At 38.4% G+C, this 72089-nt stretch overlaps 1 protein-coding gene and 1 pseudogene across 2 annotated transcripts; both read left to right on the forward strand.

The window, feature by feature from the left end:
* Window positions 1-22142: 22142 nt before the first annotated feature.
* LOC132039908 (rhamnogalacturonan I rhamnosyltransferase 1-like) lies at window positions 22143-26254 on the forward strand. Of its 2 annotated transcripts, XM_059430462.1 has the most exons (8): window positions 22144-22841; window positions 24023-24090; window positions 24203-24291; window positions 24406-24571; window positions 24656-24945; window positions 25020-25224; window positions 25319-25476; window positions 25715-26254. In XM_059430462.1, the coding sequence occupies exons 1-8, from the start codon at window positions 22538-22540 to the stop codon at window positions 25965-25967; spliced, it is 1533 nt and encodes a 510-aa protein (XP_059286445.1). In that variant the 5' UTR covers window positions 22144-22537; the 3' UTR covers window positions 25968-26254. The 2 variants fall into 2 exon arrangements, with proteins under 2 accessions (XP_059286444.1, XP_059286445.1); XM_059430461.1 differs by having other exon boundaries at window positions 22143-22841; window positions 24203-24571.
* Window positions 26255-30228: 3974 nt separating this feature from the next.
* Window positions 30229-33756, forward strand: LOC132039229 (UDP-glycosyltransferase 89B2-like; annotated as a pseudogene).
* Window positions 33757-72089: the final 38333 nt, after the last annotated feature.

Consider the following 72089-nt stretch of genomic DNA (forward strand, 5'->3'; position numbering starts at 1 on the left):
GGACAAGGATCGCTCTGCCCAGTTAGGATGATACCTTCATATTTACCCATTTGTGGTTATTGGATCCATTCATGTTTATGTTCATGTCTTGTACCCTCGCAAGGTACGAGATGGCTTAGCTAGTCTGGCAGAGACCAGATGCCACGTGCTTACGTCGTGGTTACATGTTGGTTATACGAATGCTCTCATACAGATATCCTTACAGACTTAGAATATTTTACTCATGTTATACTTACATATTCACGTCAGATGATAGTCATGTTCATGATTCAGCTTCAGTTTCAGTTTTGGTTCTATTAATTTATGTGCCATGCATTACTTCATTCAGTTGCTTTAAATACCAGTACAATTCAAGTGTACTGACGTCCCCTTTATTTGCCTGGGGGCCTGCATTTCACAGCGCAGATCTACAGGACGACGGATCAGCATCTTAGGACTTATCACGTATCAGCTTTTGGTGAGCCCCATTCTATTTGGGGTTTTAGCTTTATTTATGTAATTTCAGTTATGTAGTTAAGGAATGTCGGGGCCCTTGTCCCGATAAACAGTTTAGTAGTTAGATTCATGTCAGAGGTTTCATAGACTAGCCAGTTATGTTATGTCAGATATTTCAGAGTCATCTAGCTATTTTGGCTCATTGTTATTATGTTCATTCAGACTATTCCGCATTATGATATTATGACATTTTCAAATTTTTGATTTGCAGTCCCACGCTTTACTTAATTATGCATGATTATGGTTTATTCCACATTAGTTCATGTCCAGGTTGAGTCAGCAAGCCATGTGGTTCACTCGATCACATGCAGTCAGGCATTGAGTGTCGTTTTATGCCAAGGCTATGGTTCGGGGCGTGACAAAGTTTGGTATCAGAGCCCTAGGTTCAAGTGTCTTAGGGAGTCTATAAAACCATGTCCAGTGGAGTCACTTTTATATGTGTGAGGGCCCCACACATATAAATGGTTGACCACCAAGACATTTAGGATTGTCTCACTTCTTTCATACTCTAGTTCGTGCAGTTAGAGCAATACTTTCAGGAATTCTTCTGACTCATGCGAATTACTTAATTCAAAAATAGCTCCGAAAAGAAAGCACAACAAGAGAAATACAACTACTAGCTAGAGGGCTTCCGCTGATGCAGCTCAAGAAGAAACCGTTCAGACTCAGACAACTGCTACAGGCCCAGCAGCCCCAACCGCTCCTACAACTACACCTTCTAATGCTTCAGAAATGGATGTTAGAGGAGCTATCCAGTTGCTCACCCAGATTGTTGATAATTAGGTTCAACGTCAGGAAATGGCTTCTAGCTCAGGTGCTAGTGGTGGGTCAACCAATTCTAGAACCCAAGAGTTTCTTCGCATGAAGCCTCTAGTGTTCACGGGGTCTAAGAAGGAGGAAGATCTGCAGAATTACATTGATGGGCTGCAGAAGGTGTTTTGTGTTATGCATGCCACGGAAACAGAGGCAGCAGAGTTTGGAGCCTATCAGTTGCAGGATGTGGTTCATATTTGGTATGAGACTTGAGAACAGTCCCGAAGGGAGAATTCACTTCCCGCTACTTGGGATGAATGTCATGACCCAACTAGTGGGCCATGACGGGTACCCAGAGCTGATCACCGAGCACCACCCATCATGCTATCTATCATACTCAACCTGGACATGCATCAACCTCAACACAAGACTTATCATGAACAATCTCCAAATATCTCCCAAAACATATATATGTGTATAAACCCACGAGGCTACAAAAATGATGTACAGAATATACAATGAAGGGGTCACGTAGCATCTACAACCCACACATATGTATCTACGAGCCTCTAGCTAGAGTACTGAAAGCATAAGCTCGGGACAAGACCTTGCCATACCTCAATATATACACAAAATCATATAACAACAAACTGCACCTCCGGCGTAGTGGGGTGCTTCTGTAAACCGCACCTCCGGGGTAGTGGGGTGCTTCTGTAAACCGCTAAGTAAGCTCCTAAGCGTCTACACCGTCTCCCTGTCTACCTGTGGGCATGAACACAGTGTCCATAAAGAAAGAACAACAGTACGAACAATGTACTGAGTATGCAAGGCATGTACAATAGCATGATAAGGAAATAAAGGAGCATAAGATGAAGAGCAAACCTGTAATTGATTGCCTCATAAGGCGGAGTCATGCATTCTAACTTTTATAATAAAAATAATATCATATCATACATATATAAGCTACCCGACCATATAGGTACGATGTGATCATCATTAGCCCGCGTCCAGGCATCCCGCGTCCGGGACGTAAGCTGCCCACTGCAGTGGTGTGTCTGCCCGGCCATGTAGGTACGGTGTGATCATACATGAAAATAACATGAAGCATGTACGAGAGCCCAAATGAAAGCTATGACTCTATCGGAGTGACGTAAGGTCCGTAACCTCCGATTACATTATGAAATAATCATCATCGCTATGTCTCACTATGAAGGAACTAGTGTCATGAGGAGAGACATCAATATGAAACAACATCAATGAAATCATAAAGATAGGATTATCAAGCTCATATTAGCATCATTATCATCATCATCATCATGGAACATATCTCATCTTTATTTCATAAGAAATTCTTGAGAATCATGAACTTTCCACTCTTATCATGAAATTTCCACTCTTAGGACGTAATAAGATCATGGAATATAGGAAAGAAATCATAGCATAGAAGTCATGCCTTTGAAAGAAGGAGACTGGCCTTACATACCTTTATGTCTCTTTAACTCTATTGACTAAATGGTTTCCTTCCAAGCTCGTGATTCTACATTCAAGAGAAATCGTACCATGGTTAAGCCATTGGAAACACGCCTAAGTTAACGCCAAAGCGACTAAAAAGCTAATGAAAATTGGGCAAAGATTTCCTTTGTTTCTACAACTTTCCCCATATAATAAAACAGCTCCCAAACATCATAGCAATAACACCTACAATATCATAATCAATAAACCTCTTCAAGTTAAGCATCATTCAATTCTCATAATTCCCCTTCAAGGGTATCCATAACTATAATTACAACACAACGTCAGATTCATTCACATATAATGCTTCTTCAACATCCTTAATGTCATTCATAACAATATTATACTCATCTTATGCTATGAATCATGATTCAAGTGAATTTACTACTCACAATACCCTTACTTCCATATTTTGGGCTCATATCCTACTTTCTTCTCTAATCCTCAACCACTCAATACCTTTAATAACATGGAATAAGCGAAAAACTCACCTTTGATTATGTAGGAATGGGATTGGGATGAAAATACTTCACTTAGAGAAAACCCCAACTTCAATTCCAAAGGAATTCCTAGCTTTCCTCAACCCTAGTTAGCATCCTTGCACTTGATTCCACTAATTTATGGTATTTGATATTTGATCTCCCTTGAATTTGTGTTAATAAGATGTATAGAGTGTTCTAGAGGCTTCAAGAGGTGTGGAGGAAATGAGAAATGAAAATAAGAACTTTGGGGTCTTATATTTATAAAATGGACAAAGCTGCCCGCTATGAATTATACGGACAATTATACGGTCCGTATAATTTTATACGGTCCGTATAAGTCTTCCAGTGATGACCCCTCACTGTAACTGTTATACGGACCATTATATAGACCATATAAATGGTCGTATAACCCACCTTTTTCCAAAGTTGTTCTCGTCGATTCGTTTGATCTCTAATCCTTATAGAACCTTCTTAGCACTTGTATAACACTTCATCAACAATCTAAAGAACCTTATAACTCATCCTCAAGATCTTACTAACCAACCGTTAGCTCGACAATTTCAAAACCTTTTCCCCAAACATGACTTATACCTCACTTTCCTTTGATGAACTCTCTTCCCTTGCCTAAAATATCTTTGGAATCTTAATTAGAATTATTAAATATCCCTTCTCGCTTATAGGGACTTTATGCACACCTTAACTTGTGCTAGTTTAATCACCGCACGACGACGCGAAATGCCGAGGTGTAACAATGAATTTGTTGATGCCTTCATTAACCACTTCATGCCAATTGAGGTCAAGGAAGCAAAAGCTATGGAGTTCGAGAGGCTAAGACAGAGTAACATGACTGTTTAGTAATATTATGTCAAATTTATGTTGTTGTCCAGACATGCTCCCCACATGGTTCCCGATATGAGAGCCGTGGTTAGAAGGTTTGTGCTCAGGCTTAAACCCGAATTGCACAGGGATGCTGATACGGCTGCTCAAAATGACAAGATGACTATTTCCAAGTTAGTGGCATTTGTGCAAGGTAATGAGGAGAAACTAAAAGAAGAAGAGGCACTGCAGAATCAGAAGGATAGGGAATTCACCAAGAGGGCCAAGTCTTCAGGTAACTTTAACCAGAGTAGAGGTAGACAGTTCTTTAAGAACAGGTCAGCAGGACTCGCTCCATCCACAGCCGGTGCCCCAGTCCCAAAGTTTATGTCACGACCTAAACCGATGAGTCGTGACGAGTGTCTGACCTCTAGTGACCAAACAGCCCTAAACACATATCTGAAACATACTGAACATCAAAGGCCCATAAATGGTATAAACTGATCTCATAAGAAGGAAATATCAGAACTCTGTACAATCTGCATATATATACACAGCATGCGGAAGAACGATGCAAGCTTGGCTAGGCGCTACATATCTTTGTACACAAAAGAATAGAAGCCGACAAGGCTACATCGTCCGACTACTACATAAACCGTGCCTCTGGACCTCTCTTTGGAATAAAGGTCGTAGAAAGGATGGGACGGCCCCGTCATACCCATATGCATACACATCTCAAAAGGGTGGCATACCAAAACGATTGTAGCTCCCATCAAATGGAGCGTGCGACCACCTTGCTAGATCTAGAGATCTCTACCGAGTGGACAACTTTGTCTGTCTCCCCGTACTCGCGGGCATGAACGTAGCCCCCCCCCGAGCAACGGGGAGTCAGTACAGATAATGTACTGAGTATGTAAGGCATAAGAACAACATATATACATAAGAATCATGGATAAGATCTTAACTCATAAACTGAAATGACTGACTGCATGTGCTTGTATGAACTAGTATCTGCCTAAATATGTATAACTGACAATGCCTCTATGGGCACATAATATGCATGCTCATGCCTATCAGTGATGGTCATCCATCTATATGTGTGTGCGTATATAACGCCTGATATATATGCGTATATAACGCTTGTAAAGCCTCTATGGCATCTCATTATATCATATCAGCTCCTCTGCGACCATAATTAATATCATCATCATAGTGGTAATGCGTGTATAACGCCTATATCTCTTCTTATACTTTACATATATCTAATATTCGCGTATATAACGCCTTCTAGTCACGGGTCAATGTACATAAATATATAGTGAATGTAATGGATGAATAAACTGTATGCACATAGCTGGCTACGTAAGACTGGACCCATGAACAGAAAGATCACTCATAAACGGGGTACACGAACATCAAAGACTGAAGTACTTCTAATGCTTCTAAGAGTAGAGTAATATGGAAGCTCGCTGACTCGCTTGTTGGATCATATCATAGGATCATGCCAAAAGAAGGAAAGAATAGCCTTAACATACCTCGGAGTATACTCAATCGTCCAACTTCCACCTCTCGAATTTGCAAGTCTACAATTAAGATAACAAAGGGCTTAATTAGACTATTTACCTCGCTCACTAATCATTTTAAACACGAATAGAGCTTGACAATTTATGGGCAACATTTTCCTTGTAAGCTTAACAACTCTTCAACTTCTCATTCGATCCAACATCAACCACAATAACCACAACATGATGACAATATATATATATATATATATATATATATATATATATATCAAAAATATACTTAATCTTACCACTCCCACAAATACCTTCTCTTTACTTAGTTCACTAAAACTCTTGATAATAAACTCAAATATAAGGGTAGAAATCATTTACATACCTTGAGGGGTCAAAAATCCCCAAGAATCAGTTCAATTTCCACTTCCTAAGCTTTACAACCTTGAAGAAACCCTAGACGCAACCTTCTCCTTCACAAGCTCAGGTTTACGGGGTCCGGGTCTTGTCAAATCTTCACTAATATGATGAAAAATGTTGGGAGAGAATATATTAGGGTTTTTCTGATTTGGAATGGAGGAAAATAAGAAATAAGGTCGTGAACTACCTATTTATACTTGGAAGCCAAAAAGGCTACAGCGGTCCGGTTCGACGAACGGGTCGACGGCCCATCGACGTGTCGACGGTCCATTGACTTGCTCCATCGACCTGTGCCTGCGGATGCAACACTGCGGGACCCTGTCGACGCTGCACATCGACGGTCCGTCGACCATGTCGACAACCCGTCGATGATGACTGGTGTTCTGCAGATCTTTCTGTTTCAGTTCAGATTGCGTCGATTCGATTCGTTCAACTTCTAACTCTATAAATTGCCAAGAATAGCTACTGGTACCCTCGTATACAAGGTAAGGCACTTTATACCTCTAAAATCGGGCTAAGGTCTCTATTCCAAGGGCATACCTGACTAGAAAACCATAGGTTCGACTACTATGAAAGCGAGGGGTGTAGCAGTTCAGGAATGATCAGAAGAAACAGAATTTTAGACCAGCAGGTTCCTACTCTCAGGCTAGTGTGGGTCAGCAGACTTATGATAATTCGATTTGCGGCAAGTGTGGTAGGAGGCACCCAGGTGAGTGTCGTATGGGTATGGATATATGATATGGGTGTGGCTAGCTGGGCCATTTAAAAAAGATTGTCCATCAGCCTGGCAGGGTACCGGTGGTAAGGTGGCCCAGTCCACAAATTCAGCAGCTTCTCGTAATTCTCAAGCCCAGTCAGGGCATGGTACAACTAAGCCTAGAAATACAAGCGGAGGTCGAAACTTGACTTGTATGCTTTAGCAGGGCATCAGGATACAGAGGCAGGTGCAGATATTGTCACCGGTACACTAACGGTCTTCACTTTCGACGTTTATGCCCTTACTGACCCAGGATCCACCTTATCTTATGTAACCCCATTTGTTGCAAAAAAATTTAGGTTTGAACCAGAAAAGTTGCATGAACCCTTTGAGGTGTCCACACCAGTTGGGGAATCAGTTATAGCTAGACGTATTTATAGGGGTTGCTCAGTTTTAGTCTATCACCGCAGAACCATAGCTGATTTAGCAGAATTAGAAATGGTAGACTTTGATGTAATCATGAGTATGGATTGGCTATCTTCACGCTATGCTGCAGTGGGTTGTAGAACCAAAATTGTAAGATTTGAATTTCTTAACAAACCAGTCATAGAGTGGAAGGGTAATTCAGTAGTACCCAAGGGTAGATTTATTTCATATCTTCATGCCAGAAAGATGATTTCCAAGGGATATATCTATCACTTAGTTCGAGTCAGGGATTCAGATACCTAAACCCCAACTCTCCAATCCTTTCCAGTTGTTAATGAATTTCCAGAAGATCTTCCCGAAGCTCCTTCTGATGGGGAGATAGACTTTGGAACTTCTCGGTATTGAGCCAATATCTATTCCACCTTATAGAATGGCTTCAGCAGAGTTGAAAGAATTAAAAGTTCAGTTGAAAGATCTTCTTAACAAGGGATTTATTATATCAACTGTCTCGCCTTGGGGGGCACCGATTTTGTTCGTCTGAAAGAAAAATGGTTCTCTACGTATGTGTATTGACTACCGCCAGTTGAATAAAGTCATCATTAAGAACAAGTATCCTCTCCCCATAATCGATGATATATTTGACCAAACTCAGGGTGCTCAGTGTTATTTCAAAATTGACCTTAAATCAGGCTACCATCAGTTAAAGGTTAAGGAAGTTGATATTCCGAAGACCGCTTTCAGAAACCGTTATGGTCACTTTGAATTTCTTGTTATGTCTTTTGGATTGACAAACGCACCAGCTGCTTTCATGGATCTTATGAATAGGGTCTTCAAGCCTTATCTTGATCTATTCTTTATTGTCTTCATTGATGATATTTTTGTGTATTCCTGTACTGAGGCTGAACATGCAGAATATCTCAAAATAGTGTTGCAGACACTTTAGGATCGTGAGATTTATGCTAAATTCTCAAAGTGTAAATTTTGGTTCAAGTCAGTAGCGTTTTTAGGCCCGTAATTTCAGGTGAAGGTGTGAAGGTTGACTCTTAGAAGATAGATGCCGTAAAGAATTGGCCCAGAACCACTTCAGTTTCTGATATAAGAAGTTTCTTGGGCCTGACAGGTTATTATAGATGCCGTAAAGAATTGGCCCAGACCCACTTCATTTGTTTTGGATGCCGAACTATTTGGCTTCTTTGTTTTTTGTAATGGTAGTTGGTTTCGTAGTAGTGACCTGAGTAGTTCTTGCCCTTGTCGGGCTGATTTTATGTGACTTTTGTTGGTAGACCTTTGTTGTGTTTCTGTTTTTGGTTAAACTCAAGGCGGGGAACGAAATGGAAACAGGCGAAGGATAAAGCTCTGATCCCAAGCATGACGCAACGGCGGTCTCTGAGACCGCTTAGCGGTCCCGCTTCAGTTGAGCAGGGACCGTAACTACTGTCATGAGGGTATTTAACCGCTACAGCGGTGGATAATCTGCCATAGCGGTACCGACACAGCGGCTTAAGGACCGCTGTGGCGGTACTATTGAACAGAAATGTCTGATATTTTCGACAACTGCACACACGTAACAATACAGATCGGCCTATAACGTAACACCTTCTTCTGCGTAGATACCAATTGGGACCGTTTAGGTACTAATTGGATCCACCGAGATACCAATTTGACCTAAGTAGCACGATTGGAAAGAAAGAAGGAGAGTTTCCTAAATGCCCTATAGCCTCCCGTGGACGGGTACGGACGTCTACGTGCCATTCCACAAGACTCTATTAGACATTGCTCTTTTACTCGTGGGATCGGTAACCTAGGCTCTGATACCAACTTGTCACGACCCAATTTGGGACCGCGTTGGCACCTACCTTTCCCACCTCGGTAGGCGAACCCTCTCATTTAATAATACATCAATTAAACAACGATTTATTCAAACCATCAGATATTTAGAAGTACAGCGGAACTCCATAATATATTCAATAAGCTCAAGTGTTTATATGATTACATCAGTACATGATTACAGACTCGATACAATTTCCCATGACCTGGTCTAGACTAGTATCAGAGCGACTAATGACTTCAAATTTCTACTACATTCTAAGATTCAACCTCCGTCCCGGAATGAAGTGGGAGGAGGCCTTCCAAATAGGCTCCGCACAATTACGCTTTGTGTCAAATCAAATACCTGAAACAATCTACACCCAAAAAGGGTGTAGCAAGTGCAATATCAGTACAAGCCACGCGTACTGAGTAAGTATCATAGGCCGACAACGGTTAGTAACATATATTGGTAAAAGAATTCACAAACAACCATGATAATCACTAAATCAAGTCATATATTTAACCACGGCACATCATAATATCAATACCTTTAGATCACAACTGCTCCCTAATAACTACAAGTTAAATATCACCAGTGCTAACTCCCAATAGATAAATCCTCAGATCGTTCATTTTAGTCTAGGAGACAACTCATCGTTATCACGCCTTGTATCCTACGTCACTCAGAAACAATCAAATAACTAATTATATGGAGGGTACTCTGGGATAATCCAGCAGGCAAAAATCAACAAGTATAATCAATTGTAATCGAATCTAGATACCCGTCATCGCTTAAGTAAAGCCTCGATCCCAAGAGCCCAATACGAATATGTCCAATCCAATCCAGCATCACAATACAACACCAAACATCTCAATCAAGTCATAATGCAATGCAATGCAATAATGGTATGAATGCAATGCCATGCCATGCAATGCGGTGTACATATGTACTCCGGACGAAAATATTGACGTCTCGGTAGCACAACTCAGCGTGACTCGCAAAGTTTAAGTGCCACCCATCCCAGATCTTTACCCAACAGAAAGACGGGACCCCGGATCTTTGCCCATGGGGGGATCTCACAGGCACCACCTTGGGGGACCCGCGTAGTCCATGCACTAATAACGATTCTGAAACTAACATCGGACACCAGCCATGCAACAATGATTCCGAAATTGATCATCAGCCATCTCACGTCGCTTAAGTAAAAGAGTTTTATCAAGTATCAATTTCACTCAATCAACAATTCCGGGACAAACATTGGACATTGACCATCTCACGTCACTCAAGTAAAAGAGTTTTATCAAGTAAAACTGAGCCCAGTTCATCAAGTGTTTCATCAAATATCATCCATATCTCAATAGTGTATCATGAAAATGAGAGTGCGTGCAATGCATGAATCACATCAACAATCATGCTCAATAGCACAAGTACCAACAATGGGTACGCCAACAATATATCCAAGACAATGACCAACAATGGGTATGGCAATTATATCACAATCAAGATGATAAAACAGAATCCAGTATCTACCAACGACTCATGACATCAAGCCGGCATAATAGAATAATCAAATCACATGGCTAGCCCCAACGCACAACAGGTTAAGCAAGTCGGTACACACTGTTACCCTTTCCCTTAACTCAGCCTAATAGCTTAGAACAAGTAATTTCACCACTTGCTCACAGTCATTCCTCACATTTAGTCTAGAACTTTGTCACAATCTTTGGTACTTTTATCCTTCTATTTATCAACTAGGTTCGTTACTAATTGGTATAACTCAATTTACCACATATTACGTAATTACCTATCGCAAGGCATAAATAAACTATGTACCATCCACCACTCCCAAGTCACATAAATCCACCAATATTCAAGAAACCAAACCAAACAACCTAAGGAGTCTACAGGCCATAAGCCCGAACACACAAATCGCACATCAATACCATCCTAAAGTTTCATCCCAAGTCTCCAACTCCTATACATGCATTCTCCGTTCCTTCTAATACACGAACATACATAACTAACTGGAGTCTACCGAAAAGGGAAGCCATGACCTACCTCATGGCCGAACGGGTGCCGCGAACATCCATTAATTTTTTGAATCGATCACCACATCGCAATCCGCACGAAATAGTTTAGAGACAATCATGATACCCAAGATTAACAATTTCCCTTTGAACCCTTCATAAGAGATTTGGATTAACAGAAAGGTTTGGTATCTCAACGCACTTCTAGTTTCCATCTAGAATAATGCTAAGTGATTTACCCATTTTCAAGCTTATATTGGGAAGAACCCATTTCCAAGGCCCATGGAAGAATTTATTTTAAAGGAAAAGGAGTGTAGGGCTCTAGGTTATTTAACTCATTTCAGGTGAAGAATATGGGAGATGGCTTAAAGGGAATTATGTGGAAATGTTGCTAACCCATCATTCCTCCCACCCTAGATTACTTGAAACACCCAACATTGATTCTGCTAGGAGAATATGTTTAGGAGTAATTTACTAGGTGGAAGGAGAGTTGAAGGGTGTTAGAAAGGATTACCAAGACTAAGAATCTCATTTTTAGGCTTTCCCGCCAAACTAGGTGGTGGAAATTAAGGTTATCAAAAATGGGACAATTCCCGAAATGATTCTTTAAATAGGGAACTTCACTATACGATACCACCCCAGCGGTAAGTTCACTGCTACAGCGGTGCCGCTAGGGCGGCTATGTGGCCATGTGCTCTTATCGCTATGGCGGTTAGTAGACAACTGTAGCGACAATACAACCGCTACGGCGGTCCAGTTGGGCCTGGTGGCCCATGCTTCTATTCCTTACGCGATGCGTACAACGATTTTGGTTGACTTAAATTATTTCCACGATATAACTAGGCAGAGACACTATTAAGGAGCCATAGTTGTCGTCTTCCTGCGAAATTCACAGTAATGACAAAACGGGTCATTACAACAGCCATTATTGGTCGTTATAGTCTTTTCGGCATTTCTACCTTTTCTGAGCATTGACTAGCACATTTTGACCAAAAGTTGACTTCTGGGTAAATGGACCTTTTTCGAAAATCTGTCGATTCTGAGAGGTTCGAATGGTTGTTTGTGATTTGTGTGTATATTTAGTTCGATTCCCAATGCACTTGGATGTATTTTGGGACTTGGGTTGGAAATTAGAACTAAGGCGTCGGGGGTTGACTAGGTCAACGAGGCCTCCGTTGGAAATTTTGAGGCCACGAGCGCGTTCGTAATGTTTTTTTTGTGTGGGACTGTGTGTAAGGTTTGTGAGCAGATGGCCTCAGGAATGGCCCAGGATTTTGATTGAAGACTTAGAAAAATCGAAGGGATTCTGGTACCTGGTGCCGCTATGGCGGCACTAGTGCTGTCCCAATGGCACCACTGTTGTGGTGTGTTGGCCGCTGGGGCGGCCATGTGTATTATTGGCCAGACCGCTATGGCGGCCTTATGGGCGCGGTAGCGGCACTGCTGTGGCGGCCCTGTTACCATCGTGGCGGTGACGGGTCAGGTATTTTCATTAAGTGTGATTTAAATAAGCCCTTAAACCCTCATTATTTCTCATTTCGAAATTAGAGCTTTAGGGAACAGTTCTTGAAGATAATTTGGAGACATTCTTGGAGGTAAATCTTGCCAATTCCTTTACTATTCCTTAATCACAATCATCCTAGATTTCTCCCTTCCCTTTAATAATCCCTTAGTGATGAAAGTTCAAAGAGGGTTTTGATAAACTTTTCCTTATGCTCATGTATGAGGAAATTGATGATGTTTATGTTAGATTTTGACTAATCTAAGCTTATTAATCATATATCTTCCACTTCTAGTATTGAATTTTGGAATAAAAGAATTAGGGTTTATGCCCAATTTAGGGGTTTTGCTTGAAATCAGGAATTAGGCCAATCTTTGAGTTGAATCTGCAATTAGTGATTGGGTTATGATCACCTAGTGCTTAATTTGATATTTTGCTTCTGAATTTCCCGTTTTGCCCTTGTGGGACCGTTTTCCCAATTTCTAGGGTTAGAATTGACCTAATTGAAATAGTAGCAATATTAGTATCATTCTTTATGATTTCTAATCTATAATTCGATTATGCTTAGACTACTTTGGTTCTGAGGTTCAGCGGAAAGGCAAGGCAAATAAGTGAGTTGTTGATGTTGCGGTTCGGCTATCTAGGTAGGTTATGGCTTACCTTTGGTGAGACTTCGTATAGCGAAGCACATATTTAGATTATATCGTTAGAAACAACATGTGAACCTTCGGACATGAAGTCGGGTTGGATATTGCCTTAGTTTGGTCCCTGTTGCGTGTTGGGGCTAGCCATCCTGTTATGTGTGATTTGATTGTTCTATTGTGCCGGCTTGATGCCATGAGTTGTTGGTAGATATTGGATTCTGTTTTATCATCTTGATTATGATATAGTTGGCATACCCATTCTTGGTATTTGTACTTGGATATTGTTGGCGTACCCACTGTTGGTGCTTGTGATTCTGTTATATTATTGGCATACCCATTCGTTGGTACTGGTGATTCGGTTATATTATCGGCATACCCACTGTTGGTATTTGTGATTCAGATGTATTGTGGCTTACCCATTGTTGGTACTTGTGATATTGAGCATGATTATCAATGTTGATCCATGCATTGCATGCACTCTTATTTTCATGATACACTACTGCATGGCCGATATCAGAGGTTCATCCCGGAATCGTTGTTTAAGTGAAACTGATACTTGATAAAACTCTTTTACTTGAGTGACGTGAAGTGGCTGATATCCGATGTTCATCCCGGAATTGTTGATTGTGTGAAATTGATACTTGATGAAACTCTTTTACTTGAGTGATGTGAGAGGCCGATGTCCGATGATCAGTTCTGGAATCGTTGTTGCATGGCCGATATCCGATGTTAGTTCCGAAATCGTTATTAGTGCATGGACTCCGCGGGTCTCCCAGGGTGGTGCTGATGAGAACCCCCTGTGGGTAAAGATCCGGGGTCCCTCTATCTGTTGGGCAAAGATCCGGGACGGGTGGCACTTGGACTTCATGAGTCACACTGGGTTGTGCTATCGAGACGTCGATATTTCTATCCGGAGTACATGTGTACACCGCATCTGCATGGCATCGCATTGCATTCATCCCATCATTGCATTGCATTGCATTGCATTATGACTTGATTGAGATGTTTGGTGTTGTATTGTGATGCCGGATTAGATTGGATATATTCAGATTTGACACATTTGGGATTAGATGCTTTATATAGGTGATGACGGATATTTGAAATTGATTGTATTGTCTTATACTTGTTGGTTTAATTGCTTACCTGCCTTATTATCTGAAGTGTGTTAGTTATGCTTAGTCGGCCAATGATGCCTACCAGTACTGTTGTGTGTACTGACCTGCACTTGTTGCATTATTTTATGAATGCAGAGTATCAGGTCGGATCCACTTCCGTGACGCGTGGCCGATCGTCGCTTCAGCCTTCTCTTGGGTTTTCAGGGTGAGCATGGTCGTCCGCTGCCTTGAAGACTTTCTATCTTTATGTCATATTCTATTAAGAGACATAGATAGTTAATGTATTAGTATCCCAGATTGTATTATTTCCCTCTAGATGCTCTTGTGTTATTCAGACTAGACCCTGGGGGTGTTGTTATTATTCAGCACTATTCTACTACTTATATATATATATATATATCGTGAGACTTACGTATTTATTCTATTCCGTTGCGTAAATTCATTCTGTTGTGTATTTATTCATGTGTTGGGTTGAGGGTTCGCTTACTGCGGAGGGAAGGTAAGTGCCCGCATAACTTGGGCAAAATAAGTCGTGACAAGTTATTTGTATGGGGTGCATGTTGATAAAAGCCTGCAGTATGTCTTTAAGCAAAGGGAGCTAAATCTTAGGCAGAGAAGATGGCTCGAATTGCTTAAGGACTATAATGTGGATATTCTCTATCATCCAGGGAAAGCTAATGTTGTAGCCAATGCTCTTAGTCGGCGTTCCATGGGAAGTTTATCCCACGTTGAGGCAGATAAGAGAACTATGATGAAAGAAGTTCATCGTTTGGCCAGTCTTGGAGTTTAACTTTTGGACTCGGAGGGTGGTGTTGTTGTTGTTCAGAACAGAGCTCATTCCTCCTTAGTGGTTGAAGTCAAAGAGAAGCAGTTTAGCGATCCCTACTTGTTACAGCTGAAAGAGAGGATCCACAGGCATAAGACAACGGCTTTTGAACAAGGGGGGGATGATGGTACCCTGAGGTACCAAGGTCAATTATGTATTCCGGATGTAGATGGACTCAGAGAGAGAATCATGTCAGAAGCTCACAATTCCAGGTATTCCAGTCATCCAGGTTCCACTAAGATATATCATGATCTTAAAAAGATTTATTAGTGGAACGACAAGAAAAAGAATGTAGCAGATTTTGTGGCTAAGTGTCCGAATTGCTAGCAAGTGAAAACTGAATACCAGAGATCTGGTAGCTTGGTACAAAATATTGATATTCCTTTCTGGAAATGGGAGATTATAAATATGGACTTTATAACAGGTCTACCTAGTTCATCCCGCAGACATGATTCGATTTGAGTGATTGTAGACCGACTTACTAAGTCAGCGCACTTTTTTCCAGTCAAGACCAGATTCAACAAAAGATTATGCTAAGTTGTATATTCGGGAGATTGTCAGATTGCATGGGACCCCAGTGTCTATCATTTCAGATCGTGGTCCTCGGTTCACAGTGAGCTTTTGGAGATCCTTTGAGAAAGGATTGGGTACTAAGGTAAACCTCAGCATAGCTTTCTATGCTCGGACGGTCTTTGTGAGCACACTATTCGGACTGCGAGGACATGCTGAGAGCATGTGTCCTAGACTTCAAAGGTAATTGGGATGACCACATGCCTCTCATTTAGTTTACTTATAATAACAGTTATCATGCTAGTATTAAGATGGCACCATTTGAAGCCTTGTATGGGCGAAGGTGTAGATCACCTATTGGTTGGTTTACAGTGGGTGAAGCAGAATTGCTAGGACCAGATTTGATCTACCAGGCTATGAAGAAAGTCAAGTCAATTCAGGAGCATTTGAAAATGGCTCAGAGTCTCCAGAAGTCTTAGAGTTTCAAGTTGATGATTGGGTGTTCCTTAAAGTTTCACCTATGAAGGGTGTTATCAGGTTTGGAAAGAAGGGAAAGCTCAGTCCCAGATATTTGAACCTTATAGGATCCTGCGAAGGGTTGGTCAAGTAGCTTATGAGCTTGAATTGCCATAAAAATTGGCCGCTATATTGAGGAAGTGTGTGGGAGACCCGTCGTTAGTTGTTCCTTCTGATACTATAACGATTAAGGATGGTTTGACTTACGAAGAGATCCCTAGCCATCCTTGATCGTCAGGTTCGCAAGTTGAGAACTAAAGAGGTTGCCTCAGTAAAGGTGCTATGGAGGAGACAGAGAGTCGAAGAGGATAAATGGGAAGTCGAAGAGGACATGAAATACAGGTATCCCTATTTGTTTGAAGAGCAAGCAGAGAACGCTCAAGGTAACCTTCCATAGTCCATGTCATGTATCATGTTTTACGCTCGTATCGTATCCGGTGCCCATGTTCCGTCTCGATATTCATGTTTCCATGTAACCGTATGTATAATTCGGTATCCATGTTTCATGTCGTGTTTCCTTCACGTTCATGTACTCAAGCCACGTTCAGTTCCATTCTTAACCATGACCCATCATTCGAGGACGAATGATCCAAAGGGGGAGATATTGTAACACCTCTTACCATTAAACTAGGCTATGATTCAGGATTTGGGACTTAGAATATTAGACAAAAGTGTTGAAAATTGAAATTTGGATTTCGACGGTCAAGGTTCTGTACTTTTAAGCCGCACTTGGCATGGAGAAAAATGGAGTTTCTGGAAATTGCCATCAAAGTACGGGCACAATGTGCGGGCTGCACTTTAATGTGCGGGCTGCACTTTGAAGTGCAGGACGCACTTTCATCCCCTACTTCGCAGTGATTTTAACCTAGCTACTGAAATTTGCATTCCAGGTATGGGCCACAAGGTACGGGACGTACTTTGCGCCTGTACATCTCCCGCTTCAGTGAACAGTATAAATTCGAGACTTCAGTTTTATTTCTCACTTTTCACATTCCCAAGCCCTAGCACGAAGTACTTTTCTCCCAACCTTCAAGATACTTTAAGGTAAGCCTATTCCAATCATTCTAGGTCCAATTCTAACATGTATTCATATAATCTAAACAAGAAAACCGTTGTTCTTAACCTAGGGTTTCAAGAAAACCCAATTCGAGGGATTCAAGATTTAAGCTTTGGGATTCTTATTCAAAGTTCAGACTTTTATTGCAAGTTTGGAGCATACCAGGTATGTAGGGTTTCTATCTACGTGTGGAAACATATTCTTCTCCACGCCTTGTTCCTCCATGATTATACAAGAGTTCACCAAAACTAGGGTTTTCTCCATGTTCATGATAATCCTAAGTTCATGTACCATGATATACCATGTTTTTATGATTACTTCGTTATTGTGTTCTTAATATTCCTTTTTAGTTATTGAGAATCTGTTCGTAATTCATGAAAACCCATACTTTGCATTCCACGGATCCTTACTTGCAAGATATGTGTTACACCTTGGAAATTTTCCGTTAACGTACAATGAATAGACTAATGAAGGGCACAATGTATACGATATTTTGATAAGTAAGAAATAGCATTTGATGACCCTAATTGAGATTTCAAAGGCATTTAAGGTAAGGGAAAAAAGTTGTTAAGGAAAGCAAGTTATATGTTGTGTGTCGGGCAAGATTTAGGAGTATCGAGTTAATGATGTTTTAATGATGCTTTGGAGAAGAGTTATAACGTCCCTTAGATTAGTAATGAGGTGTTAAACAAGTGCCAAGAAGGTTCCATAAGGATTGGAGATCAAACGAGTCGACGAGAATGATTTCGGGAAAACTGGGCATTATACAGCCCAACATACGGCTTAGTATAAATTATATGCGCGTATGTACGGCGTCGTATAATTAGCCTAGAATGGTACATCTCTCTGGACCAGATCTACGGCCAGACATACGGTCATTATAATTTATACGGACCGTATGTTGGTCCGTAGAATCTGGTCGGGACAGATTTTAAACGTTGATATAAAGGACCCAAGTTCATTTATTTTAATTTCATTTTCACTCCACAAGTTAAGAAACCTCTAGAATATTCTCCACTCTTCATCCACAAGAACCAAAGGAAATTGATGATCAACTTCACGTAAACCAACAAAAATCAAGAGTGTGAAACACGTTAAAGTCATCAAAGTCAAGAAATCCCATTGGAAGTGAATTAAGGTTTTGGTGCAAGAAGAGTATTTCCACTCAAGGCTTGCTCCTACACTATCTAAGGTAAGTTTCATAGTATTTTTCATGTTGTTTAAGGCATTGAGGAGTTGAAACACTTGGATTGTAGAAGGAAATAGGAAATGGGTCATGAATGCAAGAATAATGTCATTTTTTAATAGAAGCTTGGACTGAATTGTGGATATTGATATGTTATGATTATAAATATGTTATTAATGACATTTAGAACGTGGGATAAGAATTATATGTGAGAAAACGTAATAGTGAACTATGACCATGATTATGGAGAATTTGAAGTGAAATTGTGAAATGTGGATAATGCAAATGAATGATGATTGTTGTTTATGATATTGTGATTATTGTTATGAATGTTTGGGAGTTGATATGGAATACGGAGGAAGTCGTATAAACAAAGGAAATGTTACCCAATTTTCTCTAGCTTTAATAAGCACGTTTATGTAATCGATTAGCTAATGTTAATACGAATTCCCTTAAAGGTAAAGACGTGGGCATTGAAGGAAAACGAGCAATCAATAGAATAGTTAAACGACAAAGGTATGTGCGGCTAGTTCTTTCTTTCTAAGGCATGAATCTTATGGCATGAATTTCCTCCTTCTTCATGGATCTCCCATCTTCAAGAAAACTAAGAGTCCTTGTTCATGAATAGCCATATGAGATAAGAGATACATTATGAGCACCATAATGATGATGATAAGCTTAAATCTAAAGATTATAGAGTCCATGATATGATGTTCCTATAAAGCAAATGATGCTATCTATAATCCCTTGATATTGTTTATTGTATACACTCACCTTATATGCTAATTCCTTCAAGGTGAGGCGGGAATGCATGAATGCTCCATAATGAAATCGGGGGTTTACGACCTTATGTCACCCCGATAAAGTATAGTTGTCTTTGAGTTTCTATGCATGCATTATGATGAGAATATGATGATGAGTATATGATGATGATATTACACCGCGCCTATATGGCCGGGCAGACACTGCTAAGGCGGGCAGCGTATACACCATGTCTAGATGGCATGGGCAAACACCACTAGTGGGCGGCATGAGATGGTACCCCGATGGTACCCCGGACGCGGGAGGCATGGACGCAGGCTAATGCTAATGATTATCACACCGTACCTATATGGTTGGGCAGCTTATATATATGTGCATACATGATATGATGATGATTATGAAGTAAGCCAGCATGCATTATTTCTTTTATAATTGACAGACAGTTACAGACTGCTCCTCATTTGATGTTTCCCTATTCCATTAATGTATTATTATTGTTGATGCCTTACATACTCAGTACAATGTTCGTACTGACGTCCGTTTTCTTTGGACGCTGTGTTCATGCCCACAGGTAGACAGGGAGGTGATCCAGACTCGTAGGAGCTATTAGCTAATTTGAGAGCACTCCATTTTCCCGGAGGTGCCATTGATCATTCTTTTGATGTATATATATGTTTTGGGCATGACGGGGTCCTGTCCCGTCCATATGTCTAGCACTCTAGTAGAGGCTCTTAGATGCGTAGTTTTGTATATATATATATTATTTTGATAGCCGAAGGGCTTATGTATATAAAGCGAATATGTTCAAATTAAAATAGCTTTCTATGATTATGAGCATAAGAAATATGAATGAACGCAGGATGAGTAATAGAATGAGTGGTGCTCGGTAGTTAGCCCCGGGTACCCGTCATGGCCCTAGTCGGGTCGTGACAATATGAACTATTATGCTTATTTTTATAAAACTCCTATATGTCTCTATGTTTTCATACAAGTCATATTATATATTATTTTCATGTTGTAATACAAGCAAGAATCATGTTTACAAGCAAGTTATATTATTCATGGGCTACTAAGCCAACTATATCCATGTTCATATTTTGGGAGTAGTACAGATTACCGAGAAGGCTCAGACAGCCTGAAACTACGTATGCCAGCGTAGGATAAGGATCGCTCCGCCCAGTTAGGACGATACCTTCATGTTTACCCATTTGTGGTTATTGGATCCATTCATGTTTATGTTCATGTCTTGTACCCCTGTAAGGTACGAGATGGCTTAGCTGATCAAGCAAAGACCAGATGCCACGTGCTTACGTGGTGGTTACATGTCGGTTATACTAATGCTCTCACACAGATATCTTTACAGACTTAGAATATTTTACTCATGTTATACTTACATATTCATGTCAGATGATATTCATGTTCATGATTCAGCTTACAGTTTCAGTTTCAGTTCTATTACTTCATGTGCCATGCTTTACTTCATTCAGTTGCTTTACATATCAGTACAATTCAAGTGTACTGACGTCCCCTTTATTTGCCTGGGGGCCTGCATTTCACGATGCAGATTTACAGGACGACGGATCAGCACCTTAGGACTCAGCACGTATCAGCTTTTGGTCCCCATTCTATTCGGGGTTTTAGCTTCATTTATGTTATTTCAGTTATGCAGTTAAGGTATGCCGGGGGCCTTGTCCTGATAAACAGTTTAGTAGTCAGATTCATGTCAGAGGTTTCATAGACTAGTCAGTTATGTTATGTCAGATATTTTAGAGTCGTCTAGCCATTTTAGTTCATTATTATTATGTTCATTCAGACTATTCCGCATTATGATATTTTTAGATTTATGATTTATGGTCCTACGCTTTGCTTAATTATGCATGATTAGGGTTTATTCCGCATCAGTTCATGTATAGGTTGAGGCAGCAAGCCATGTGGTTTGCTCGGTCACATGCAGTTAGGCATCGAGTGTCGTGTTACGCCCAAGCCATAGTTTGGGGCGTGACAACAAATCTCTGTGGATTCGACACTTGATTCTCAATCACTTTATTATTTGTACGTACAACTGCGTATACTTGCGTGTGCGTTTGGGAGCAACATTATTGTTGTTGTTTTCATAATAAATATTAAAATTTCTATACACATATTGAAAACTTTATGAGAAATATCTATTCGAAGTATAACATCATGGCCAAGCCTAAATCTCCCAAGTTGATGTCATCTATGTATATATTTGTTTTTACTGTTTTCTACTCCTTCCGTTTCAGTTTAAATGTCTTACTTTGACTGAGCACAAAGTTTAAGGATTAAAAAGAGACTTCTGAATCTTGTGGTCCTAAATTAAAGATGTGTGTAATGTACTAAAATGTCCTTTGAATCTTGTGGTTTTAAACTTGCCATATAGGATATTTGAACTGTCAACTTACTAAATATAAAAAAAAGACACTCTTTTGAAACAAATGAAAAACAAAAGTAAGACACTTAAATTGGGACGGAGGGAGTACATACATATATTTAAATCTACATGAAATTCGACAGATGATAGATTATTAGTGATAACCTACTTCATGTGCGTGTAGTTGTTCCTCATTCCCCCACCCCCCACTCCCTTTTTTTAAATAAAATAATAGACACAACAACAATAGTATACCCCCTTCGTCCCAATTAATGTAACAACTTGTAGATTTTGAGAATCCAACTTCTTTATTTTGATAGTTAATACAAATATAAATTTTGCAGGTTTTTGATTTTTTTTTACGAAATTACATAAAAGTATTATAAGTCATAATAATTAACAATTTAAAATATTTAAAGGCCATACGAATAAATTATGGAAGGATTTTTTTTTCTTTGACTCTCAAGGAGCAAAAAATATTACATAAATTGGGACACAGAGAGTATTTGATTTGCTCCATCGGTTGTTAAAACAAAAGACTGTCATATGTAGTTCATATGTTGTTTTGAATGTTAATATTGTGTACTAGCAAGTACCAACAAACAAAGATAATTTAGTTCTATCTTATTCTCGCTATATATATATATATATATATATATATATCCCCATAGCTTTGCTCACCAAATCCATGTAGTTGCAGCACAAGAGAGAGAAGCAAGTAGCAAGAACATGAAAGAAATATGAAGTTGTCCACATTAGATAATTACCACTCATCCAACCAATGACCCCATATGCTTAAGAAATAATCAAGTACAATTAGCCACACCATTCTCTATCCTACTCTCATCCTCATCTACCTTTTGGTCCTACCGGTGTTTCAAGATTCCGGCCAGAAAAGCAAAAAAAAAAAAAACTTTAGATCTCACACACTTATCCTCATTCATTCTCTTTTATCTTTGTGTTTGTTCAGTTTATCAAGAAACTTGACTTGGGAATAATCTTCTTTTATTTCTCATTGATTTTGGATCCTACATTATCCAAAATAGGAGTTGCAATTATAGTAGTTGAGTGTATATATGGAAGAGAGGGAAAGGAGGAGAAGGAGATGGGGTGTATTGGGGCTAAAAGGGACAGATAGTCATGTTGAGAAACTGAAGAGTTGTATAGTATTTCCACATAGGTCAAGAATGAAGCTATGGATGATAAGGGCTACAACAATGGTGTTATTGTGGACTTGTTTTGTCCAATTCACCACATTGGGTGAGCTTTGGGGTCCTAGTGTTTTGAAAGGATGGCCTTCTTGCTTTTCCCATGAGTACTCTTCTGTTACATCATCATTGGTTGTTAAATCTGTCCCTGCTAGAGCTCTTCCACCAAAGAGTGAGTAGCTTTATTTCTTTCCTTTTTTTTTTTTTTTTTTTTTTAACTAGAGATAATGGTAAAAAATACACCTAAACTAATCACTTTTTCGCGAGTTTCACACCCCTATCGGCTGTTTCCTTTTCTTACTTGAAGTATCAACAATTGTGTATTAAAACACATCTAGTTGAGTAGATGGTGATAGTTCAGGTGGGAAAAGGGAACAATTGATAGTTGGCCTAATCATCTTTGAGGTGTGTTTTGATATATAGATGGTGATAGTTCAGGTCAGAAAAAGGAACAACTAATAGTTGGCCTAGTTAACTTCCAGGTGTGTTTTAATACATACATGGTGGTAGTCCAAGTCAGAAAAAGGAACAACTTATAGTTGGCCTAGTCGTCTTCGAGGTGTGTTTTAATACATATACGGTGATAGTTCAGGTAGGAAAAGGGAACAACCAATAGTTAGGGTGTGAAACTTGCAATACAGTGATAGTGCAAATGTGTTTTTGACCATTAACTCTTTTAACTAACGTAATGTTATTCATATGTGTGTATATATTTTCTGTCCTAGTGCCGTTTGTTTAATTCTTGTCAATATGTTTTTCTCTAATACCCTGTCCCAAGCCCAAATGTATGAGGAGGGTAGCATTAGGTAAAATCTTCCTGAAAGCAGTCTATGATGAATGACAACCACAATTTACAAATTTGTGATTAAAATATAGTTTATACATTGTATGCTTTTCCTACTATTGTACTAGTAGTATGTCATGATGATGAGCAAAAGGGAACAACCGTGCAACTTGCATTACGCAAAAGAGGATAATGGTTTTTCCTAAGTGAAAATATGAAACTATTGATGCATATAGCTTAATGGTATGTATGCCCATTGTTGAAGGAGGACTTATTAATGAAGGGATCTTTCTCCAATCACAGGGTTTCTGCCGCATGATGCTGATTATAGTATAGAATTTTAAAACATGAGTTGAGACGTTTGAGTATATTGCTACGATATTAGCTGAATAACTAATTGTGGCACATACTAAAGTAGCTGTCAGCAGTTATTTTATACAAAAAAAGGTGAAATGTTGGGAAATTTCCTTCTCTGCACGTATGTTTCATTTTTGCTCTGTCGCAGATCTCCCTATGGATTTACAGTTATGACGAGACTGACCGTTCTGATGATTATTTCTGAATTTCAGGGGTTTACCAGAATAATGGTTATCTCATGGTTTCATGTAACGGAGGTCTTAATCAAATGCGAGCAGCAGTGAGTTACTTTAGATTATATCAGTTCACTCACCCATGTAAATGTAATAAGACAAGATTACACCCTTCTGTATTTGACTTCTTCCTTTTTTCTTTGCCTTGTGTTGTTCCAGATATGTGATATGGTTGCTATCGCAAGATATTTGAATGTGACTCTTATAGTACCCGAGCTGGATAAAACCTCCTTTTGGGCTGATCCAAGGTGTGTGTCCTCAAGTTTCTCGTATTTTTTTTGGTGGTCTTATGAATCACTAGCTTCTTTAGAAAGAAAGTATGATGATCTGTGTTGGAAATTAAAATGCAATTTGAGTTGCAGTGAATTTGAAGACATATTTGATGTTGATCATTTTATAACGTCCTTGAGGGATGAAGTTCGAATATTGAAAGAGCTACCCCCAAGACTGAAGAGGAGAGTAGTGCTAGGAATGATTTATACCGTGCCTCCTATTAGTTGGTCTGATATTTCTTACTACCAACATCAGGTTTGTGCTTTCATGCCACGATGCTTTGTATTTATTACTTGCATCCTCTTTCCGAGTAATGATGGTCACATTTACTGAATACAGGTCCTTCCTTTGATACGGAAATATAAAGTTGTTCACGTAAACAGAACTGATGCTCGGCTTGCCAATAATGGTCTACCTTTTGAAATTCAGAAGCTGCGGTGCCGAGTCAATTTTAGTGCCTTAAAATTTACCCCTCAGATAGAAGAGTTGGGTAAAAAGGTTATTCTACTTCTCAGACAAAAGGGTCCTTTTATAGTGCTGCACCTGAGGTATGAAATGGATATGTTAGCTTTCTCTGGCTGTACTCAAGGCTGCAACAAGGATGAGGTTGAAGAGTTGACAAGAATGAGGTAAAGTAATATCTTGTATTCAGCGGCGGCCTTAAGTTATCCCTCTTTCTTTGTCTGATGCAATCCTTTTACAGATACGCTTATCCGTGGTGGAAAGAAAAAATCATAAACTCTGAATTGAAAAGAAGAGATGGTCTCTGTCCTTTGACACCCGAGGAGACTGCCCTTACTTTAAGGGCATTGGACATTGATTCTAGCATCCAAGTTTATATTGCTGCTGGGGAGATATATGGTGGGACAAGGAGAATGGCGAGTCTTGCGGCAGCTTATCCAAATCTGGTAGTCAAGAAAGTGCCAAGTTTTTCTTTAAGCTTTGGAATGTGTTTTCCTGAATTGGCTGACTCACCTTTTGTGCTTGGTTTGTTATGAGCAGGTGAGGAAGGAGACACTACTAGAGCCTTCTGAGCTTAGGTTCTTTCAAAATCACTCTTCACAGATGGCTGCATTGGATTATCTTGTCTCGCTGGAGAGTGATATCTTTGTTCCGACATATGATGGAAACATGGCTAAAGTTGTTGACGGACATCGCAGGTATTTTCTGCTGATAAAATTCTCTCTTAATGGAAACTATTAGGAGCCATGGAAGAAACTAAGAGGGTGTTGTTATGCCATGCATGGTTTATAAGGAGCCTTTCATTAAATATCGATGCACATTATTGTAAAATAAGTTACTGGTCTCAATTCAATTTTTGCTTCTGTTGTAGAGAATGTACTTTAGTAGTAGCTTTTGATTAAGGACTTTTATGTAAAAGTCTCCCATTCCATGCAGACATCTTGGATTCAAGAAAACAATTTTGCTGGACCGAAAGCTCCTCGTAGATTTGATAGACCAGTATAATGATGGATCGTTTACGTGGAATGAGTTTTCTACTGCTGTTAAGGAAGCTCACGCTGAACGCATGGGAAACCCTACGAAGAGGTTGGTGATTCCCGACCGACCTAAAGAAGAGGATTATTTCTACTCCAACCCGTGGGAATGCTTTGAACCATCTAATGAAGGTGAAACATCAAGTAGCATATAAATCATGGTGGTGGTAAGATTTGGCTATTAGAAGAAAAGACTGCGATGCAGTTCTGTGACATGCTTAGAGAATACTTCTCAACGCTGCATGACAATTGAGAATCTGATATCGTGTGGAGGCAGCTGTTGAAGTTCAGGGGGAGATGCATTTCAGAGCCCCAGAAGACCTTGGTAGCACTCGGGGGCGGGTACATTAGAATGTTGTACGTAAATTAAATAATCGATTCATGTATAGAAGTTGCCTTGCCATTGCAGTGTACACAAGAGGGGTGAAATGTAGTTTATTTGTATTACTGGAACTAAGGATTCACCAATTTTAAGTGGTTCCATTCTTTTCCTGGTAGCCCCTTTAAACACTTCATGTTACTCTTTAACATGACAAACGTTTGAGCAGTTCACGGAAATTTATTTGCTCAGATGGGAGTGTATCTGCTTTTGTTGGTAAATGCTGATAAAGTTTTGATCATTATTTAGGTTTAATTTTCTATGTTCTACATCCATTTAGCTTTTCAAGTTCATAGGTGGGATGTATAAATGAATTCAGCATTCAAAGAAGAAAAAAACTATCGTAATAAATTACATTATTTTTACATCAGTAAAACCATTAGGAAGACATACAATTTCTAGGATAAATGCAGACCTAGCTAAAGAGGGTAAAATTGAAGGAAAAAGATTCATATGCTTTAGACCATATTGGTAATATTTACTAGTGGGAAATATATCTAACTTATTTCTCATTTTATTTTAATATATTGGTATGACGATTACAAGTTGCTTTAATGAAGTGAGAATTCATATATAGTTGTTAGCGGACGTTCTTGTCGGATTGTTCTGGACATTAGATCTTACAATATTTGTATATGCTCTAATCTGAAATAACTTGAGTAGATTATATGAATTCTTCATATTTATTCCGCTCTATTCAGATTCAAAGGTAGCTCTTTCAAAAGAGTTTACTATCACAGAATATACTATAGTTAGATTATTTTATGTTGGCATAAAACTTTTGAAATCCTCTTATTTTATCTATACTTGAGACCAATTATAACTAAATCTTATAAATCCAACAACCAAACAAAAAAAAGGAGTGGTTAAGACATGCTTTGTGAAAGATTATGGCCACGAGGATCATCTGAATAAATTATTTCATAGGGGATAAAGCACCTATTAATGGTGGTTGTATAATTGGTTGGTAAGAAGTGATAGTAATGCGGATTATTCTAGTCAATTTTGGGTTAAACTCCCTCGTCACGATATTCCTTCATTCATTCGTTCTTGGAAGATGTATGATTAAGCATATGAAAATGATTCGCTTAATTATACCCAATTTCGTTTGTAATATTCCAACATGTCTATTAACGGCTAATTCATTATGATCTAAAATCAATTACTCCCTCCGTTCACTTTTACTTGTCTATTATTTTAAAAATAGATTTTCATTTTTACTTGTCCACTTTCGCGTATCAAGAAAAATAAAATTTATTAATAGTGTTGTAGAATATTCAAAATAACACAATGAAGTAACTTTGTGCAAGACAAATTTAATAAACAAGGCGAGAAATCAATAAAAGATAATTCAATGAAACACGGAACGAATAGGCAAGACGCTTCCAGAAAACTATCTTTAGAATAGTAATTTTTTCCATACTGTGCAAGTGGTTGACTGGAAAGTCCATCCCCAGGATACAATGCCTACTCTGAAAATCATGCAACTTTGTTTTCTTCTACCCCTAGAACTCAACCCAAAAGAGTGAAGGTTTGAAAGAAGGAAACAAGAAGAAATAATTGAATTTGTTTAAGTTGGAATATGGCACGTTGTTGAAACAGAGATGTGTCCGTTCTCATAATCTGCCTTCTGCCAAAATGCATGCCAAGTTAACTTTCTAACATGAACGTTTTTCTCAATTTAAAATGGCAAGGCCCCTGTTAGATGAAAATTGAAGCAACATAACAGTTGGTTTTGTAACCAACTTAAGGCAACAGTAGAATCTAATTCAAACTAATATTCCTTCTCTTTTATTTATTTAATAATATAATAATATTATTATTAAATAATACTTATATATTACCTATATATAACAAATAGCCACCGCTACTAGAAATAGAAGTTTTTGCCACCAACATTTGGTGGGAAATTTGTACAATAAAATATGAATTTTTCCACCTCATTATCAACGAACCAGATTTCTGGGAAAAGGCATGATGGGAAATAAGTTCCCATTGAGATGTTGGAAAACTTCCCAAGTTTTCCGTGTGAACACACTACTATTTAGATTTTTTGCACCGACATTCAGTGGGAAATACCCACTGAACATTTTTCGATGAGAAAATAGAGATTTTTAGTAGTGCACAGTGTACATTTTCTTTTCATATGATAAGAAGAGGCGGAGTTAGGATTTGAGGTTTATGGGTTCAGAATTCTAACTCTTTTAAGTTACTGAGTTCTGAATTAATGATTTATATATATTAAATAGATTTCCTAAAACAAATTCAGGATTTAGACCAAACGATCAAACCTGTACCTTTGCCTCTGGCTCCGTCCCTGATGATAAGTGGAGATAACCATAGCGCCAAAAGGCTAAGCTAAGGCACTTTCAGTGATCTCCAATAAACAATCTATTAGCACTCTTGCATTCAATTTTTTTGGCTTAATACATCGACAACTCCTTAAATTTGTTAATATATTTCATTTAGACACTTGGACTACAGTCTGTTCAATTGAGCACTTGAACACAGAATAGTGTTCCTATTAGACACTTTTCTTCAAATTTTGGCAAAAAAAATTGTGTGTTCTCAAGCGTTTATGAAGTAGTTAAGTTAACCGTAATAGAATATGTCATCTCCTTTAATTACACACCAACCTCAATTGGAACAGACTTGAGATTTTATGATTTACTGAAGCTTAACGAGTATTATTAAAAAAGATGACATATTTTAAGTGGTTAACATATATGCATAATGATCACTTCAGAATATGCGTGAAAGATTTTCCAAAATTTGAACAGAAAATGCCTAATAGAATACTTTATTATACGTTCAGTGCTCAATCGAATAGTCATAGTTCGAGTGTCTAAATAAAATTTATTGACAAATTTAAAGAGTTGTATATGTATTAAGCCATACTTTTTTTAGGATAAAAGCGCAGCATGTATGATCGAGACAAGGAAGATAAATAAATTAATTAGTTTCAGCTGGCGACAGCATCTTAATTCTTTTTTCCTTTGAAATTTACATACATGACTAGTTTGAAGGAGGACACGGAGATTGCTAAATCTTAGGGGTCGAAAGTTTTGGTACTACGAGCTTAGATTGTGCTGAACTGCGCATTCACAAGTTATTACTCCCTCGTTTTTGTATTAGTTTGAATTGATTCGGAGTTTAAAAAATAAATAAAAGGATTTTTGAATTTTATGATATTAAGTTACAGATATATGTAATGTACCATAATATTTTTTGAATTTTGTGGTGTTAAATATGTCATGTAAGATGCTGCGTGTAAAGAGTTACTAATATAAAACGTGGCATTCTTTTTTAAACGGATTAAAAAAAATAAGATAAACAAATTAGAATTGAAGAGTAATAAAATACTTGAAAAGGGAATTAACTCCAAATTATATTGTACTTATGGACATACTTTCAGCAGAGGCGGAGCCAGGATTCGAATTAACTCCAAATTAAGAGAGATTGTAACTTAGGCATATAATCCCTCCGTTCACTTTTACTTGTTCATTATATTAAAAATAAATTTTTACTTTTACTTAACAACTTTAGCATATCAAGGAAGGATAAACTTTTTTTTTTATTTTACCCTTAACATAAATTACTCATTTTCATTAATCTCCAAGTCAAATGAGACTATACACTAAGGGATTGTTTGGTTGGAAACAAGTTATCCCAAGATAACTTATCCTGGGATTAGTTATTCCATCCTTTCACAGGAATAAAATAACACGACAATCCCGGAATAACTAATTCCGGGATTAGTTATATTGTAATTTTATCCCAATCAAACGTGGAATAAACTCATCTCAAATATAATCTCGAAATTATTTATCCTTATTTCTCATACCAAATGAGCCCTAATTAATATGTGTATTATAGTAAAATACATACTTTATTTATTAAATCTTAAGAATATGCAAAGTTAAAAGTGGACAAGTAGAAATGAAAGGAGAGAGTATAAGCGTAAAATAGTCAAATATCACTCCCATTTAATATTTTCTTAAAAGGGTGTCAATAAAAACAGCTAAGACGGAGGAAGCACAATTTATAGTGAGACTTCACTTCTCCTCCCAAAGCCCCTGTTGACAACCCAGAACTGCGTACTCCACCGTATCCCTATACACAGAAACAAAGAAAGATCCATGGCTGAAAGCCATAACCGCACACATATCTTAATCTTCCCTTTTCCTGCAGAAGGTCATATGCTATCCCTTCTTGACTTCACTCATCAACTAATCATCCATAACATAGCCAATATTACCATAATAATCACCCCAAAAAACCTCCATTCCTTAAACCCTCTCCTCTCAAACCACGCATCTATTTCTACTCTAGTCTTGTCTTTCCCTTCACACCCTTCAATTCCTTCTGGCATCGAAAATGTCAAGGACCTTCCTAAAGGTGACTTCCGCTCTATGATGTGTGTTAGGTTCAAGATTTCACTTATTAATTTTGATGATAACAAACCAACATAATTATTAATAAAAGAATATTTACTTGTGGTAAATTTATTTTTGGTATAGGTTTATTTGATGAGGAGGGATTTGGTGAAGATCTAATTAAATATGGAAAAGAAGATATTACGGGATGAAATTACGGAAGAAGATGTGAAAGAAAAATACTTACTCAAATCAAGGTACAAGAATTATGGAAAAAATATTTACTACGATCCTATGGAAGGAAAATATTTTACAAAAGGAAAAGATCAAGATCAAGATCAATCTGGTACTTAAGGAAGGTCCAAAATCTACAGAGCATCAAGATATGCCAGAAGATTCAAGTTCACAAAAGAGTCCATATTCAGAGTGATCAAACTCCTAATTCAAGAAGATGGATGTGACTACATTCAAATTAATATAAATCAAGATCCAAGGTGAAATGAAGAGGATCTTGAAATTTTCTTGGGTTGATTAAATAAAAGCTCATATTTGTACAAGCCAGAAAAGAAAAGAAATATTTGAATTTGCATTTCAAATATGAATATACATCTACTACGAGTTGGAAGGAAAGAAAGATCTCTACTACAAGTCTACAGTTGCAAATCTCATGAAGACCATGGAGATTTAGTTTATTATGAAGATTTGTTGACTATGGAAGGAGGATATTGAGTGAATATCAGTTATTGAAAAAGATTCTATTTTCCATAATCAAGAATGGAAGATTCAGGGTGTTCAAATTACTACCATCATTTATGAAAGAATATTTTATTATATTCTATATCTTGGAAAATCCATGTGTTCAAGGAAAGTAAATAAGAGTTGTGGCTCAAGGCAGAGGCAAACGGAAATAAACTATTGCTGGCATCTATTTAAGAAGAAGTGGACAAAAAGGGAAAGTTTGGTACTAAGTTATTGCTGGCATCTATTCCGCTTGGAATATTTTACAAGTCAACATAAGGCAATCAAAGAAGAGCAATGCAGCACAGTACTAAGTTATTAAAGGAATGAGTACAATTATCATTCCTTAAATAAATATTCTGTCTTAATGAGACAAGGATGTCCAAGTTCAAGCCTGTAGAAGCTATTCAAGTAAGTAATCAATTTTATGGAAAGAGATTTGGTGGATCGTATCACTGCTGCAGAAAGAGATTCTTACATCGGTCAAATTCAAATGAACCAGTATAAATAGGAGCAAGCAAAGCGACATGAGATACGCAGCCACTTATACTTTCGTCTCAACTTTCTCAAGTTTTTTGCTCTACCTTTCATAAGCATTGTATTTATTCGTAATTTACTATGTACTCAAAAAGGAGAGGAGAGAAAAAATATTGTTGGTGAGGCTTTGTATTGAGAGGTTGTGTCATTGTTCGTTTCTTTGGTGAGCGAGTGAAAACCAAAGAGTTGTTGTTGGTGAGCAAGTGAAAAACCAACCTTGTACAAGAGTTTAAGTGTTAGACGTAGGAGCTGCACCTTACAACCATTGTACGAAGAGCAACTTACAAAGAGCTTAAAGAGATAACCTCCTTGCAACCCAAGTAGACTGGATTAGGATACCACATTGGTTTCGAACCAGTATAAAAATCCTGGTGTCATTTAGTATATTGCTCTCATATTATATTCTGCACTCTTACTATTTATTGTGATTTATACTTGTGTAAATTGAAGGACTAACAAATTTGTGCAGGCTGTCTCGCCATCAGTCGACTAGCACCGAACAGTAGTCGACTAGATTTTTAACAGGCTTACAATTCAAACCCCCTCTTGTACTTTCATATGATGTGTGCTTTAGGTAAACTTTATGATCCCATACTAGAATGGTTTCATAACCATCCTTCCCCTCCAACGGCTATTATTTCCGATATGTTCTTAGGGTTCACTCACCATCTTGCTTGCCAGCTTGGCATTCACCGGTACGTGTTCTCCCCCTCTGGAGCCTTTGCTTTGTCTATTATTTGTTCCCTATGGAGTGAAATGCCAAATGTTACGCCAAAAGGAATAAAAAATACTAGTGATGACGACGACGACGATGAGATTTTTCACTTCCCTAATATTCCGAATCAGCCGAAATATCCTTGGTGGCAGATATCTCCTATTTATCGTAGCTATATCGAGGGAGACCCAGATTCAGAATTCCTTAAAGAAGGGTTTCTTGCTAACATATCGAGTTATGGACTAGTAATCAACACGTTCACCGAGTTAGAAAGTGTGTACTTAGATCATCTTATGAAAGATTTGGGTCATGAGAGGGTTTGGTCAGTGGGTCCAGTATTGCTTCAAGATGATGAGGAGGATAATTCTTCTGTCCCATCGCAAAGAGGCGGTGAAATATTGTCATGGCTTGACACTTGTGACGATAATTCAGTGGTATACGTATGCTTTGGAAGCCAAGCAGTGCTGGCAAATAGACAGATGGAAGAGCTAGCTAAGGGCTTGAAGAGAAGTGTGCTCAAGTTCATTTGGTCTATAAAAGGACACGTGTCAACTGATCATGGAAAGATCCCATATGGGTTTGAAGATCAAGTGGCTGGAAGAGGTATGGTGATTAGGGAGTGGGCCCCCCAAGTGTTGATACTAAGGCATCGGGCTGTGGGTGCGACTCACTGTGGTTGGAACTCGATTCTTGAAGGCCTAGTAGCAGGAGTGACAATGTTAGCATGACCAATGGGAGCTGACCAATTTGTGAATGCTAACCTTATAGTGGATGAGCTTAAGGTTGCTGTTAGAGTTTGTGCAGGTGCTAAAACAGTTCCAAACTCGGAGGAATTGGTTGGTTTTTTAGCTAAAGTTGTGGGGTTGAAAGGAAAAGGAGCAGAATTGAAGGCACGGGTGTCAGAGCTGCGTAAAGCAGCATTGAATGGTATTAAAGGAGGTGGAAGCTCATTCGAGAATTTGGAAGAGTTTATTAAGCATTTAGGAGAAGATGCTGCAAAAATCAAAAGGTAAAGCATACTTTTATTTTCCATTTTATGATGTTTATGCACAAATTAAAGGGAATACCAGAAAGTCCGGTGCTCATCTCTTACTTGCCATTGTAAGCTCATCTCTAACTTGCCATTGTAATTCTGTGTAAGAGATCGAGATGTATCAAATTTAGAAGTTTCATAGAATAATATAATGGTTGATGTTACCTATTGTCCATCATTTCAACTGACACTTAAAAGATATATAGAATTTGAAGTTGCAAAACTCTTTAGAAGGGTTTTTTTTTTTTTTGGGCAATAAGAGAAGTTTTTATAAATTACCAAGTGGCAATTACAAAGCATAGGGGGAATCCATCCAGATTCAAACCCTTCTCAGTTAAAAATTCCACAACCTCCTAACCAGACGAAAACCAACACCTCTAAATAGAACGAATAAAATTAAACAGTCTCCTATTGTTCCAAATTCGAATGCACAGGCCAGTCTTCACCGTGTGGAGAATATCACGCTTGGTCCGGCATTTGTTCTGAAATACCTTTGTGTTTCTCTTGATCCACATGTTGTACACCACAATTGCAAGCCCTGTCTTCATAATAGCTCCCCGAGCAGTCTTCCTTTTTGCTTGCTGATCCACCCACCTCCACTCCTCCTCCAAGACCTGAATAATGTGTTGCCATGCGTGTATCTAAGTGAGAAGACCCTTCCAGATAGCCCTTGTACCAGAACGTACGATGTAAAGATGGCTGGCAGTTTCGTCATCTGGTTTACAGGAGGGTGCATCTTGCAGCTATATTAAAGAAGGGAAGGACAATTTCTGTACTTTTGAGAGTCACTACATTGCCAAGATTTCTCGAAAAATACATCATTGAAGCCATCACCACCTGGGGCCTTTTGGTCATTAATACTTGTGAGTGCATTATAAATTCCCTCCTTTATGACTGACTGATGAGTTGTATACCAGTCTCTGATAAGAGTAGGTGCAAACTTCATAATATCAGGAGCAATACAAGGAAGTTGAGGTGCAGCAGATCCCAAGAGATTACCATAAAATTGAAGTATTTCACCCTTTATTGCGTTTTCTCCAATTCCTCTAGCTCCATTATTGTCAATCAAGGTCCTGATATGATTCTGAGGTTGTTTATTCTTCAAACATGCATAAAAACTTGGGAGTTAGAATCTCCAAGTTTGACCCATGATCTATTCTAGACTTCTACTGCACGACACTCTCGTCTACCTTATGCCACTTCTCTAACTCTTTACTAAGCCTTCTCCTCTTGAAAGGTTTAGCCTTAGAGAAAGGCCTGTTCTCAAACTTGATGGAAAATAGATGAATGATTAGAGAAGGATGGGTCCTAGAGTTCGGCATCCAAATGAGGTCATTGTTGCACCCAAGTAACATTTGCTAAGGCTCTATAAGTTATGCTATAGACATGACCATTGGTCCATGTGAAGTCTCTTCCATATATTTTAATTTCATCATAGCAGCACTTAGGAGAAAGTCATTAAATCCTTGGTTTCAACATCATGAACATGAAAGCCACACCATCTATCATCCACACAGAGGCGGATGGACCATTATAATTTGGGGTTCAATTGAACCCCAAACTTTTGATGCGGTGTATAAATTTATATGTAAAAATTTACAATAAATAGTATATATGAACCCATAACTTTAGAAATATAATGGTTCAATGCTAAAAAATTTAAAGGGTTGAACTCCAAGAGTTTAAATCCTAGATCCGCCTCTGCATCCACACTTCTGACAACATTAAGGGTCACACAGAGAACCAAAAGTATTGAGTTAATTAGTCCACACGCATTTTCTATCTTGGACTCTATGCATTCCATATTCTACTATAAAGTAGAATTATATGTTATTGGAATGGCTTGCACTAAACCATGAATATTTTTTCCTGTGAGTGATCAAAACAGTAAATTCAAACTAAGAAGGATCCTAAAGTACCCATATTCCCCCTTTCCTATTTTATAAGGCTAATTTCAATAAAAAATAAAAGTTTGAAATAAAGTACTTCAGTTATTACTTAATGGCGAATTTGAATTGAGGAAGTATTTTGAACTGGCACGAGAAAAAGTTATACTATGAATAAGATCATGTAACTGAAATAAAAGATGGAAAAACAAAACAAATGCCAAGCAACAAAATAAAATTATAAATTATAATTAAATTTCTCAAATAGAAAATGTAAATAAATGCTTATTGCATATAATACTAAACTAACAATTATTAAAAATATTAATAGATTTTATGATAAAATAATAATAAAAAAAAAACTTCTCTATTTATACATTGAACAAATTTGGAATCACGATAATACATAACATTATTTGGACCATACGAAAACCACTTACTGAGAAAACCTAAATCATAATTTACTATGATTAAATTATAAATTAAAAAAATATGTAATTAATTAATGTTTAGTGATAAGAATGTATATGAAGTCATGTGTAATTTTTAGCACTACTGGTCTAATCTAATAGCCTGAGATTTTTATGATTTTCTAACATCACAATATGGAGAAGTAAATGGAGATGTTCCTCTTGCTGATGTTATTCATACAGTACCAAAGAAACGGGTAATAAGAGCTGTTAGACATTATTTCTTAGGCATTATTGGTGCTAAATGTTGGCTTCTATATAGCCTTTTCAATAATATTTGGTTTTGGCGTTGTCTTGCATGGGAATTGTTACGCTTACAATTATTAGAATGAAGATAATGATCACTGGAACAATTCATCAAGCAAATCATCATCTTTTTTTATGCAAAGATCTTTAACTACCTGTTTTAATACTTCAACAAAGGATGCTTTGGAAGCTCAAGGATATTTTCAGGGTGAAATAGAAGTCTGTGAAGTTCAAATTTCTCCAAAATTTAAAATTTCAGTCTAAGATGATTGTTGTAACGATTTCACATATTAGTTACATACAAACATAGAAGAGATAAGGTGAAAGTTGTATACTCCCAATATCTTCTTCGTATAGTTGTTTTGTGAATATTATTTTTACATGCACAAATTTTTCATGTCTCTGATATGTGAACTTCTGAATTTAAATTTCTTTGGACAATGATATAGTTGAGAGAAGCGCTTTGCACAATGCTATAAAAAAAAATTCACTACAAGATGTCGGATCACAAATTAATTTGATTGGACAAAGACAATGTTTACAGTTCTAAGTCCGTGATGCTCATGTCTGTGTGCATTCTCCTTAATCAAATGATTTATTTTGACATCAAATATTGATGCTAAAAAGTAATTCACCCATGTTAAAACTATTATACTTCAAGATAAAGTTCTTTTGTTTCTCTGACCATTTGTGGGACTACACTGGTATATCGTTGTTGTTGTATAAAGTTCTTTAGTCACATTTATATTACAATTAATTATGTTGTAAATATATATTGTTTAAGAAGAGTACAATTATGGTTTGTTAGCACTATTCAAAATGATTAGAATTTAAAGATAACATCGTTACAATTATCTCCCCCCACTCTTTTTTTTTTTTTTTTTTGAGACAATCCGTGCATCGCACGGGTACGTATACTAGTTCTACTATAAACTAGAATTATATGTTATTGGAATGGCTTGCACTAAACCATGAATATTTTTTATGTGAGTGGTCAAAACAGTAAATTCAAACTAAGAAGGATCCTAAAGTACCCATATTCCCCCTTTCCTATTTTATAAGGCTAATTTCAATAAAAAATAAAAAATAAAAGTTTGAAATAAAGTACTTGAGTTATTAATTAAGGGATTACCATTTTGAGTTTCCTTTTAATTCCAATTTCCCAAGTTATGATTTGGTTATCCGGCATATGCCTTTATAACCACCAGAAAACTTTTGTATGTGTCAAAAAATATACTTAATATTTTAAAAAATTATTATTTGTCTTTTATTCGTTATTTGACATTTTCAACTAATAAAAAAACTTTATTACTTCCTTGGAAAATAATATATGAATGCAGTACATTTCCTTTCCAAGTTTTAACATTAAAACTTTGTCTAACATTTAGGATTTTGAATTTAACTATTCAAATCTTTATACTAGTAAATAAAAGTTTTTGACAGTAAAATCTAAAGTAGCATATTGCACAGACAGGGCTAACATTTGTTAAGTTGAATAACACTTAACAAGATATATAAATATCACTGCCATGATATAAGACAAGAACAATTAAAATTAGTAAGAGTTACGTAAATACATGAAGCAAAAATTTTTACTTTATCTACTCACAAGTGTAAAAGGGGTGCTGATGAAAGATTTAGATTCAAATCAGACTGTTGAATCTTGATATACAAAAGTTTTAAATATTAGTATTTTACTTTCGACAAATAAAAAATAATACCTATAGTTACTCCTTATCTCTGGTTGGATAGTTATATTGGGTGATTTACAGGATTGTATAGAACTTCAAAACTACTTGAAATACAATGTGAGAGCATCGATGATAGCGTCGATTCATGACCTATAAAAGTGTGACCCAATCTTCCAAAATCATTGATTAAAAGCAATAATTTCTAAGAATATCAGTCTTTGTTTTTGAACAAACATATTTTTTTTATTTAATGCAACAATCTGTTACTTGTAAGAGCATTACATAGTTCATTAAATACATGCTTGTTGATTCTTATCTGAGCTATACAATGAACATTACTTCCACTCAAATACTATTCATGTAAATTTCTCTTTTTGGTCTTTATTAGTATAAGATTCTCTAGGAATGCTACTTTGATTTTCGTAGGCCAACTCCGATAGTTAAAACAGATGTGCTTGCATCTCCAACTATTGTGTCATCTTCATCTTTGTTAGTCGAATCCATCTGTAGCTATTCAACTTCAGAACTTCTACTTATATGTGTGGTTTGTTCCCACCTGGAAGTTGTCCTATGCTCTAGTATCCACTAGCTAGCCACCAAAACTAGAGGAAGGATCTCTAATTAAGCAATAAAAAGAAAGGAAAATATGAATACTTTCGTACTCAGTTTCATTGTGTTAAGCTTATCAGTAGATTCAAGGAAGAAGAGTGCAGGAAAAAGGAAAGCAAAGGGAAATTCTCATTCATGATAGTTTTGCTCCTTGAGCTGAATACACTTAATAAAGTGGAACAAGCCTAAACTACCTAGTGGTCCCATAACAGAAAGAGGGACTCAAGTGCAATGACTAAAAAGGAAATTAATAATAAAGAATGGCTAATCCGCACTTAACCAAAATTGAATAACAATTCTAAATATCAGCTCGCATTCTCCTCATTCAAGCCAAATTCGTAACAGGTCTCCCTAGACATCAACTTCCTTGTCCTCAAGGAAGGAAATCAGGAAATCTAAGCTTAAGGGCTCGTTTGGTACTAGAGATGAGGATAAATAATCAAGGGATTATATTTGAGATGAGTTTATCTCACGTTTGGTTGGGATAAAATTGCGGTATAATTAATCCCGGGATTAGTTATTTCGGGACTGTGGTGTTATTTTATCCCTGTGGGAGGGTGGAATAACTAATCCCGGGATAACTAATCTTGGGATAACTTGTTTCCAACCAAATGAGCCCTAAAAGTGTTAGCATCCTTCCATGTAGTTTGATCATGTAGACACTGATCCCATTGAATAAGGAATTGAACAACTGCTTTGTTCCCCTTTTGAACCATTCTCCTGTCTAAGAGCTTCTTGGGCTGAGGGCAAAATGGACTAGCAATTTCTATTACTGGAGGGTGAGAGATGTGATCCGGAACAACATGGCAAGTTTTCAACAAAGAAAAAAGATATGTTGGGTGCAACATGAGACCAACGGGAAGGGAAAGTTTATAAGCAAATGTGCCAATCTTCTTCTCAATCACGTAAGGTCCATAATATTTGGCTGACAACTTGTTAAAATGGTGCTGAGACTGTTACACCTCAAAAAATTTCCCGTTAACGTACAGTGAATAGACTAACGAAGGGCGCGAAGTATACGATGTCTTGGTAAGTAAGAAATAACATTTAATGATTCTAAATGAGATTTCAAAGACATTCGAGGTAGGAGACGAAAGTTGTTAAGGAAAGCAAGGTATATGTTGTGAGTCGGGCAAGATTTACGAGTATCGAATTAATGATGTTTTGGAGAAGAGTTATAATGTCCCTTAGATTGGTAATGAGGTGTTAAACAAGTTTCAAGAAGGTTCCATAAGAATTGGAGGTCAAACGAGTCGACGAGAACGAACTTCGGAAAGCTAGGCATTTACGGCCCAACATACTAGCCGTATAAAACATACTGACCGTGTCAGGACGTATGTTGTGACCAGAATGGGTCCTTCACTGGACCAGATCTACGGCCAAACATATGGCCAGTATAATTTATACGGCCGCATATGTTGGTCCGTAGAATCTGGTCGGGACAGATTTTAAAAATGATATAAGGACCCAAACCTATCCAATTTATTTCATTTCCTCACTTTACACTTTAAGAACATTCTAGAGAGCTCTCCAATCTTCACCCACAAGAACTCAAGAGAGATTGGTGATCAACTTCATCAAACCAACAAAATCAAGTGTATGAAACTCATTGAAGTTCATCCAAGCCAAGAAATTCCAATGGAAGTGAACTAGGGTTTTGGTACAAGAGAAGTATTTCCACTCAAGGCTTATTCCTACACTATCTAAGGTAAGTTTTATGATCTTTTCATGTAGCTTAAGGTAATGACATGTTGAAAGACTTAGATTATGGAAGGAGATAGAAAATGGGTCACAAAGATAGGAATAATGAGATTTTGAGTAGTATTTTGGAATGAATCATGAATATTGATATGTTGTGATTGTAAGTATGCTATAAGTGACATTTAGAACATGGGATAAGTATTATATGTGAGAAAACGCAAGAGTGAACTATGACCATGATTATGGAGGAATTGAAGTGAAATTGTGAAATGTGAATAATGTAGATGAATGATGATTTTGGCTTATAATATTGTGGATGTTGTTATAGACGTTTGGGAGTTGATATGGAATATGGGGAAAGTCGTATAAACAAAGGAAATTTTCTTAATAGCCCAATTTTCTCTAGCATTGGCCCCCCAGTAAGCACGTTCATATAATCGATTAGCTAATGTTGATGCGAATTCTCTTGAAGGTAGAAACGTGAGCATTGAAGAAGAACAAACTAAGCAAGAGAATTGTATAAATGAAATAAAAGAGGTATGTGCTTAATCCTTTCCTCCTAAGGCATGGAAATGTTATCCTCTATGGCATATGAATCTTCCTATTTTCCATGATCTTCCTAAGTAACGAAAATTATGAGTCCATGGCTATAAAGAGCTACATACGTATATGATAAGGAAAGGAGATACGATACGAGCATGATAATGATGACGATGAGTTAAGTATAAAGAATCTTAAAGTGAGGTACGATGTCCATGAGGTTAATGATCCTAAGTATGGTTCCATTGATGCTTTTCCTTGTGTACACACTCACCTTAAAATGTTAGTCCCCTCAAGGTGAGATATGATGATTATGATCACTCCATAATGTAATCGGGGGTTCACGACCTTATGTCACCCCCGACATGTCGCTATAGCCATAGTTACCTTCAAGTTCTAATGTATGTTTTGATGATAAAGATATAATGATGCTAAGTTATGATAAGGTCATGATATGCCTATGAGATGTATAATAATAATAAGTCTATGATGTGCTCACGATGATACAATTCCACCGTGCCTAAAATGGCCGAACGTATCACCGCGCGGTGCTTGTGATTCCACCGTGCCCAAATGGTTGGACATGTCACCGCTAAGGCGGCTCGGCTTATGATTCCACCGCGCCTAGAAGGCCGGACATGATCACCACTAGTGGGCGGCATATGATGGTTAACCGGATGCGGGTTAACGATGATGATATATATGATATGAGGATGTATGTGCTATGATGATATATGTAATATGATTATATAGTATGAAATGCATCCATTCTTAAAGGTTAAGCAGGTTATATCTTCATCTTATGTCTTATGATTCCTCTATTGTATTCATTTCATTCATGCCTCACATACTCAGCACACGAAGTACAATGTTACGTCGGCAGCTCCGTTTTATTTTCCATGATCTTCCTTCGTACCCGCGCTAGGTTTTCACATACGTATACGATAAGGAAAGAGGTGATAATGATGACTCGAGTTAAGATAAAAGCTCTTGCGATGTCCAGTTACTTTGAGAGCACCCCGTTATTTAGTCGGAGGTGCCATAATGATTTATTATGTCTTTTGTGTATATACATGTTTTGGGCATGACGGGGGATCTGTCCCGTCCCTATGTCTAGTAGAGGCTCGTAGATACGTATGTGTGGGTAGTATGGCGGCCTCTCGATGCATGGCGTCCTTATTGTATGATGGTTATTATTATATATATGATAGCCGAAGGGCTTATGTATATAAAGGTTATATTATGTTTTCAAAGTGAAAAATGGTTTTTCTATGACTTGATATAAGATTAATGAATGGACGCTCGATGAGTACGATGGGTAATGGTTTGAGAGCACCGGGCGCCATTGATTTATTCCGTGTATATACGCTGCGGGGTCCCGTCCCGTCCCTAGTCCGGAGGCTCGTAGATACGTATGTGGAGACTCACGATGTCCTTAGTCACCTGTTACGTATAGGTTGAAGCTTCACATAAACCCAATCACCTACTTGAAATTAGGTATCAGTCCTATGTTTATTAGTTTGGCCAAACATTCGTTGCTGAACTTTTTCCAAATAGTACTTAAGCAATTGGAATTTGAATTCTTTAGTCCACAAACTTCTGTCAACCTTTTCAATAGCAGAATCATTGGCCATGTAAGGCAAATGAAGTGTGTGTGTGAGGAGGGGGGGTTGGCCATATAAAGTTTCATAAAGAGTAATTTGAATAGAATAATGAAAGGCGGTATTATACCAACACTCAAAGAAAGGTGAGAAATAGGGCCCAATCAGTGGGAGAGTCAGCATAAGAACACCTCAAATAAGTCTCCAATGTTAACTACCTCAGTCAGACTGGGGATGATAAGCAGTAGAAAGATTCAATGTCACCCCTTGAATTTCAAATAACTCTTGCCAGAACTTGCTAGTAAAAATAGGGTCCCTATCGCTGATGATTTCTTCAGGAATGGCTTGTACTTTAAATATGTTTTCCATGAACAGTTTAGCAATATCACAAGCAGAATAAGGATGAGAGATAGCAAAGAAATGAGCATACTTTGTAAGCCTATCTAATACCACCCAAATTGTAGTTTTGCCCTTGGACTTTGGAAGTCCCTCAATGAAGTCCATACTCACACTGCTTCAAGCAACAAAGGGTGTATGAAATGATTGTAACAACCCAGGAGAAGAAATGGTCTCATAGTTGTTCCTCTGACAAGTTGAGCACTCTTTAACATATTGAATCACATCATTTTTCATCTTGTTCCAATAAAACAAAGATGAAAACCGTCTATAAGTGCTCTCATACCTGAATGCCCTCCCTGAGGTGAATTATGCCAAATCTGCAGCAACTCTTTCCTTAATGCCAGATCACGGCCAACAACTGGTTTCTAATGCCTTCTTGGTTGTTGATGGATGAAGGTGTAACCTTTCACTTCCCCTCCAGCTTTTTCCAACTCTTGAATCAAACTGCTGAGTTTAGTGTCAGCCTGCCAAGTGCTCATAATATCTTGTAATAGCCCAGCTCTCATGGTAGATAAAGATATTGCAAAAGACTCAACAGCAGGCAGTCTAGAAAGGGCATCAAATGCCTTATTTTCTTTGCCCTTTTTGTACTCTATCAGAAAATCATATTGTATCAACTTGATCACCCACCTAAGTTGAGAACTAGTGTGTAACTTCTGCTCTAGTAAGAACTTGATATCCTTTTGATCAGCCTTTACTATAACGGGCATGCAAACCAAGTATGCGACCCTATTTTGTCACTCCACGACCAAAGCCAGTAATTCTTTGTCATAAACTAATAATGATTGGTGCCTGGGAGATAATCATTTACTCAGATAAGCAATGAGCCTCTTGTATTACATAAGAACTGCTCCATTGTCCACATCGCATGCATCTGTCTCTACCAGGAAGGAAGTTGTGAAATCGAGCATAGCAAGGACAGAAGCTGAAGTGAGAGCATCCTTTAGTGCCATAAAAGCCTGAGGAGCTTGTTCATCCCACCTAAAAGTTTCTTTCTTCAATAATTTAGTCATGGCCTTACTAATAATCCCATACCCCTTGTTGAATCTACCATAATAACTAGCCAAACCTAAATAAAACCCTTAATGCTTGATGTTTTTGGGAATTGGCCAATCCCTCATAGCCTGAATTTTCTAAGGATTAGTTAATAGCCCTTCAGCTAATATAAAATGTCCCAAATATTCCACCGTAGGAATTGCAAATACAAACTTGGATCTTCTGGCAAACAAGTTATGTTGTTTCAGGATAGCAAAAACCAACCTATGATGATGCACATGGTAATTAAGTGTCTTGATATACACAAGAATATCATTAGAAAACACCAGTATAAACTTCCTTAAGTTATGCTGAAATATGTGATTCATTAAACTTTCGAAACTGAAGGTGCATTAGTCAGCCCAAATGGCATGACCAAGTACTCAAAGTGACCAGAGTGGGTTCTAAAGGTAGTTTTGTGGACATCACCAGGAGACATCCTGATTTGGTGATACCTTGACTTTAAGTCAATCATAGAGAACACTTTTGACCCTTCCCAATTCACCCAACAATTCTTCAATAATGAGAATTGAAAACTTATCTTTAATGGTGATCTAGGTGAGTGCCCCATAGTCCACACTCATCCTCCAACTTCTATATTTTTCCCCACCAAGGCCACTGGTGAAGAATATAAACTACAACATCTGGATAAAACCTTGCTCTAGTAATTCCTAAACCATCTTCTCAATTACATCTCTCTAAACTGGTGAATACCTATAGGGTCTGTTGTTTACTACGTCAGCTCCTTTCACTAGGGGAATGCGATGATCAAACATTTCTTTGAATGGTGGCAGTTTCTTAGATTCACCAAAGATATCCATGTCAGCTCCTTTCACCAGGGTCTGGAATGGTCTGGACTGGGGTCTGATCCTGCTCATCTCCATTCCACTTTTGCTCCTACACTTCACAAGCTTTGATCATGAACAACTGAGCCTGGACACCTTCAATTTTATAGAAAGATTCAGAATCCACCATTTTCAAATCAGGAACCTCTCCTTGCAATTAAAGCAACTTTCCCTTATGCTCAAACTCCATAGTCAACCTTCTAAAGTTGAACTTGATATCCCCCAACTCATTCATCCATTGAATACCAAGTACCATATCACAAATACCTAAAGGAACATCAAGATGTCAACTTTGAAAGTAGTTCCTACAACAACCATTCCAGACCCTTGCACCTTCTGTTGACCTGGACAACATCACCATCTGCCAAACTCACACATACATGCTTACATTGTTCTACTGGCCATCCCATTCTTGAAACCAAATCACTGTCTAAGAAATTATGGGTGGAACCACTATCCACCAAAATATTCAGCTGTCTTTGTTGGCAAAACCCATTGATTCTCAGTGTTTTGTATCCAACTGTGCCATTAAAAGCAAGAAAGGATGTAACATAAGCCTTCATCACCTCTTCCAATTCAGGACACATCTCTACTTCTTCTACCACCCCCGATTCTTCTTCCTCATAATGCAACAAGAACAGTTGTTCCTTGTTCTTGCACACATGTCCAGGTTGAAATTTCTAATCACATAAGTAACAGATGCCCTTGACCTTCTTTTCACTTAACTCAGTGGGGGCCAACCTTCTCCTCTTGGTTCTATCATCTACAGGCCTTTGCATTACTGACCCATTGTTGAACTTGGTTTGATTGAATGTAGAAGGTGCTAAATTCTGCCTTGTAATAGGACTAGGATATACAAAAGTAGTTTTCATTGCTTTAAATTATTTCTGATAAAGGGACTCTTGCCTCCTAGCTAGATGATAAGCCTGGGGTAATGAGTATGGATTTTGAATCCTTACTGCCTCTCCCAACTCAGGGTTTAATCTATTTAGAAAAAATACTAATAGCATGATGAGTATATAAGTTCAACCTAGTCATATACCTGTCAAACACCTCCTGAAAAATAGCTACCTCTCCTGTTTGTCTCAACTTCAATAATGCAGTCATGGGATCATCATATTCAGCCCCTAACCTATCAGCTAAAGCCATAAAATATTCTTCCCATGTAGGAAATGGAAGATGGGATCTGCTCTTTAGCTATGCTTGATGCCACTGTAATGCTATGTCATCAAAATAAATAGCAACCACTGTCACTTTTTGGTGTGGAAACACCTCATCCAATGAAAAAAAATCATTCCACCTTATACCACCAATCCCGAAAGCTTTGTCCATTAAATCTAGGAAATTCTACTCTGGACAATCTAGTAAGGGCTTGGGTGTTGGAAATTGGAGGTAATGAATTATGTTGAGGGTAATAGTGACCCTGGTTAGATGGGTAAATAGGAGGGTAAGCAGAATGATCATTGTGGTTATAGTTGTTGTGAGACAACTGATGTGAAGTTTAGGGGACTGGAATTTGGCGTGAAATAGGGATAAGTAGTCTGAAATAGGGGTGTATATGAGGGTAATTGGTGGGAAAAATATGTACTATGCATGAGTACTGAGATTACATTGAAGGTTGGTTGAGATACATGAATTGAACTGGGCACTAGAGGCACTGTGACATTGGAAAATCGAAATTGGTTGGGATTTGGATTGAATGGAGCTGGGTTAGGGGTAAGTTGCGCATTCAAAAGGATGTGATTCACCCTCGAGGGTTGAGGATCTGGGAAGGCCTGAGAATTCGCATTCAAATTGGATGATAATGATCTTTGAGGAACATTTCTAGATATAACTGATAAATTACCAGGTCCATACTGTCACGGGCCTGGGCGTAACACGACACTCGATACCGGACTGCATATGACCGAACGAACCACATGGCTTGCTGACTCAACCTGGGTATGATCTGATGCGGAATAAACTATGAACAAGCATAATTTAAGTAAAGAGTGGGACCATAAATAGTAAGTCTGAAAATATCATAATGCGGAATAGTCTGAATAAACATAATAATAATGACCCAAAATGGCTAGACGACTCTGAATATCTGACATAACATAACTGACTAGTCTATGAAACCTCTAACATGAGTCTGAATTGCTAAACATGATTGCTGGGACAAGGCCCCCAGCATACCTTAACTGCATAACTATCATAAAAGTAAATAATGACAAGACCCCGAAGAAGATGGGGCTCACCAACAGCTGATACGTGCAATGTCCTACTGAGCAGATGCGTCGTCCTATAAGTCCGTACGTGCATCGTGAAATGCAGGCCTCCGGACAATAGAAAAAGGACATTAACACATTGAATGTACCAGTATGTAAAGCAACTGAATGAAATAAACATGGCATAGGGAATAACATGAGTAAAAATATCTGTGGGAAAGCATTAATGTAACCGACGTGAAACTACCATGTTAGTACGTGGTGTCTGATCTCTGCCCGATCAGCTAAGCCATTTTGTACCTTGCCGGAGTACAAGACATGAACATGACATGAATGGATCCAAATTACTCAATGGGGACAATATGATGGAATCGTCCTAGCTGGGCGGAGCGAACCTTATCCTACGCTGGAAAACATAGTTTCAGGTATAAAACCTTCTCAGTAATCTGTCCAACTCCCAAAAACATGAGCATGATAGAGTTGGCTAAGAAGCCTATGAATTTCATAAAATGACTTGTATTATAACATGAATATATTTATATAATATACTTGCATGAAAACATGTAGACATGTATGATTTTCATGAAATTAAGCATAATAGTTCATAACTTGTATTTAAGAACCCATGGAATTCAAAACATGGGTTTTCCTAGATTACAGACAGATTATCAGTAATCAAAATGGAGTATTAAGAAAACAATAATGAATTATCTGTACAATCATGGTATATCATAGTAAATGTGCTTAAGGTTATCATAAACATGGCTAGAACAATAGTTTTGGTGTAACTTCATACTTTCATGGAAGAACGTGGCGTGGGAAAGAACAAAGATGTTCCCGCATGTAGATAGAAATCCTACATACCTGTTATTTCTCCAAACTTGCAATGGAATTCCATAAGCTTGAACTTTGAACCTTGAGATGGGGTTTGCTTGAAAACCCTAGGTTAAAAATAGTAGAGCTCGCTTAGGAATTGATTATACTATGATAGAATCGCCTAAAAATACGCAAAAAGGACTTACCTTGATGTAGGAGATGGTTGGGAAGAGAAAACCTTCATGCTAGGGCTTGGGATTCGTGAAAACTAATTTTCTTGAATGAAGTGTCGTATTTATACTGTTTGCTGTTGGGAAGGATTGACAGTGCATTTTGACGGTGCACTTTAACGATCTGTCGAGTTGCTGTGACAGTCTGAGTCAGATTTTTTGACGATGCATCATTGACAGTCTCTCGACGTGTTGGCAGTCCGTCGACGTGCTGGCAGTCCATCGATTTGATCGTACTATCAGCCGCCTGAGAAATTCCAGAGAGTTTTAAAAATGAGGCTCTAGGGACAGCGCATTTTGACGGTCCGTCGACCAATCAACGGTCCGTCCCTCTGGCCGTCGAATGTCACCTGCAGAACTGAATCTGGTTTTGCGACTTAAACTCCCCTTTTTGGCTTCTAGGATCCCTGAGTCATAGACGCGGCTTAGTGTTACGCCCTATTTTGAACGGGGTCCAAGATAGTTTGCAATTTTCTGGTTCTTCTAACTGGTTTAAAAGGGTTAGAGTCGTCACCTTATTTTTTAGGAAAATTAGGAAACCTATATGTATTTGTGTGTCTACTCCATTTTAGTCCACGAAACCTATGAGATTCTAGATAAGGGTTTTATTTACCCCGAGGGGAAGGTATTAAGCATCCCTCAGAGCCTGTCCGAAAACAGTCCTTAAACTTAGTTTAACTGAACACTAGAGGAGGATTATTTATCTGTTTATCATTATTATTAATTGTTTTCAAAATGTTATGACTTCATGAAAAGCTACATTAGGTGATAATATACTAAGTATATACAGTGTATAAAAATGTATTTATATCAAGTATCAAATATTCATAAAGAATGTATAGTAAAAAAGAATATATAAAAGAGTACAAAGAGAATGTACCTCGTAAGTATAAAAGTATATAGTGATTCGATGAAATCTTCGGATTCCTTCCGAGTGTCGTCTTCGGGATGTATCTCCGGGTACCTGTATAAACACTTAATAAAAATGTTAGTAAGAGAATAAATAACTATCGGATGAATTAAAGAAATAATGAATAAACTTAAAATTAAAAAAAAAAAAAAAAAAAACCCGTCTTTTGTACATGGGAGGCCTTGAAAATTGACGGAAATTTCTTCATCGGCCAAGTGTGTAATATTTGTAATAAATTGTAAAATGAAAGAAAAATATGTTAGTTAAGAAGTTTGAAAAAGTCAAAAAATAAGGGATGTGACATAAAGCTTTTAAAATGTAATTTGACATAAAGCATTTGAAAAGTGATATGACATAAAGTCTTTGAAAAGTGATTTGACATAAAGCCTTTAAAAAAAACGATTTGACATAAAGTTTATTAAACTTGACAAAAGGGAGATAAAACTTGTTTTGACCCTAGAATTGGTGCAGTATACACGGTGTAAGAATGTATATGTATATGATATATGTAAAAAATATAAGAATAAAAAAAAAATATATGTAAATGTAAAAATAATATATAGACAATGTAGAAAAAATATAAAGAACAAAATGTGTAAAAAATAATAAAATAAAAATGAGCATGTCTTTGTGATGATATTGACAAAAAAGTAAAAGAAAATGCTTGCAAGTGTATGAAAAATATTTATAGGGGAGTAAAAAAAAATGTATGCAAATTTAAAGAAAAAGTAGAGAAAATGTATGAAGAAAATGTAGAGACAATGTATGAATAAATATAAACAAAATGCATGAACAAATATAAAGACAAATGCATGAATAAATGTAAAGATAAATGCATGAATAAATATAAAGACAATGCATGAATAAATATAAAGACAATGTATGTAATGTATATATAAAAATATAAAGGCTATGCATATAATGAATGTAAAGACAAGGTATATAAAAGCGTAACGAAAATGCATGAAAAAAGAAGAGAAAAAAAAAAAAAAAAAAAAAAAAGAGGAGGAAGATGCTAGTCTTCCTATGAAAAGAAAATATGGAGAGTGTAGAGAGAAGAAAAATATATGTGAGGTAGTGTGAAGTGGTGAGAAAAATGAGAGGGGAAGTCCTCCTTTATATAGGCAAAGGTAAATTACTTTTTATCCAAACCCATGTGCCAAAATCATGGGCTTCACAAAACCATGGCTTCTCAAAACCATGTGCTACATCTTATCTGTGTTTAAAATTAGTTCCTCCGATTTTCATGTAATAATAGACTGCAACTAAAATAACAAAGTATAAAAATATATTTAAGGTAATTTCGTGAATAAAGTAAAAAATGTGATTTGAATTAAGGAGACCTGCTAATTAATTGAAGTAAAACTGTATTAGCATGTTGTTTATATACAAACGATCGTAACAAAATAATTATTTAAAATGAAAATAAATTGATAAAAACTCCTATTATTTAAAAATAAGGACAATCATCAATAAATTATATTAAAGTTAAAAAATGTATAAAAACAGTATTTTGTGCTATTTAATGACTAGGAAGCCTAAAGAAGTTAATTTTTAAATACAGAGGGCCAAAATTGGGTGTCAACAGCTTTCCCTCTTCAACCGGAGATGATGAAAGAGTTTTCGGACGAAAACGTAGACGTATAGCCAATTTTGGCTCGGCAAGGGATTGTTGAGGACGGAGGAAAAAGGGCTGGTTTTGTGGCTGTTAGTGGAAAATGAAGGGACAGTGGTGTTGCGGTGGTGGCTGTTGTTGGCTGCTCCGGTTCACCGGAGCTAGAAGCTCCTCGCCGGAGCAGCGAAGAAGACGAAGAGGGGGGAAAAGGAGAGCGGTGATGTCGTTGTGATGTTGGGGTGTTGTTGGGGTTCACCGGAGCTCGGAGCTCCGGCGTGGTGATGGGCGGCGGCAAAGAGAGAAGTGGGGGGAGAAAGAAAATGTTTAGGGTTTAGAGGAGAGAAAATTTTTTTTAAAAATGTGCAAGTGTTGTGTGTGTAGAATATGTGTAGAAGATGACAAAATTAAATTAACCCCTCTCCTTTCTTATAATGTCAATAAACACCCTCTTTTGTCCAAAAAATAAAAGAACTCCCCCCTTGTCCCCTTACCCCTTTTAACCCATGTTTAAAAATGCATTAACCAATGGATCAAGAATCCAACTCATCACCTCAAATGTCAACTTTTTAAAAGGTGACGAGACCTTGACTTGATCGAATTTTTGCTCTGCGTTTAAAAATTAATTGCTCCGATTTTCTCTGTACTGACGGGCTGTACTAAAATATAGTTAATTAATACATGTATAAATAATAATGTAAGTATAAAATATAAACATTAATGTATAAGATATAAAAATGTACTGCTATAAAATAAAGAGACAATTATTAATTACACAAAAATGGTAGTATTACGTTGTACATGTGCAAAATAATGATTCTTGAAAAATGATAATAAATTGATAAAATTCCTAAAATAAGGATAATCATCAATAAATTGTCGAAAAAATGTAAAAATGTGTAAAAAATGGTATTTCGTGCTCTTTAACGGATTAGGGCCCCCCAAAACGTTAATTTCAAACACGGCGAGCCAAAATTGGGTGTCAACACTTAGTTTAAAGGTACGAGTTGTTACAATATCTCCCCCTTGGGATCATTCGTCCTCGAATGATAGGTCATGGTTAAGATTGGGACTGGACATGGCTTGAATACATGAACATAGAGGAAACATGATATGAAACATGGAAACTGAATTAACATGACATAGTTACATGGAAACAGGAATACTGAGACATGGAACATGGGCACTAGATACATGACATGAGCGTGAAATATGAGACATGGCATGGATCATGGAAGGGTTACTTTGAGTGTTCTCTGCTTGCTTTTCAAACAAATGGGGATATTTGGATTTCATGTCTTCTTCGGCTTCCCATGTAGCCTCTTCAACTTTCTGACTCCTCCATTAAACCTTTACTGAGGCAACCTATTTAGTTCTCAACTTGCTAACCTGATGATCAAGGATTGCTATGGGGATCTCTTCATAAGTCAAACAATTCTTAACCGTTATAATATCAGTAGGAACAACCTACGACGGGTCTCTCACACAGTTCCTCAACATACGCACATGGAATACTGAATGAACAGAAGCCAACTCTTGTGGCAATTCAAGCTCATAAGCTACTAGACTAACCCTTCGCAGGATTCTATAATGTCTAATATATCTGGGGCTAAGCTTCCCTTTCTTTTCAAATCTCATAACACCCTCCATGGGTGAGACTTTAAGGAATACCCAATCATTAAAGTCTTTTCACCTCACATCTGTATAGGACTTCTGGCGACTCTAAGCCGTTTTCAAACTCTCCTGAATTAACTTGACTTTTTCCATAGCCTAGTAGACCAAATTCGGTCCTAGCAATTCTGCTTCACCAACTTCAAACCAACCAATAGGTGATCTACACCTTCGCCCATACAAAGCTTCAAACATGCCATCTTGATACTAGCATGATAACTGTTATTATAAGCAAACTCAATGAGAGGCAAGTGATCATCCCAATTACCTTTAAAATATAGGACGCATGCTCTTAACATGTCCTCAAGAGTCTGAATGGTATGAGCTGCCTGGCCGTCTGTCTGAGGGTGGAAATATGTGCTGAGGTTTACCTTGGTACTCAATCCTTTCTGAAAGGCTTTCCAGAAGTTCGCTGTAAATTGGGCACCATGATCTGAAATAATAGACACTAGGGTCTCATGCAATCTGACAATCTCGCGAATATACAACTCGGCATAATCTTCTGCTGAATTGGTGGTCTTAACTAGCAAGAAGTGCGCTGACTTAGTAAGTCGGTCCACAATTACCCAAATCGAGTCATGTCTACGGGATGAACGAGGTAGACCTGTTATGAAGTCCATGTTTATCATCTCCTATTTCCAAATAGTAATATCAATATCCTGAGCCAAACCACCAGGCCTCTGGTGTTCGACCTTCACTTGCTGACAATTTGGACACTTAGCCACAAAATCTATCACATTCTTTTTCATATCATTCCACCAATAGATCTCTTTAAGATCATGATACATCTTAGTGGAAACCTAGATGAATGGAGTACTTGGAATTGTGAGCTTCTGACATAATTCGCTTTCTGAGCCGATCTATATCTGGAACACATAATCTGCCTCGGTACCTTAAGGTACCCTCATATCCCCCTTGTTCAAAGCCATTGTCTTATGCTTGTGAATCCCCTTTTTCAACTGTAACAAGTAGGGATCACTAAACTGCTTCTCTTTAACTTCAACCACTAAGGAGGAATGAGCTCTGTTTTGAACAATCACACAACCATCCTCGGAGTCCATGAGTTGAATTCCTAGATTAGCTAAACGGTGAACTTCCTTGGTCATAGTTCTTTTATCTGCCTCAACGTGAGCTAAACTTTCCGTGGAACGCCGACTAAGAGCATCGGCTACCATATTCGCTTTCCCTGGATGATATAGAATATCCATATCATAGTCCTTAAGTAATTCGAGCCATCTTCTTTGCCTAAGATTCAGCTCTTTTTGCTTGAAAATATACTGCAAGCTTTTATGATCAGTGAAAATATCAACATGTACTCCATACAAAAAATGACACCATATCTTAAGTACAAAAACCACGGCTGCTAATTCTAGATCATGAGTCGGATAATTCTTTTTATGAGTCTTAAGCTGACGAGATGCACAAGCTACCACTATACCATGCTGCATTAAGACACATCCGAGACCAACTCCCGAAGCATCACAATAAACTATAAACCCTTCTGTTCCCTCTGGCAACGTCAAAACTGGAGCAGAAGTCAACCTCTTCTTCAACTCTTCAAAGCTTTGTTCACATGCATCTTACCACTGAAACTTAACCTTTTTCTGAGTCAACTTAGTTAATGGAGCAGAAATAGAGGAAAATCCCTCTATAAATCGTCTATAATAGTCTGCCAGACCCAAGAAACTTCTTATATCAGAAACTGAAGTGGGTCTGGGCCAATTCTGGCATCTATTTTTTGAGAATCAACTTTCACACCTTCACCTGAAATTACATGGCCTAAAAATGCCACTGACTTAAGCCAAAATTCATACTTTGAGAATTTAGCATAAAGCTCAGGGTCCTAAAGTGTCTGCAACACTATTCTGAAATGTTCTGCATGTTCAGCCTTACTATGGGAATACACCAAAATATCATCAATGAAGATACTAACGAATAAATCAAGATAAGGCTTAAAGACACTATTCATAAGGTCCATGAAAGAAGCTGGAGCATTTGTCAACCTAAAAGACATAACAAGAAATTCAAAGACACCCTAACAGATTCTGAAAGCGGTCTAAGAAATATCAACTTTCTTAACCTTTAACTGATGGTAACCTGATCTGAGTTCAATCTTGGAATAACACTGGGCACCTTGAAGTTGGTCAAATAAGTCATCTATTTTGGGGAGAGGATACTTGTTCTTAATGGTGACTTTGTTCAACTGGCGGTAGTCAATGCACATCAGTAAGGAACCATCTTTCTTTCGGAAAAACAAGACTGGCGCACTCCAAAGTGAAAAACTAGGCCTAATAAATCCCTTATCAAGAAGATCTTTACACTGGACTTTAACTCATTTAACTCTGCTGGAGCCATTCTGTATGGTGGAATGAATATCGGCTGTGTGTCAGGAAGTAGATCAATTCTAAAGTTAATCTCCCTGTCAGGAGGAACTGCGGAAGATCTTCTGGAAAGACCTCTGAAAACTCATTAACAACTGGTACGGACTAGAGGGCTGGATTCTGGGCATCTGTATCCTTGACTTGAACTAAGTGATAAATATACCCCTTGGAAATCATCTTTTTGGTTGTTAGATAGGAAATAAACTGTCACGCCCCGAACCATGGCCTGGGCGAAACACGACACTCGGTGCCTTACTGCATGTGACCGAGCGAACCACATGGCTTGCTGAATCATCATAAGGCATAACATGAGCGGAATTTAATGTGACTGCATGATGAGCCTTTATAAAATGCAATAAGTCATAATACTTAATCAAAATACTTGTTTAAACATGAGTGCGGAAATAACATGAATGAGCCAAAATGGCTATACGACTCCGAAAGTGTGACATGACATAACTGACTTGTCTAGTCTATGAAACCTCTAACATAAGTCTGAACATAGAAAACATAATCACTGGGACAAGGCCCCCAACATACCTTAGATGCATAGCTAATCATAAAATAAAGAGTTGACTAAACCCCGAATGAGATGGGGCTCACCAATAAGCTGATACGAATGTTGTCCTACTGAGCAGATGCGTCATCCTATAAATTAGTACCTGCATCATGAAATGCAGGCCCCCGGGCAATAAAAAAGGACGTCAGCACATTGAATGTACTAGTATGTAAAGCAACTGAAAGAAATAACATGGGACATAGAATAACATGATAAGAACTGAAACTGAAAACCTGGACATGAACATGAGCATGAGCATGGGTATATATATATATATATATATATATATATATATATATATATATATATATATATATATATAACATAAGTAAAACATGATAAGTAGGGAGAGCATTTCATAAACCGACCATGTGATATCACCACGTGGGTATGTGAGAGTACGGTACCTCGTGGGACCTAGAGCCCCCATACCTTGCCAGGGTATAAGGTGGTAACGTGCCTGATGGATCCATTCAGTGTGAAATTAAGGAATCGTCCTAACTGGGCGGAGCGATCCTTGTCCTACGGTGGCTACATAGTTTCAGGCTATCTGAGCCTTCTCGGTAATCCGTGCAACTTCAAAAAACATGAACATGATATAATTGGCTAAGAAGCCCATGATTTTCGTGAATTAACTTGTACTTGACTTGTAATTATGATTTCACGAAATAACTTATAAACATTGTTTCATGAAATAGCATAAATTTAGCATGTATGTATCTTGTATCATGTATCTTGCATGAAAGTAATTATATAATATAGTTACATGAAAACTTGTAGACATGTAGGATATTCATGAAATAATCATTTTTAGCTAAAAACATGCATGCAAGAACCCATGGAATACAAGATATGGGTTTTCATGGATTACGGACTGATTCTCAATAATCATATGGAGTTATTAAGAACACAATGATAGAATAATAGCAATTCATACATAATATAGTTATGGACATGTACCTAGGGTTGTTATGAGCATGGTGTAGAAACCCTAGTTTTCGTAAAGAATCATACTTTATGGATTAAGAGGCGTGGGGAAGAACAATGATGTTCCCACACATAGATAGCAACTCTACATACCTGGTAATGCTCCAAACTTGAATTAAAGATTTTAACTTTGAAGAAGATTTCCAAAATCTTGAATTCTTGAACCTTGAGATGGGTTTTCTTGAAAACCCTAGTTTAGAACAATGATTTCTTGCTTAGATTATTAGAGTATATGTTAGAATTGAGTTGGAAGGGTTTGGATTGACTTACCTTGATGTTTTGGATTGTTGCTAGGGCTTGGAATTGTGAATAATGAAATAAAAGAAATCAAGGCTTGAATTTATACAAAAGTGAGGCGGAAATTATATGGACATATTATACGGTCCGTATAATATGACCATATTTTATCATGGCTGAAAACAGAACGTCGATTTGAAGTTTCATGAAGTACGGACGAGTTATACGGTCCGTATAAAATTATATGGGCCGTATAACAAGTTCGTATAACATGACCAGTGAACGGACTGCTCTTAATCCTTCGAAGAAATGGCCATAACTTTTTGTACAGATGTCCCCTTGACCCCCATAATATACCGTTGGAAAGGTATTTCAAAGGGCTACTACTTTCAAGTAGGAAATTTTCACAAATTCCCAACGTAAGTACCCGAAAACAGGCCATAAGTACAGACTGTCCTAGACTTAGACGAATTTAGAAGGCCTTAAGAACTTCACTTTTTGGTTTGACTTCAAAACGACTGTTTATCACCCGAGTTCATCCCAAATAGATTCGTATAGCTAAAATATCAGCTTTATACAAGATTCATACATTCATACCTAATTCGAATTTACGGGATGTTACAATATCTCTCCCTTAGGATCATTCGTCCTCGAATGATGGGTCTTGGTTAAGAATGGGACTGGACATGGCTTGAATACATGAACGTGAAGAAACATGACATGAAACATAAAAGCTCAACATGATTACGTGGGAACATGGTCATGGATCGTGAGAACTAAATATGTCATTACATAGAAACATACATGGGAGCATGAAACTGAGTCGTACCTACCTGAATGAGAATCGTGAAACAACTGTCCTTGATTTATGAATAGAGGTTAAGAATCACTACTTAACTACGGAATCTAGAAAATTTTATGGCAGGACTTCCTTCATAATTCAGACCCTCACGAAATTTCTCAAACGCCTGCCAGCTAACTAAAGTACCAACACACAACTCACAGGGTATCTTATTACGCATGATGTGACATAACGTGATTTACGAATCTTGAATGTGGCTAACATGAATGCTTTGGCGGCTTTGACACACAGATATTGGCTGAATGATTACATGATTACTATACATGGGGTTTGGAAGAGAATCTGTAGGCACGAATGACATGAGTACTGGAAAATAGGCACGAACATTACATGATTATCTGGGCATGAAGAGCATGACATGGGACATAAATACATGAAAACTGTCTGGCATGAATACATGAGTGCTAAACTGTCATGAGATACGAATACGTGTAAACATGGATATCATAACATGAGATCTGAATATCGAAAACATGATTGTTACAACAGGGGATTTGTATGATGAGCGGAGATGAGATCTGAACACTTAGAGGCTTGATCATAGATGTTCGTATATCACCATCACGATTGACATATAAGATATGAGTACGACTTAGGCTTTGAATGTGAGCACAACTCGGAGCGAATGAGATAGATTTGAGTCATATAATAGGAGTATTATCCTACCTACATATTCATAAAGGCCTAGCATAGGCATGACATGAATACGTCGAATCTGAGTAGAATACTCCTGAGATAAGCCCCATAGGGTGAAGGAAATGAACTCTTGTTTGCTCTGAAACATAGATAGGAATACCTTGGTATACCTTTCTTATTATCGTGAGCGGATCATAAAGGATTGAGAGCGAGGAATCATTCGTTCGAACCATAGGAGGCCCTTTGTCTTAGAACATAAATGTGGCATGCGTACATCAAACGGAAGGACGTAACACGGAACATTCATGGTAACAGTATTAATATGGCATAAACATGAATATGTGAGTAGCAGGACATGGGACATGGGTACATGAGAAACATGGCATTTACATGGGTACCTGCATACCATGGCGTATAGACTTGAGTTTATGAGCATTGAAGTATGACTAAGGCATAAGTGTGACTTGCATGGAGCACAATTTGTAGGCTTCACTCTTAAGTCAGAGATATAGGCATGGATAAAACATTACCTTTAGGTTTTTAGATACACCGAAAGAATGGGACATGTTTCAACATAGCTTACTCTTATCACCGTGAGTAAACGCCCTTTTTTTTAAATAAGGTTCATGAAAGAATGGATTATAGGCATGAATACTTCGTTCTTCGAGCATCCAAGACATGGGTAGATAGTCACCTTGAACATAACAAGGCATAGATACTTAGCGAAAGGAGAAAGGGATAGTGTCATCATGATCGTAAAACATTAGCTAAAGGGACATAAGCATGTGTTACATAGAATCGTGGATAGGACATCCATCATGACTTACTCTCATTATTGCCTACCAACATCATTTTATACTATTTATTTAGGTGGATGCTCGAATAAGTCTATCGTGGACATGAGTACGTGAAAACATAGGTAGTATACCATTGGAGTCGAAATAAGTCATTCACCTAAGGCATTTTCCTCTTGTCCAAGGAATAGGTACGCATTCCTAGGATTCTCGGTCTTAAACTATTATGTTACCTTCCCTTCGATCCTTATCAACGTCAACATCATAATAAGAAATCACTTAGGAGCTAGAACGTGATCATGGGTATAAAAGCACGATAAATACGTAGGACATGAATGCGGTCTTTAACCTTGGACATGAGTACAACCTAATGTGAGAAACATGAAAGAACATTCCCTTGCATAGCTTACTATCATATGGAGTCTTAATTCTTGTATCTTAAATATGGAGTGTAAAGCTTTAACAAGGGCATAAGATAGGTATGCCAGGTATGTGTAGAGTACGTTTGGGCATTGGTACTACATAGTGCATGAATTATTACGGGAATTGGAACCGTTATACCCTTAAAATCCGCTATTCGATCTAGAACTTTATCTCATAACATAATTACCTAGTACTTGATCTCAACAGCATGATAAAAATCACATTCTACGCACCTTATCTTGGCTACATGAAACTGTGATCCTCTAACATAATCTCCTTAACACCTATCAACTTACGAAACACATAATCTATATTGGCACCTTATCACATGATCTCCCTCTTAGTTCAAAAGTTGACGTTTAAAGCCTGTGGATCCCTTGAGTTAGCGATAAGTGGTCATCTAGTGGTTCCGCTAATTTCCTCCAACATACTGACGACTCATTTCTTCGACTTACTTGACAAGTCTTACTTCATCGGGAAAATTGGATTACTTAAATGAACGGGTTTCTAATGTACATAATCGGCATACTAGCTTTGTCAGTCTTGAGGAAAACTCTTTCCTGATAACTCCTAAAGGCTCTTCTTCTGTAGCTTGCTCTCTTACTGCTTAGATGGTTTTCTTCTTTCACCAATTTCTATACTTCAAATTTAACTTAAACCCTTCGGGTTCTAACACGCCTTCGGTGTATTCATATGCTTACTCACTTAGTAGTGCTAACTTGACTAAGTGACTCAAATCGTACTTTTACTAACTCGCTGAAAATTTCTAATTCACTATATCTACTCAAACTTACTTCACTATGCTTTGTTAACCACTTGCTAGCATCATATTCTCTAATTCTTCTCTGAGTACTAATGTGAAGCATAAGGTTACTTCTAACTTCTCCTCCTTATCTGACTCTATTCTAGGGTTGTATGCTATCTTTCTGAACTATAGACATGGATCATACTTAGGGAAATTTCATCGGTCTCAAACAAGGAATTGGAACAACTAACCCCAAACTCCCCATATACTTCCAAAATTATATCATACTATACACATCAGGGATAAATACTTAATCACATAACCTAAGAGGGAATTATCATATCTTTTATCTCATAGTAATATCTGCTTCTTGTAGTAACTTACTAACGTCATTCTCTCTAGGTCGTCCGAATAAGCTTAAATAATTTAAAACTAACCCTAAAAAAAAATTCAATATCTTCTCGCTCGCGGTTTTCTTATCACATCGGTCCTTCCTAGTCATGTGCATAGATCATATGGAAAGAATATATATATCCTTGAAAAGTCGGGACTTTCTAGTATTACAGGTGGTTGGCTCTTAGGTTATTTCCTGCTCAAAACTACCGTGGACAATTTATGCCTGCTGCGGTTAACTTCATAACATGCTACCTCGTGAGGTATTAAATATGAACCATCACCTTTATACTATAGCTCCATGGTCAAGAGAGTCCAAATAAACTTACTCTATAGGGTATATATAACCTACATGTGTGCTACCATACCGAAACTTTGTCTTTCAAATAGTACTAACACCGATAAACACACCATGCACTATTTAGCAATTCTTGGGTCTCAAATTTCTTTCTTGCCGCTTACACATTTGATACGTTCAGAATTCGATGGAAAAAGAATGTTACTTACTACTCTAAGCTTCATGGCACGAATTAGAATAATTCCTGATGACTCCATCTGAAAGCAACACATCGATAATGATTAGATTTACATCTTCCTCATCCTTTGAGACGTGGCGTATTCAGTAGCACGAGAAGAAACAACACACGAGTCCGAGTGATTTCGAGAACATAGCTCTATTGCACGATCTAGAGTTGAAAGAAGTGAGACAATCCTAATGTCTTGGTGGTCAATCGTTTATATGTGTGGGCGCCACACACGTATAAAAGTGACCCACGCTGGACACGGTTTCATAGACTCCCCTAAGACACTTGAACCTAGGCTCTAATACCAAGCTTTGTCACGCCCCGAACCATGGCACAGGCGAAACACGACACTCGGTGCCTTCTGCATGTGATCGAGCGAACCACATGGCTTGTTGAATCATCATGAGGCATAACATGAAATTTGAATTTAACGTGAATGCATGATGAGCCTTTATAAAATGCAATAAGTCATAATACTTAATCAAAATACTTGTTTAAACATAAGTGCGGAAATAACATGAATGAGCCAAAATGGCTATACGACTCTGAAAGTGTGACATGACATAACTGACTTGTCTAGTCTATGAAACCTCTAACATAAGTTTGAACATGGAAAACATAATCGCTGGGACAAGGCCCCCAGCATACCTTAGATGCATAGCTAATCATAAAATAAAGAGTTGACTAAACCCCGAATGAGATGGAGCTCACCAATAAGCTGATACGAATGTCGTCCCTCGAGCATGCGGCATCCGTAAATTAGTACACGCATCATGAAATGCGAGCCCCCAGGCAATAAGGGGGCGTCAAAGACATTGAATGTCTTTGGTATGTAAAGCAAGCGAAAGAAATAACATGGGACATAGAATAACATGATAAGAACCTAAACTCGAAAACCTCGGACATGAACGTGAGGCATGAGCATGGGTACATATATATATATATATATATATATATATATATATATATATATACATAAGTAAAACATGATAAGTAGGGGAGAGCATTTCATAAACCGACCATGTGATATCACCACGTGGGTACGTGGAGTCCGGCACCTCGGACCCGAGCCAGAGCCCCCATACCTTGCCAGGGTATAAGGTGGTAACGTGCCTGATGGAATCCATTCAGTGTAAAATTAAGGAATCGTCCTAACTGGGCCGAGCGATCCTTGTCCTACGGTGGCTACGTAGTTTCAGGCTATCTGAGCCTTCTCGATAATTCGTGCAACTCCCAAAAACATGAACATGATATAATTGGCTAAGAAGTCCATGATTTTCGTGAATTAACTTGTACTTGACTTGTAATCATGATTTCACGAAATAACTTATAAATATGGTTTCATGAAATAGCTTGTATTTAGTATGTATGTATCTTGTATCATGGTATGAAAGTAATTATATAATATAGTTACATGAAAACTTGTAGACATGTAGGATATTCATGAAATAATCATTTTTAGCTAAAAACATACATGCAAGAACCCATGGAATACAAGATATGGGTTTTCATGGATTACTGACGATTCTCAATAATCATATGGAGTTATTAACACAATGATAGAATAATAGCAATTCATACATAATATAATTATGGACATGGACCTAGGGTTGTTATGAGCATGGTGTAGAAACCCTAGTTTTCGTAAAGAATCATACTTTATGGATTAAGAGGCGTGGGGAAGAACAATGAAGTTCCCACACGTAGATAACAACTCTACATACCTGATAATGCTCCAAACTGGAATTAAAGATTTTAACTTTGAAGAAGATTTCCAAAATCTTGAATTCTTGAACCTTGAGATGAGTTTTCTTGAAAACCCTAGTTTAGGATCAATAATTTCTTGCTTAGATTATTAGACTATATGTTAGAATTGAGTTGGAAGGGTTTGGATTGACTTACCTTGATGTTTTGGATTGTTTCCAGGGCTTGGAATTGTGAATAATGAAATAAAAGAACTGAAGGCTTGAATTTATATAAAAGTGAGGCGGAAATTATATGGACATATTATACGGTCCGTATAAAGTTATACGGTCCGTATAATGTGACCATATTTTATCATGGCTGAAAACAGAACGTCAATTTGAAGTTTCATGAAGTACGGACGAGTTATACGGTCCGTATAAAATTATATGGGCCGTATAACAAGTTCGTATAACATGACCAGTGAACGGACTGCTATTCGTAATCCTTCGATGGAAATGGCCATAACTTTTTGCACATATGTCCCCTTGACCCCCATAATATACCGTTGGAAAGGTATTTCAAAGGGCTACAACTTTCAAGATAGGAAATGTTCACAAATTCCTAACGCCAGTACCCGAAAACAGGCCATAAGTACAGATTGTCCTAGACTTAAACGAATTTAGAAGGCCTTAAGAACTTCACTTTTTGGTTTGACTTCAAAAAACGCATTTTATCACCCGAGTTCATCCCAAATAGATTCGTATAGCTAAAATATCACCTTTATACTAGATCATACATTCATACCTAATTCGGATTTACGAGATGTTACATAAACCTACCCCTAGGTACTACTGAATTGCCCTTCGACTCTATGACCGGTTCATTAGGAAACTCAAATCTCACTATTTTGATTCTACAACCTACTGTGGCATAACATGAAGATAATCAATCCATACCCATGATTACATCAAAGTCTACCATCTCCAACTCTGCTAAGTCGGCTATGGTTCTGCGGTGATAGACTAAAACTGAGCAACCCCTATAAATACGTCTAGTTATAACTGATTCCCCAACTGGGGTGGATACCTCAAATGGTTCATGCAACTTTTCTGGTTCAACCCCAAAATTCTTAGCAACAAATATGGTCACATAAGATAAGGTGAATCCTAGGTCAATAAGGACATAAACGTCGAAAGTGAAGACTTTTAGTGTACCTGTGACAATATCCGCACGTGCCTCTGTATCTTGACGACCTGCCAGCGCATACAAACGGTTGTGACCACCGCCCGTATTGTCGGACTTCGTAGCTCCACGCTCCTACTGGACTTGAGAATTACTAGGAGCTGCTGAATTTGTAGACTGGGCCACATTACCTCCAGTCTCTTGTCTAGCTGATGAACAATCTCTCTGAAAATGGCTTTGCTAGCCACAACCATAGCATGCATCCATACCCAAATGACACTCACCTGGGTGTCTCTTACCACACTTGTTGCAAACTGGAATAGTATAAGTTTGTTGACCCATACTAGCCTGAGAGTAGGAACCTGCTGGCCTGAAACTCTATTTCTTCTGATCATTCCTAAACTTTGGGACTGGGGCACCGGCTGTAGATGGAGCGGGTCCTGATGACCTGTTCTTAAAGAATTTTCTGCCTCCACCTCCCCTATGATTGAAGTTACCTGCAGACTTAGCTCTTTTACTGATTTCCCTTTCTTTCTATTTCTGAAGTACTTCTTCTTCCTTCATTTGGTCCTCATTACCTTGAAAAAAATCAACCATCTTGGCAATGGTCATGTTGTTATTCTGAGCAGCCGTATTGCATCACCGTGCAAATTAGATTTAAGTCCAAGCACAAATCTCCTAACTACGACCCTCATATCGGGAACCATATGGGGAGCATGCTTGGCCAACGAAACGAACTTGTGATAATATTATTGGACTGCTATATTATTCTGCCTTAGTCTCTCGAACTCAATAGCATTTGTTTCCCTGACCTCAATTGGCATGAAGTGGTCAAGAAAAGCATCTGCAAACTCATCCCAAGTAGCAGGAAGTGCATCTTCCCCTCGGGATTGTTTCTATGATTCATACCAGATGTAAGCCACATCCTATAACTGAAAGGCACCAAACTCCGTTGCTTCTATCTTAGTAGCATGCACAATGTGTAACATCTTCTACAGCCTATCAATATAGTTCTGCGGATCCTCCTCTGCCTTAGTTCCTGTGAACACTGGAGGTTTCATCCGCAAGAATTCCTAAGTCCTGGAACTAGTAGATCCTCCACTAGCACTGATGCTAGAAGCCATTTCCTAATATCGAGCCTGATTAGCAACAATCTGGGTGAGCAACTGGATAGCTCCCTTGACATCCATATCTGAAGCACTAGGAGGTGTAGTTGTTGGTTCCGCTGTGTCCGGCCAGGTTGTCGAGTCCGAACGTCTTCTTCCCCGAGCCGCATTAGCGGCGTACTCTTTGGTTGGTAGCTGAAGTCCTCTTCGTGTGCTTTCTTTTCAAAGCCATTTTTTGAAATACATAATTCGCACGAGTTACATGAATTCCTGAAAGTACTGCTCTAATTGCACGATCTAAAGTATGAAAGAAGTGAGACAATCCTGAATGTCTTAGTGGTCAACTGTTTATATGTGTGAGGCCCTCACACAAATAAAAGTGACCCCACTGGACACAGTTTCATAGACTCCCTAAGACACTTGAACCTAGGCTTTGATACCAAGCTTTGTCACGCCCCGAACCATGTCTTGGGTGTAACACGACACTCGATGCCTGATTGTATGTGACCAAGCGAACCATATGGCATGCTGACTCAACATGGGCATGAACTGATGCAGAATAAACTATGAACATGCATAATTTATATAAAGCGTGGGACCATAAATCGTAAGTGAAAATATCATAATATCATAATGCTTAATAGTTTGAATAAGCATAATAATAATGAGCCAAAATGGCTAGACGACTACAAGATCTGACATAACGTAACGGACCAGTCTATGAAACCTCTAACATGAGTCTAAACTGCTAAACATGATTGCTGGGATAAGGCCCCCAGCATACCTTAACTGCATAACTTTAATAAAAGTAAATAATGACAAGACCCTCGAAAAGAAGATGGGGCTCACCAACGGTACCGATACGTGCAATGTCTGCCAAGCGAGATGCGTCGTCCTATAAGTCCGTACGTGCATCGTGAAATGCAGGCCTCCGGGCAATAGAAAAGGGACATCAACACATTGAATGTACTGGTATGTAAAGCAACTGAATGAAATTGTTATATCCCGTATTTTGTACATCGAGATAATCTGAGCTTACCATGATAAGTTAAGGACAAGACTATTTCGGGATACGAGGTAGAGACTTTTAACCACGATTTTGTTTTAAGGCATAAGTTGCTTATGATTTTATTGGCATGTAATATTAAGAAAAATTTGGGGTTAAAAGTTAATTTTGGAAAGTTGACAATTCATGAAATAATAGCCAAGTTGGTCGTGCCATGTGGAGTGGGCCATGGGCCACTTGGAGGCATAATATATGTAATTGTAAGATGACTAATTAATCATTTTCATCATCTTCCAACCTTAGAAGCTCTAGAAACTTGGAGAAAAAAAACAAGGAGCCATTCGGCCATAGCTCTAGCCAAACAAGGTCCAAGAAAAATTGATAAAAAAAAAATAGTTTCCTCAAGCATTTCAACTCCTTAGAAGGTGTATAACAACATGGAGGGATCGTTGGAGTAGCAAGAACAAGTATTAGTTCAAGGCATAAACTATAGCCAAGTTGAGAAGACAAGTGCTAAGGTAAGATTCAATCTTCTTTTTCATGTGTTATGGATGATTTGTACATGTTGTAGTATGTGGAAATGGATGAAAATCATGAAATCTTGCATGGTGATGTTGAGCCGTGTGTGTTGGTGCTTGGCCGTGCATATGTTGTGTTGTGTAGGAGTGAAGAACTACTTTTATTTAGTATGTTTGGGTTGTTGTGTTGTGGGTTCTATGATGCAAATGAAAGTTTAATGGTTCAAATTGAAGTTATAGTCGTTTGTGACTTGTTATAGAAGCTAATGGAATTTTAAGATAGTTTCTTGTATCTATGGGAATAATGTTGTTAACGTGTAGATTGTTGGTGTAATTCATGAATTTGGAAGGAAGAAATGTGTTGTTGTTGTTTCTCTTGAAGTTGGGAGGTTTCGGGTGAAGTAGCATTGTGGTTGGTTGTTTTGAATGTTGTGCGGATTGTTTAAAATGTTCTTGAATCTTGTTTGAATAATCGCGGATTAGTACTTGAAATTGTGAGCGTTGATGTTGGCTTGAACGTATGTAGTTGAATTGAACGTAAATGGAATATTGTCGAATTATGTAGAAAAGAGTTATTAACGTTAGAATGCGTTTTGAATTGATTGTTGATGTTGCTAATATGATTGTTGGTATTGTTGTTGATGATTTGGCCGAGTTGAATTCTCGGGGTTGTTGAATTTATAGGGGAAATGCTGCCCAATTTCTGTAGATAAAGTGCTAGTTTGGGATGGAATCCCTAAGTACCTATGGCTAATGTTTGGTATATAATGATGTTGTTGTAGATCTTGGGAAGCCGAGAGACTTAGGTTTGGATTAGCTTAGGAAGCGGACGAGGTATGTAAAACCTAACCTTTCTTCCTTTTGGCATGTCTTAGTTGTGAGTAGGCTATGATACGAGCCTCGGGGTAACTCTATTCTTAAGATCCGAGCATGTACACGATTCTTATTCACTTCTTGATGTTAGCATTCTTAATGTAGTCGTACTATGGTTCTTGAGTCTTTTGTATGATTGGATAATAAATGTCGCATAAAGAATTTTGTTCTTAAAAGATTCTGTAACTACGAACGACCGTAACTTTCATAGACGGGCTCGGATCGCTTCGAAACGTTCGTGGAAGATTTTATAACGAATAATATCTCCAACTTTCATAGGCGGGCTCGGATTGGTTGAATACTGGTCCGTGGGCCCCCGAGACTTTTCTATGTTTGGTTCTAACGACTTTTTGAAAGAACTTACATGACTATCTATCATAACCCCATGTTGATTACTTATTTTTCGTCGAGTACGGAATGATGATTTATATGCATATGGTTTTGATACGTATCTATGGTTTCGAAAGTTTTATTTGATATGCTCTTTCGTTCGGAGGAAACTTGATTTGACTATTGTCTTGGTTTTTTAAATGATGGTTCGTTTTTGATTATCCTATCGAGTCTTTGAAAATGTTTTAAAGCGTATAGTTTCTCACTTACGAAGTATGATGTGTTATTACATATTTCGCCGAGTCCGTGCCGGTTACGAAGTATGCCATATTCCGAAGTATGATGTGTTATGAAGTATGATGTGTTCCGAAGTATGATGTGTTCTGGAGTATGATGTGTTACGGAGTCATGCAATATTTCGAAGTATGATGTGTTATGGCGCCAAAGACGGGGTGGCGACCATGTTCCATCCGCCGGGTCCCATAGTGGGCCGGATATGATACATGACATTGATATGCATGATTTGTGTTTCAAGAGTAAGCATTTTGGCATTCTGATTACCACATTTGTTTTCCGTACCTCTTATACACGATTTGTACTCCAAATGCAAGCATTTTGGTAGTCGATTATTATGCTCACTTTACGTACTCCTTACTTCGGTTATGACCCGTTTTACGTATTTCATGCTTTACATACTCGAGACATATTTCGTGCGACCCCCTTTCTTCGGGGCTGCGTTTCATGCCGCGGTACGGACGATCGTTTTGGTGATCCGCCTATCTAGGACACTATTCTGCTGCTCAGGAGTGCTCCTTACTTCGGAGCCTATATTTTGGTACAGACTCTTCCGTAGTATATACATATGTTTATTCAGGGGTACGGCGGGGCCCTGTCCCGTCATATGATTCTGTTGTGACTCTTAGAGGTCTGTAGACATATATGTGGGTTGTGAATAGTTCTATTCGATTGTGTTCATATGATTTGTGTTTTGGGCGGTCCCACCCTCCATGGCAGCCTTATCGGCTTGTGTTTGTACATATTTTGAGATGTTGTGATATATGATAGCCTTGTCGGCTTCTGTGCGATATATGTGTTTGTATGCGACAGTTCGAGACGATGTCTGGTCTTTGTATATGCATAAGTTATCTGTATGCCGATTCGGGTTATGGGTGTGTACGAGTGTCCAGCTCGGGCACTAGTCATGGCCTACGGGGTTGGGTCGTGACAAAAGTGGTATCAGAGCGGTTCGTCCTCGGAATGTCTACAGACCGTGTCTAGTAGAGTCTTGTTTATCGGTGTGTTGTGCACCACATCTATAAACAAGAGGCTACAGGACATTTAGGATGTTGTCTTTCCTTCTGATCCTAGATCGTGTGATAGAGATGTATTATCAGGATGACTCCTCCCTAACGAATTGTTATGTTTTCAGCGATGCCTCCCGAAAAGTGACGGTACCCGAGAAGGGCAAGTCGACGACGGTGGAGAGACTAGCCAGGCCGGAGAGTTACCGGGGCCCGTACTCGGCCCCACGAGGTTGTGCTCCGTCGGCGAGCTGCTGCTACACCGCCGCTACTAGGGCATAGGGGAGCGGCAGTAACGGACCGGCGGCTCCACCGCCAGCTCCCGGGATTCCAGTACCCGAGCCTCCAGCTCCTCAACTAGGGGCGGAGGATAGAGCCATGAGAGATGCGGTTCAATTCTTGGCGACTAGATTGGTGGCGGGGGCGAGGCTCGCAGGCACGGATTGGGAGGTGACTATGCAGACAGATATGATAGCTTGAGGGTCCGTGATTTCCTGACTTGTAATCCCCCAGAGTTCTACGGGTCAAAGCCCGCGGAGGATCCCCAGGAGTTTATTCGACAGATGCAGCGCACGCTGAGGATGATTAGAGCTTCTGGGCGGAGTCTATCGGTGGCTTCATATCGGTTGCGTGATGTGGCCGTTGGTGGTATGAGTCCTGGGAGTTGTCTAGGGGCGAGGATGCTCCTCCAGCAGTGTGGGACGAGTTTACGGAGAGGCCTTTACGGGCCACTTTTCTGCCTCCGAGAGATGCGGCGAGCCAGAGTTGATAGATTCCTATGCACGAGGCAAAATGGTAGGAGAGCGTTCGAGATTATAGCCTTGAGTTCGATTCGTTGGCTAGATATGCACCCACTATTGTAGCTGATATGACCGATAGGATGCATCGGTATGTGATGGGGTTAGATCGTTGTCTGGTCGATAGTTGTATGGTGATGGCTTCCCAGCCCGGTATGGATATTGCTCGAGTGCAGGCCTATGCCCAGGGTATGGAGGATCGACATAGAGGGCGTCAGCCCGACAGAGATCATGACAGGAGCCAGCCCAAGAGGGCTAGATCGACCGGCTGTTACTCGGGAGAGTTCGAGGCGGGCGGCCTCGACGATACACGGGGTATTCTTCTCGGCCCAGCGCGAGTGCACCCCGGTTTTCGGGTAGGAGATTGGATAGCACGGGGCATTCGGGGGCCGGTCGAGCTCCGGGCTTCGAGGTTCACGGATGCGTAGGAGTTCGGGTCGATCGAGGCCACCCATACCTCGGTGCTCTTCTTGTGGGGGCATCATCGGGAGAGTGTTACCGTGCTACGGGTGCTTGTTTTTCTTGTGGCCGTCAAGGCCATGTTATGAGAGAGTGTCCGTACAGGGGCGGTCCAGGTGGTGCAGCCTAGCTTACCGAGTCAGTTGCTGGTTCATCTTCCCCTTCCGTAGCTATGTGCCCTATGGGACGGGGTATGCCGACACCAGCAGGCCGTGGCGGAGCCTCCAGTTCTAGCGGTCCATCGAACCGCCTATATGCGTTGGCCAGTAGACTGGATCAGGAGGCGTCACCAAATGCGGTTACAGGTATATGAGTCCTTATTGGAATATTTTATGTATGTGTATTTGCGCGTATGGTGTTACTTAATAGCGGTGAGCGAGAAATCCAAAAAAATCGAACCAAGTATTTATAAGTAACGGCGATCAAGGTGTGTCCCTCACCATTGGGAATCTGGAAGTCTAGGACGGAAAATAGTTATATCCATAGGTGAAAAGTGAATATTGAGGATTGAAAAAGGACCAAATTAGTAATTGTGGAGTCAGAAGAGTAAGAGACCCTTTCTAATTCGGAGGGAGGTGTGTTATAAGAACGTTTTGGAATCTGTTAAGACTTCAATTTACTCCAGATTATGTGATGATGGTCATGTGGTGAAGTGGACGCTATCATACTAGCATTTAAGTATCGTATTCCATCAGAACTCCAAGGTTAAGCGTGCTGGAGTGAGAGAAATTTTAGGATGGGTGACCCCCTGGGAAGTATTCTAAAAGTCCTACAAATTCAGGCATAAGAAGCAAATGAGCAGCTAGAGTAGCCTAAGGGTAATTAGGATATACAGAGTGGGCGGAAACCTTAAGAGGTCGCGTAGGCCGAGGCGGACTAGACCGGTGAAGAGAAAGAAGGTGCGTCACAGCCCTAGAACTGGGGTGAGTTAGAATAGCGGTTGGAAATATTTTGTAAGCGAGATGGTAGTAATTATATGTATACGTACGTACATGATATCCCATACACGGCTATATCAGCGGATATGTGTATTCCGGCAACCAACGTGGTGGTACATGGAGGGCATTAATCGGACAGGGTAACAAAGTTCAAGTGAAAAGGAAAAAAATAAATGGCACAAATGTCACAAGGCAAGCTGATGCTGTTTTCGCTATAGGATAAGCTTGGGAAGTACTAACACAATGATGTTTGGAAAAGAAAGAAAGTGAGTAGATGAACGACAAGGGGATCAGAATGTCGGAATAAAAGTGCCGCCTAATTGAGGTTGGAAAATGCGGACATAGGGCAAAGTATAATCGGGTAATAGTATAAGTACACCCCTTAAAGGGGGGAAGCGGGTGCGAGAGATGCAAGTGCAAGATGGAGACAATCAGCACTATAATATATTTGATACGGGTGCTAGGGCTACAGGTAAGATTCCTTGCCAAGACCAGTTAGTAAGATCCAAAAGCCAGCCAAAGGGGTAGAAGCTAGGATGGTGATTGAGATAGTGCTGAGAATTAATTGTAAAGATCTGAAAGGATATGACATTGGAAAATGGAGGCTTACAGGAGAATACGACAAGAGAACGATAACGAGTAACTTACAGAGACATTGTGAAAGGTAACATTGTTGTGCTGGATTAGAGGCTAAGATGTGGGCAATAGGGTTGTTCGCTAATGATACAGCGACCTATGAGTAGTAAGAGAGAAAAGTAGAAAACCTCCTATAGTATGAGGTGGGAACATCAAAGGAGTGAATAAAGATAGGGAAAGAGTATGACATGATAGGCTACAAGCGAATGTTAGGACGGAAGGAATATGTGGAGCAGATTGAACTAGGAAAAGGAAAGACCGCGACTAAGATTGAATATATTTTATACGAGTCGTACAAAAGTGGTTATGTTACCTATGAATATTTATATGTTAGGGATGAGACCAAGCAAATACTTAATGAGAAAAGTTTGGGTTCAGTAATAACAATATGGTTACGAGATTTTGGGTACATTAAGGAAAGATGTAAAGATGGTTTAAGCTAAATTACCGAGATGGAGTTAGTACTGAGGACAAACAGGACATGGCTATGGTTGAACCAAAGATCTATTTCGATACCGGTTGTAAGAGAAGAGAGGCGAAGACAAAGTAAAACATAAGGATTAGTAAAGCCACGCTAAGGTATTTTTTGGCTAATTTGAGCACCTTCACATATTCTTGTAAAGATTGCAACATAATGTGTGACCGAAAAGTTGA

Source organism: Lycium ferocissimum, chromosome 12 (assembly GCF_029784015.1).
Source record: "Lycium ferocissimum isolate CSIRO_LF1 chromosome 12, AGI_CSIRO_Lferr_CH_V1, whole genome shotgun sequence".
Taxonomy (NCBI): domain Eukaryota; kingdom Viridiplantae; phylum Streptophyta; class Magnoliopsida; order Solanales; family Solanaceae; genus Lycium; species Lycium ferocissimum.

Bases quoted from the DNA above. Each gene is read 5' to 3' on its own strand.
- LOC132039908 (XM_059430461.1), top strand. From the start codon at position 22,538: ATGGAAGAGAGGGAAAGGAGGAGAAGGAGATGGGGTGTATTGGGGCTA. The intron at 24,946-25,019 runs GTAAAGTAATAT...ATCCTTTTACAG, and splicing joins GAAGAGTTGACAAGAATGAG to ATACGCTTATCCGTGGTGGA. The intron at 25,477-25,714 runs GTATTTTCTGCT...CATTCCATGCAG, and splicing joins GTTGTTGACGGACATCGCAG to ACATCTTGGATTCAAGAAAA.